The sequence below is a fragment of the Malania oleifera genome, chromosome 7 (genome assembly GCF_029873635.1).
Source record: "Malania oleifera isolate guangnan ecotype guangnan chromosome 7, ASM2987363v1, whole genome shotgun sequence".
Lineage (NCBI taxonomy): Eukaryota > Viridiplantae > Streptophyta > Magnoliopsida > Santalales > Ximeniaceae > Malania > Malania oleifera.
In genome coordinates, this window is record NC_080423.1 from 6,708,623 (window position 1) to 6,780,711 (window position 72,089).

At 35.1% G+C, this 72,089-nt stretch overlaps 2 protein-coding genes and 1 long non-coding RNA gene across 3 annotated transcripts in view; all 3 read left to right on the top strand.

The window, feature by feature from the left end:
• Positions 1-5,793, top strand: part of LOC131159589 (haloacid dehalogenase-like hydrolase domain-containing protein At4g39970) — a 14,579-nt gene extending 8,786 nt beyond the window's left edge. Inside the window, exons 7-11 of the mRNA XM_058114620.1 lie at positions 4,644-4,699; positions 4,791-4,850; positions 5,057-5,116; positions 5,236-5,282; positions 5,376-5,793. Of these exons, the coding sequence (XP_057970603.1) occupies positions 4,644-4,699; positions 4,791-4,850; positions 5,057-5,116; positions 5,236-5,282; positions 5,376-5,424 (272 nt within the window). The 3' untranslated portion in view covers positions 5,425-5,793. The remainder of the gene's footprint in view (positions 1-4,643; positions 4,700-4,790; positions 4,851-5,056; positions 5,117-5,235; positions 5,283-5,375) is intronic.
• A 16,485-nt stretch (positions 5,794-22,278) lies between these two features.
• Positions 22,279-33,116, top strand: LOC131159590 (linamarin synthase 2-like). Its single transcript, XM_058114621.1, has 2 exons — positions 22,279-22,951; positions 32,084-33,116. The coding sequence occupies exons 1-2, from the start codon at positions 22,423-22,425 to the stop codon at positions 33,007-33,009; spliced, it is 1,455 nt and encodes a 484-aa protein (XP_057970604.1). The 5' UTR covers positions 22,279-22,422; the 3' UTR covers positions 33,010-33,116.
• Positions 33,117-44,274: 11,158 nt separating this feature from the next.
• On the top strand, positions 44,275-60,093 carry LOC131159591 (uncharacterized). Its single transcript, XR_009137829.1, has 3 exons — positions 44,275-44,386; positions 44,476-44,541; positions 59,886-60,093. It is a non-coding gene; the product is annotated as an uncharacterized LOC131159591 (long non-coding RNA).
• Positions 60,094-72,089: the final 11,996 nt, after the last annotated feature.

Sequence of the window (72,089 nt, forward strand, 5' to 3'; positions counted from 1 at the left end):
GGATTGTCATAGATTTACTATTCCCTTTGTCATACTATGCATTTTGATCCATGTGTGCCAAATAACTTGTTGTATCCTCTATAGAGCTGCTAGTATTATTTTTTTTGCTTTTCTTTTCTTCTTTTTTTTCTTCATATTTTTATTTTCTTTTTAACTTAACTATTATAGATAAATCTAAAGGTTCTTCCATGTACAGAGGTTCATATGCTTAAGAGTGAAAGGAAATCCATAAGTTATGCTTATGGAATATAAGATGATAAAATCAATTGAGTTGGTTACATCATGTGCTTCACCGATGATTGCAGTTGTAAGGTGGTAAGCTTTAGGTGGAATGGCTTATTTGGACAAATGGAAGCCGACATAGGACGGGGAGTGTGATTATGAAAAATGGCATGATGGCTTGTGGCTTACAAAAATATATGTATTTAGAGAAAGCAAAATTGATTCTGTTGACCTCTATGATTAGAATGAAATGGAGTTGGGCTGACCACCCTATTTTTCTACATGTTCGTCTTACAATATTCTATTTTACTTTTAATCGATTTCATTCCAATGTACCAAATGTTATGTTAATGTTTGGCATAATGCACTTATTGCCAACGCTTAGAAGGATCACATAGAAACACCCAGCACCAGCTTTCATACAAAGGCTTTATGTTGCCAGAGTAATAATGCTTTTCCGCAATGACACTCAAATCCATTTGGTTAATTGAGGGGATTAACTGAATTATAAATACGATTTATGTCATGTACTAATGTTATCACAGGTAGTGATACATGGGAAGGTTATATACATACATATATATATATATATATATATTTTCTCCTTCAATATAATATTCCAGAATACTGTTTAATTTTGTTATGGTTTGTAAACATGAACTTTCGCTGAACACCAATATTTTTAAAATTTTCTTTTTCATTTGTTGATCGTTTTTGCCACCACTCTTTGTCAAATGATTCTTGATGACAAATCTACTTTCTTCTAGCTTTACTGGTAACATATGCGTGCTTTATATGGGTTTATCAGGGAAAAAAATGCTTTCTGTGGTTTTAAGTACTAGGCTTATGGCATCCATTTTGTGGGTGAGGTGAGGATTTTCTTAGCACGATCTTAGTGGGAAGCTTTTTGAAAATAAATGCTCACTAACAATACCTATACTATTTGGGGACCAATTTGGTGAAAAACAACTCAGAGGTTGCCTTAATAAATAGTATGGATTAGTTTGTCACAATGACATATTCATACTAGTGTTGTATGGTAGTACGTCATCTCCTGCTTTTTGAAGAGTTTTTGTCATAAATGTTATCATGATTGAAAGATGTAATCATGATTAAGATATAAATTCTCTAGAAAGCAGGGAAATTATGTTCAATATAATAACCAAAGGCTGCTTTTGTTCTTCTATTAGAAACTTTTCACTTCATAATGTCGTGCAATGAGTATAGACATTTCAAAATCATTCTCTCGTCCACATTGTTGACCCCCGTATGTGGCAAAATGCTAGAACAAGAAAAACAACCACAACAATAATAAGCCTCAAGTCCCATTAAGTGGGGTCGGCTATATGAATCTTGCTCCGTTAATTCAATCAATCAAGGGCAATATCTATGTCTAACTCAAGAGCTATTAATCTTTTTTTGTCACCTCATTCCAAGTTATTTTAGGTCTGTCCCTCTCTCTTCTAGTGCTATTAATAGTAATTTACTTGCTCCTCATTGGTGCATCACTTGGCCTAAGTTTCAAATGACCAAACCATCTAACTGCCCCTCTCTGATCTTATCTTCTACTAGTGCTATGCCTAACTTATTGCGAACATGTTCGTTCCTTAATTTATTCTTTAATGTTACACCAATTGTCCACCTTATCATGCGCATTTCGGCCACTTTTACTTTTTGAATATGTTGTTTTTAGTTGCTCAACATTCTGATCTGTATAGTATAGTTGTTCTTATAGTCATCCTAGAACAATCACTACAAAATTGTATTTTGTGGCCTGTTATGGATGTCCATAAATTTCTCGCATTTTCTTGATTTTTCACTTGAGAAACACTCAAGGTTGTGTTTGACATTTCACCATATCATTTTAAAGTAATTTCTGTTGGCTCTAGACTTTTTTGGCTCCTAATTCTATTATGCCTTTGTCAGGTGATTGGTAAGGGGTAAGTCTAGTGGCGGATTCATGACCGAGAGTCAAGTGTGGGCTGAGGCTCTCATGCATAACACATTTCAAATTTTTATTTTTCTAAGATTAAGTTTTTACATTTATTCATGATCATAAAAGATTATAATAAATTTAGACATAGCATTAGATTACTAATCGAAACAAAAATGTCATCTTCTCAATAGTTCATATTGTTAATAACAACAAATATAAACCAGAACAACTATGACAAGAAATTAAATAAACATTAGAAAAAGATATATGTTGTTTATTCTTTCATGTTCCAAATGCATTTATTCTATGGTAAAAGAAATTGTTCTACAGCAGGTTAGAATTGGGAAGTTGCTAAAATGGTAATGAGAATTTATGGGGTCAATCTCAAACAAAATTGTTCTCCAGTTAAATCTTTGGTCCTTTGGGAATTGTTCTAAATAAAATAACTTAAGGCTCTAAAAAATTTATGAAAATTTTCAAAAAATTTTGATGTAGGAATCTAGTTTCAAATAAAGAGTTCATCCATAAAAATATCAAATAGACAATATGGTTAAAATAACAATATAGGGTTCATCTCAAATAATAAAGGCTCCTAATAAAATGACTCAACTACTCCATGCTTACAAAAATTTTACGAGTCTCATAAAAGCGTGAAACTTGAGAGATTGAAATCATGAAATCAGTTGTGAGCTTTGAGGAGAAGGTGAATCTAAGCCCATCCTTGGGCTGCTGCATGCCCTGGTCATCAGGGTGAGGACTGGACTGCCTTAAGCAACTGTGGAGCATCGGGAGTGAGACCCAAAGACGGATTGTCGGACAGAGAGACTAAGGCAGAGTCACAGAGATGGGAAAGAGGGTGTGGCCATGGATTGGGAGGAACAGGGATGACTATTCAAGATCCGCCCCCTCTAGGATTTCCTTGATTCCTTCTCTGTTTCTCTCTCACTAAAAAAAATTGAAATAGCCACCCCTAATTTTGTTTATTTGAACATAGACCCCATGCATAAGTAAGTTAATGACAAAAAAAAAAAAAATGATGTTGCTCTAAGCGTAGTTATATATAGGGCAAAAGACATTGACCTCCCCTGAGGTTTGGTAAAATGACATGGGTCTCCCATAAGGTTCCAAAAATCCCATAGATGTCCTTTGAGATTTTAAAAATCCCTCTGACTTCCCTTGACATTTGAATTTTGGCACACTCATACCCTCAAATAGCTTGTCTTTTCTTGTCAAATATGAAGGGATATCTCCATCTTTTTTGCAAACCTCAAGGGAGGTTCATGTATTGCCGCCAAACCTTAGGAGAGGTCAGAATCTTCTACCCTTATATATTTACATGAGGCTTTTTTTCAATTGAGTGGGGGCTATAGCCCTTACTCGCTTCTACATAGACCTGCCTTTGAATGAGTCATCAAGTTTGGTGAGTTTTTTGAAGCCCTTAAGCATCTGCATATTCTTCCAAAAGTTATGATTTTTGGATTGTCCCTATTTTTCAAAAAATTGATTATGCCTTTAATATGTGGAATCCATACAATGGAAGCCTAGTCAATTTCATTAAAATTAGCTTCTGTGATGAGCTTTCTACCCTAGCTTAAATGGGTAAAGTGCTAGTGCATGATTGCAATTTGAAAATGAGCATGGGGCAATATGGAAGCCGATTATGTCCCACCTCAATAGTAGTAGATGATTTAAAATCCTGTTGTATCCTGTATTTTTGAAAATGATTGACTTCATTAACCTAAATGACCCAAAGGCTAACGCGCTCCCAATAATATTATGCAAATACTTAGTCATAGAGCATATGTACATTGCGATCATAATGTTCATATCTCATTTAAGGACATCAATACTGTCATTTTTCCTAGATATAACTTTAATAGAAACTGAATGTAGTCCAAATTAAATGTGATAGGACCATGAACTCTGGTAACTGTTCTGGACATTCTTGACCTTAACTCCTTTGTGGCAAAAAAGGAAAAAAAATCTATTTATGATATGGCAGGCTTCATTGTTTAATTGGATGTATCAAACTGGGTGCTCTAATACATTCATCTGATTCAGAATGTTATTTTTGACACAATCTATAGATATCAAATTGGGGTAGCTTTTAGAAATTTCTATTTTCATAATGACGTTTTTTTTTTTAATCAATATTTGAAAATAGTTATAAATAATTTTGGGTTTTTAAGAATTTTAAAGCACGAGGGTGGGTCTTGGATCAATGGTAAGGTTGCTCCTTTGTGACCAGTTTGTCACTGGTTTGAGTCCCAAGGAAATAGCCTCTTTGCATAAAAGTGAAGGCAAGGCTGCGTACACTATGACGCTCCCCTTACCTTGGAAAGTGGGGAGCCTGATGGCCTGGGAACGCCATAAGAATTCAAAAGAATGACAGTATGTAAGAACTTAATGATCATTATGTTGTTTTTGATGCACTGAGCCCAAAGCAAGTGTGGTATCCATTTTAATTGTAGGGATCTTTTTGCAGGTGATGACGTGCAGAAAAAGAAGCCTGATCCATCAATTTATTTAACAGCTGCAAATGTATGCATTGCTATTATTATCATTTGTGCAGAAGTTCTAGTGATATAATGTTCAGTTTTTGTGATAATCTGTTAGGTTTTCTATAATGCAGAGGCTAGGAATCTCAGGGGCAGACTGTCTGGTGGTGGAAGATAGTGTCATTGGATTGCAGGTATATCTCCTGTTCACAAGAGTCCATTATATTCTTACAATATTTACAGAGTTTTAAAAGCCCTTGATTAAAATTGGTGGAGGATACTGTATTGTTCCATAGGAGTGATTTGTTGGAATGTGTAGATCGTCCGGGCCACAGCATAGCACAATAAGTTTCTAATTATTGGTTAAAGTGCCTGATCAAACTAAATTGTATCTCTGTAGGCAGCGAGAGGAGCTGGGTTGCCATGTATTGTCACGTATACTTCTTCAACAGCTAATCAGGCAAGTACTTCCCCCTGTTATAATCTGGGGAGAAATCACCGTAGATTATAGATGACTACTCCCTACCATTAACGAGAAAGTTGCACTGTGAGCTGACAATTTGTTTTCGCCTGATACAGGATTTTAAAGATGCAGTTGCAATCTATCCTGATTTGGGTAATGTTAGGTAAAATTGCCATTTAAATTATAGTTGGTACGTATTTTATTTCTCATTGGTTAATGCAGCACACATACCTAATGGCGTGGAACTTCCATGCAGATTAAAAGACCTAGAATTGCTACTTGAAAATGTTGTTGCTGCGAGCTAGGAGCACAGCTGATACTGGTGAAAAAGCTTACTTATATTTGAACAATGTTGTGGTGCTCTTGCTGTGAAACATTCACTTGAGGTACTATTCCTGCTGTCCTGTTTCCAGAATTATAAATTTGATTTTCTTTTTCCAACCCTCCGAGGAAATTAATTGATCCTGTATTTTTATTTGTTTCACTGGTGGGTTGTATTGTATACGGATACAAAAATGTAATATATGTGATGACCTCTGGTAATTTTGGGGCTGCCCCTGTAGGGGTCACTGTATAGCCATATCATAATCCCCCAAGCTACCCAAAAAAAAAAAAAAAAAACAAGACATTGATTCTATTTGTCGATTAATTAATGAATAAATAGATTTGAAATCCGTGCCTTCTGTTGTCTTTATACCTAAATTCCAAGACTAGTAATTGAATATTGTCGTTTTGTTTGAGAAGTTAAAAATATTTAAGAAATATTATTTATAAGCTTAAACTAGTTTTGGATTTTGGTTATCTTATGCTATGTTTGGTACAAAGGAAATTAGAGGGTGTTAAATTTGGAGAAAGACATTTTTCTCTATTATTGATTATTGAATATTACAAGGGTGTATATATACATGAGAGAATGAAAAAAAATGAAAAGAAAAAATGGAAAGTATATTTTGCTTAGATGGAAAGTGTACATTTCTCTAATACTCTCTCTCAAGTTGGAGCATGGAGATCCGTAATGCCCAACTTGCGTGATAAAGTCTTGGAAATGTTCACGATCCAAAGCTTTGGTGAAGATATCGTTAAGCTGACTGTGGGTAGGGATATGCTTAGTGAAGAAGAGACCAGATCGTAACTTTTTACGAACAATATGACAATCGATTTTTATATGTTTGGTAAGTTCGTGGAAAATAGGATTCTGGGTAATGTCAAGAGTCGCTTGGTTGTCACAATATAAGAACATAGATTGAGAATGTGATACTTCAAGATTATGTAAAAGAGTTTTGAGCCATGTAAGTTCACAAGTAGTGGAAGCAAGCGTCCGGTACTTAGTTTTTCGGAGGAGTGAAACACTGTAGGTTATTTCTTAGTGCGTCAGGAAATTGGATTATTACCTAACTGAATGAAAAAAATTAGTGGTGAAGCAGCGAATGAGGGGACAACTAGCCCAATTCGAATCAGAATAGGTTGAGACTTAAAGAGTGTTGGTAGTAGGAAAAGTTAAGTCTTGTCTTAGAGATGCCTTAATGTATCGAAGAACATGTACAACAGCATTATAATGTGGTTGTGTGGGCTGGTGTATAAATTGTCTGAGAATATTGATGAGAAATACAATGTCGAGACGAGTGATGGTAAGATATATCAAATGTCCAACAAGTCATCGAAAGGAGCTTGAATCGAAGAGAAGATTACCATCAGTATTATTGAGTTTCGAATTTTGTTCCATGGGAAAGTAGGCAGGATGAGCACCAAGATGACTACTATCAGTGAGAATGTCAAGAACATATTTTCGTTGATTAAGAAATATGTCAGTGTGAGAGCGAACAATTTCGAGGCCAAGTAAATATTTCAATTATTTAAAATCATTTAGTTTGAATTTCTGAGTGAGCATGACTTTGAAAGTGCTAATATCAGAGAGACCATTGTCTGCCATGAGAATGTCATCAACATAAACAAGTATGAGAGTAAAAGACTGATCCCAAGAGCGAGTAAAAAAAGAGTGATCAACTTGAGATTGGGTGAAATCCTCAATAAGTAAAATAGAAGATAATTTAGAGAACCAATTGTGAGAGACTTGCTTAAGGTCATAAAGGGATTTCTGAAGATAACAAACACGAGTCTCTCCTTGTTTGCAATAACTCGGTAGAGGGATTATAAAAGCCTACTCATTGAGGTCACCATGAAGAAAAGCGTTGTTGATGTCCAATTGAAGGAGATGCTAATTCCGAGCTGCAGCCACTGCAAGAACATATCTAACAGTAACGAGTTTAGCAACAGGAGCAAAAGTATCATGATAATCCAAACCTTTTACCCTAGTGTAGCCCTTGGCCACCAAGCAAGCTTTGTGTCGCTCTATGAATCCAACGTTCCGAAGTTTTGTTTTGAACACTCATTTACAACCAATTGGATTTTTCTTAGTAGAAATTGTTGAATAACCCATGTATTATTGGTTTCTAAGGTTTGGATTTCAGAAGCCATGACATCATGCCAATAGGAGTGTGGCACAGCATGAGAATATGAGGTGGGTTTGAGATGTTGGGACATAACAAAAAGAAATACCAAATATTGATTAGAGAAACGATGATAAGATAAAAAAGAGGAGAGACAACGAACTGTACCTAAGGGACATCTTGAAACCTGTGAAGTCGTGGAGGACTGTGGTAAAGCAAGGCATATATAATCAGCAAAGTATGAGAGATGTGTGACAGCTCGTTTGGGCTGTGAAGAGGTGGGTGGAGGAGGTGGTGGGAAAGGGGGGTGAGGATGAGGGTGTCGGTGATGATACCAAGGGAGGAGGGAGAGATGAGGGGCTAGGGGTAGGTGTAGATGGTTGGATAGGTAAATGGTAGGAAGGGTGTATATCAGGTAGCATCTTTTTTCAATTATAGTGCTCTTTAGGAACAATTGCAGAAACAGTCATCAAAGTAATGTTTGAGAGTATAGATTCGAATCTTGAATTTGAATTTGTGTCAATTTGCAAGAAAGATAATATAATTTTATAATAAGTTTTTGTCTAAACCTACAAAAATTCAAATTTAAATACCAAAATTAAAAAAATTTTAGTTTGTTTTTAAGTTTTTCAAGATTTGTATTAGAAAAGTAGAAAATAAGCTGTTTGTTTGACCGCAAAAGAAAAAAAGTTTTATTTTTTATTTCTAAACTTCTTCAAATTAATTATAAAAAATGACAACTTATTTTTAAATTTTTTTGATAGTTATATAAGGTAATGTTTGTAATTATTAATTTTGGGGGAAAATTTAAATTTATGTGGATTTAAAAAAAATTCCATACATAATCTGTATAAAATAAAGTTTAAATTTGAATTCTATGCTCTTATATGTAAAGTGAAAATTAAAAATATAAAATATAATAAAAAGATATTTCTTACTTTTCTATAGAGATTTAGAAAATTAAAAATAAGGTGATATTTTCTTTTATTATTGCAAAAATTATGAATAAAAAATAAAACTATTTACAGGAGAAAATAATGTTATAATTTTTTATTATCATTTTTTGTTTTATATAAAAATGTTATAAAACTGAAAATTCAATTCATTTTTCTATAATTTATAAAAAAAATAAAAAAATATTTTTTTAAAAAACTAAACGTTCCTTTAATTTTGCTTTTGTTTATGTATTTATTTATTTTTATTCTAGTTGTGTAATTATTGTTACTTGTTTTATCTAGGCAAAGCGAACACTTGAGGCATGGGTCAAATAGGAGCCACAGCGAAAACAGTAATTAGTAGATTGTTAGGAAGAACTCTACTATGTTCCTTCAAATAATAATAATAATAATAATTATAAAGGTAAAAGACACTAACCTTCCCTAAAGATTAACAAAAAAAATAATGGGCTCTCTCGAAGTTTCAAAAATTTCAAGGACCTTCTGTTAAATTTCAAAAATCTCAATAACTTTTCCTAAGGTTTGTCAAAAAGCATAAATATTTCCTTATGTTTTACTAAAAGACAAGTTTTTTAAGGGGAGATCTATGTCTTTTTGACAAACGTTAAGTAGGTCTGTGACATTTTTGAAATCTCAATGGAAGTTCGTGTCATTTTTGACAAATTTCAGGGGACGTCCTTAAGATTTTTGAAACCTTAGGGGAGGTCTCTGTTTTTTTTATACCAAACCTTAAGGTAGAAGAGTGTCTTTTGCCCTAATAATAATGAAGCGTAATGAATCACAAACGAGTCTAACACTCCACGCTTTGAATTTTAATAAATTACAAAAAAAACCCTAAAATTCAAATCAAGTATTTGTAACAATGAATTTTATGTTTAATAAAATGTCAATTTTATTCTTTTATTCAGTTATTATAAAGTAATTTAAGAAATGATATTAACTTAGTAAATTAAGTTTAAAAAATTACTTAGTTAAATAGAATGTATTTTGAAAATTGAACTTATTTCGATTCAATTAAAAATTTATTCGATTGAGTTTTCATTTTCGTTGAATTTTGATTTTCAATTTTCAGTTATGTTTTATAGTTTAATATATTTAGTTAATTGAATTAATGAGATAATAAATCATCTTATAACGAGACAATATGCGAAAGATAAAGGAGTTTTGACATGAATATGTGGTAGCAATTTGATTATTTAAAGAAAACACAATATGAATGGTTAGGATCATGCCATGTCATCTCCTAAGGTCTTGATTGTACAACATGTCACCATTCGTGCGGTAAAACGTGCCCCACTATTTTTTTTTTTGAAAATGTTAAATATATATATATATATATATATTATTTTCTTTTTTCCTTCCGGGAACCCTCTCCAATTCTCTCTCTTTCTCCCCTATGCCTCCCTCTTTCCCAACTCTCTCTCTCTCTCTCTCTCTCTCTACTTGCAGAACGAAAACAAGAAAACCCCACCTGTCAAAAATGAATCCTCCACAATCCGTCATTATTGTGGTTGCAATGTCGTAGGCATCTTCTGCCTTAAAAGAAGGGATGATGGGCTTTTAATAATTGGCTCTGTTTCCTACATTTTCTAATGTGCACATGGGAACTCCTGAGATCCCAAATTTTTACATGCCTACCTTTCTCAAAAGAGCTTTTTAGCTTAGTGCAGCATGCCTCTTAAAATGTATGGAATCCCTTCATTTCTGTTAAGATTAATACAAATTTTATTAATCTTTTTGTACCAATAAAACTATACAAGGCCATCTTTTTACAGGGGAAGGAGGCAGACTATAAGGGTATTTTAGGGAAATATATAGATATATAAGGGTATTTAGGAGAGATATGCTAACATTTCCCCTCAAACTCAAGGTGGTATCAAAGATGTCATCTGGAGTTTGCAGACTAAAGCACGATGACGACTAGATGGATGAGCTTTCGTGAAGATATTAGCCAACTGATTCGCCGAAGGAATTGACAAGAGGCGAAGTGTCTCATCTTGAAGATAATGACCCACAAAATGACAGTCGATCTTGATATGTTTGGTGCATTCATGGAAGACATCGTTGTGAGCGATCTGGATAGCACTATGATTGTCACAATAAAGTGAAGTGCTCGAGGGCTGAGGAACTCCCATATTTTGGAGAAGCCAATGAAGCCAAAGAAGTTCAGAAGTAGTATCAGCGAGGGCCTGATACTCAGCCTCAGTGCTAGAGTGAGTAACAATAGTCTGCTTTTTGCTCCGCCAAGAGATAAGAGAGTCACCAAGTAAAAAAAGAAAACCAGTGGTAGACTGATGATCAGTAGGGTCCCCTGCGTAATCATCATCTGAATAAACTTGTAACATTAAGGATGAGTGAGAGGAAAAAAAAAAGGCCACGAAATAAGGTGCCCTTCACATATTGTAAGATGCGAAGAACAGTTGCATAGTGAACGGAACGAGGAGCCGACATAAACTGGCTAACAAGGTGCACCGCATAGGTAATGTCTGGTTTAGTGACAGTGAGATAAATCAAGCTCCCAACAAGCTGTCGGTAACGAGTGACATTGGGAAGGAGCTCCCCATCAATAGGATGGAGTTTGATATTGGGCTCTAGCGGACTATCAGTTATCTTACAATCGGTGAGACCAGCACATGTGAGAAGATCAGAGGCATATTTGGCTTGGGTCAAGGAGTAGCCATCAAAGGTAGGGGACACTTCTAAGCCAAAGAAGTAGCAAAGAGAACCGAGGTCTTTCATCTCAAACTGCTGACACAGAAATCGCTTAAATTCATGAATACAGAAGTATCATCACCAGTAATGATCATATCGTTAACATAAAGTAGTAGAGAGTGATGCCAGTAGTAGTGTGACGGGTAAAAAGGGTTGAATCATAGCGGTTAGAAGCAAACCCAAGCTGAGTAACAGTGGAGCTGAACTTGGCAAACCAAGCATTAGGAGCTTGCTTAAGCCCATATAAAGCACGACGGAGACGAAAGAGCTGACTAGGAGAATGAGGATACTCAGGAGGGGACTGCATATATACCTTCTCAGCCAAATCACCATGTAAGAAGGCATTCTTGACACCTATATGAAATAAAGGCCATCGTTGAGCAGAGGCAACAGCCAAAAGGGAGCGAACAGAGGTAATACGAGCAACAGGGGCAAATGTCTCCTCATAATCAATGTCATATTCCTGAGTAAAGCCCTTTGCCACTAAATGAGTTTTATGTCATACTACACTGCCGTCATTGCTTTGCCTGTTTTTGGATCTGATTATATTTAGGACTCTGTTTTTCTCAGGAAGTAGACAGAGAGTCCCTCATCTAGAGATAGGATTTCTGAAATCTGATTTTAGATTGTATTGATACAGGCGTGCGGGAATGAGTTCTTAACATTTGAGACTTGATTATTTATGTTTTTTTTAAGTGTGCTTCAATTTTTTAACTATTGTCCATGCATCTTTCTTTGGCCGCTACAAGGCCATCCTTTTATAGGGGAAGGAGGTAGACTACAAGGGTATTTTAGGGAGATATACAGATATACAAGGGTATTTAGGGGAGATATGCTAACAATTTCTTCAAAAAAAAAAAAAAGGTGTATTTTGCTGAAAAATAAAAATAAAAATTTGCTTTCATTTGTTGTCTTTGTAAGAAGGAAAATGAAGGAGTTCACCATCTCTTCTTACATTGTGATTATAAGAGGCAAAATTTGGGATACAGTGTGACTAGGGATGAATCTCCATTGGTCATGCCAAAAGATCTGATATCGCCGTTCCGTAATTGGAATTACATTAGGATCAAAGGGTTTCTTAGAAGTTTCAAACTCACAATCCTAGCCGTCACTTGCTAGAAAATTTGGAAGGAAAGAAATGTAAGAATTTTCTGTTGACCCACCTATATGGGTGCATTTATTTTGCTTGGAAGTTGCAGCGTCATGGTGCATGCACAGCCTTGAGCATGCATATTTTCTTTTATTGCTGCTCCATCCCAACATTCCTCTTATATATATATATATATATGTACACTGCTTTGTATAGCTGTGGGTGAGTGTTTGAGAAAAACTATACAGACAGAAGAAAAAGAAAGAGCTGTGTGTGAGGCAGAGAGATTTGTGCTGAGAGTTGAGTGAGACAGTGTTCTCCTCCTCCACTGTATTTTTCTCGATAATATAGTGTGACTCTCTCTCTCTCTCTCTCTCTCTCTCTCTCTCTCTCTCTCTCTCTCTCTCTCTCTCTCTCTCTCCTGTGGATGTAGGCCAAGTTTGGTCGAACCACGTAATCTCCTTGTGTTTTGTGTGTTATGATTGTGTTGTGTTTGTGTTGCTATTATCATCCCCTTTCCTTAACAACTGGTATCAGAGCATGAAAGGGTGAGGAGCGTGATCGGAGCTTACCTTCGGGTTCGGGGTTTGGCGACGTCGAGTCGGAGCTGTGACCGCAAACCATGTCACAGAGGCGTGAAGGGAATTTTTTTTTTTTTTTACGCACCGCCATATCAGCTCCTTAAGTTGCTTCCCTGCGAAGATCATGCGCAGCTGCTGATCGTGTTGATCGTGTCAGATCTCTCAGCTGCAAGAGTGGTTGCCTGGTGAGGCCCTGTGAAAACCTCCATCTTTTTTTTACTGAGTTGTGACGAAGAAAGGTGAAGAGGAAGACAATTGAAATCTTCCCCTGCAAGTCAAGGAAGTTTTTTTTTTTTTAACAACAAAGGAGGTTTTTTTTTTTAATAAAAAAAAAAAAAGTCACATCTTACTTTTTTGACAATAATTGCTTTGGAGCTTTTTTTTTTTTTGCATTGGAGAAGTGTGTGTAGAGGTGTGTTTGCTATCACACCTAGAATTTGTAACATTTTTTTGCCACGTTACCAGGGGCCCGCCTGTCACATCACCAATGGGGCCTGCCTGCCACGTCATTTGTGGGGCCCACACATATCGGGTCAGACCTATTTCTAGCTATTTTGATCGTTTCAAATGCATTGGTGTAGTCAATTTTGCCAAAATTAGCCTCTAAGTTGTTGTTTTATAATGGATGCCAATTTATCCAAGTTCGGTGTGGAGAAATTTGACGGTCAGAACAATTTCAGTTTGTGGCAGAGTATAGTCAAGGATATCTTGATTCAACGTGAATTGATCAAGCCGCTAATTGGGAAGAAGCCAGAAAATATCAATGATGATGATTGGGCAGAGATGGAAATAAAAACGGTTAGTACTATTCGTTTATGTTTGTTAAATGAAGTTAAATATTTTGTTTTAGATGAATCATCACCTGTTGAGTTATGGAATAAATTAGAACATAGATACATGTCAAAATCTCTAACAAACAAGCTATTTTTGAAGAAAAAACTCTATCAGCTAAAAATGAAAGAAGGGGTAAATATTATTGATCACATAATTGATTACAACAAGATCATGACCCAACTAATGAGTCTTGGTGTAAAAGTTGAAGAAGAAGATAAAACACTTCTTCTCTTAGAATCTCTACCACCTTCTTATGATAGTTTTTTCACAACATTGCTTGTTGGTATGGAAATCTTGAATTTGGAAGAAGTGATGGCTTCACTACAGGATACTGACACCCTTAGAAAGGCAACTGTTAACCTCTAAGGGTGTGCTTTGGTCACACAAGGTGAGAAAGAAACCAAGGGCAGAAATCAAAATAGAAATCAAAATCGTGGAAGACCAAGAAGCAGACGATCCAAGTCAAGAGCTCCAGGAAATTCTAACAACACTCAGAATAAAAAGCAGATCGAGTATTGGAATTGTGGCAAGATTGGCCACTACAAAAATCAATATCGATCCCTAAAGATGGATCCAGAAAATAAGACCGAAGCAAATGTCGTCTCTTCTTCAAGAGAATGAGATGCACTGTTACGCTCTTTGGAAAGAAAGGGAGAGTCTTGGGTATTAGACTTTGGAGCCTCGTTTCATACAACAGGCAATAAAGAAATGCTTAATAGGTATGTACCCGGTAATCTTGGTAATGTTTATCTTAGTGATGACAAACCTTGTGAAATTACAGAAAAAGGAGAAGCAAAAATAAATTTGACAAGTACCACTTGGAGTTTGACTGATGTCAGATATATTCCTGATCTTAAGAAAAATTTAATATCCGTTGGACAACTTGCAAGTGAAGGTTATACTACAACCTTCTGTGGCGAAAGTTGGAAAATTTCCAAAGGTGCAATGACATGCTTGCGCAGTAAGAAAATTGGTACTCTCTGTATGACTTCAGATGCTTGCATGTCAATTTCATTTGCTGCAGGGAATGAAGATACAAACCTATGGCACCAGAGACTCGATCACATGAGTGAGCAAGGTTTGAAAATCATGAACTCAAAGGGAAAGATACTAGGTCTCTAGTCAGCTAATATTGACCAATGTGAAAGCTGCATCATCGGCAAATAGAAAAGAGTCAGCTTTCAGACATTCAGCAAAACTCTAAAGAAAGAAAAATTAGAACTGGTGCACACCGATGTTTGGGGACCGAGCCTGGTTTCATCTATTGGCAGGAAATCCTATTTCGTCACCTTTATTAACGACTATTTTAGGAAGGTATGAGTTTATTTATAAGACATAAATCCGAAGTGTATAATGTTTTTAGGAAATGGAAGGCTATGGTGGAAAATGAAACAGACTTGAAAATCAAAAAGCTGAGATTAGACAATGGTGGTGAATATGAAGATAGAGAATTCAAAAGGTTTTGCTACGAGCATGGGATCAGACTTGAAAGAACCGTGCCAGGTACACCCCAACACAATGGCGTAGAAGAACGAATGAACAGAACCTTGACTAAGAGAGCCAGAAGAATGCGATTACAAGCAGGTTTATCAAAGCAGTTTTGGGCAGAAGCTATCAACACAGCTGCTTATCTTATAAACTGAAGTCCATCAGTACCATTGCAGTTCTAGTTACCGGAGGAGGTATGGAGCAAAAAGGAGGTAAAACTTTCACATTTAAATGTTTTCGGTTGCGTTGCTTATGTACATATAAGTGATCAGGTTAGGAGCAAGCTTGATCCAAAATCTCAAAAATGCACATTTCTTGGATATGGTGAAGATGAGTTTGGTTACCGCATCTGAGATGATCAAAACAAGAAAATAATTAGAAGTCGAGATATTGTTTTCAATGAAAAAGTTATGTACAAAGACGCGACATCATCATGTAATCCCACATTATATAACCCTGATATTGTAGAGTTGGATGATTTCACTAACAGCAACGTGGCACAACAGACTATTGATAATTCCAAGACAGAGGAATCTATCACTGAGGAGTGCTCTGAAGCACCACAAACTCCTACTCCACAAACTCCTACTCCGACTTTGAGTAGGTCTTCCTGACCGCATGTACCAAATATGAGATATTTGGATTACTTGTTACTAACTGATGTAGGTGAACCAGAGTGCTATAATGAAGCATGTCAAGTGGATAAGGCTAGCAAGTAGGAACTTGCCATGAAATCACTCACTGACAACATGACTTGGGAGCTAGCTAGGTTGCCCAAGGGAAAAGAAGCTCTTCAAAACAAATGGGTGTACCGCCTAAAAGAAGAGCATGATGGTTTGAGAAGATACAAAGCAAGACTCGTGGTCAAAGGTTTCCAAAAAATAGAAGGTATTGACTACTCAGAAATCTTCTTACTAGTTGTGAAACACAACCATTCGGACAATTTTGAGCATTGTTACAGCAGAGAATTTACACTTCGAGTAGTTAGATGTAAAAACTACTTTCCTCCATTGTGATCTAAAGGAGGAGATATACATGCACCAACCTGAAGGTTTTGCAGATAAAGGCAAAGAAAATCTTGTTTGCAAGTTGAATAAGAGTTTGTATGGTTTGAAACAGGCTCCAAGGCAGTGGTATAAGAAATTTGATGGTTTCATGCAAAAGAATGACTACCGCAAATGCAACGCTCATCATTGTTGCTATTTCAAGAGGTATAAATCAGGTTACATAATTCTTTTGCTTTATGTTGATGATATGTTAATTGTAGGATCAAACATGGACGAGATCAGAAAATTGAAAAGGCAGTTGTCCACTAAATTTGAAATGAAAGACTTGGGTCCAGCAAAGCAGATGCTTGGGATGAGAATCACTAGAGACAGAAAGAAATGAACCTTGCAGTTGTCTCAGGCCGAGTACATCAGAAGAATTCTCATAAAGTTCAACATGAGTGATGCTAAGGCAGTTGGCACACCATTAGCCGGTTATTTCAAGTTATCAAAGACTTAATCTTTAGAGTCAGAGGAAGAGAAGAAAGAAATGGACAAAATGCCATATGCTTCAGCTGTAGGAAGTTTAATGTATGCCATGATTTGCACGAGACCAAATATCAGTCATGCAATGGGAACTGTGAGCAAATTCATGTCGAATCTAGGAAAAAATCATTGGAAAACAGTAAAATGGATTTTACAGTATCTCCGAGGTACAATTAACAAATGTTTATACTTTGGAAAAAGTGATCTGACATTGTAGGGATACGTAGATGCATACTTTTCAAGTGAGATAGATCACAGAAGAAACACTATTAGATATGTTTTCACAGTAGGTGCTACTGCCGTTAGTTGGGTATCACAAATTTAGAAAATCGTTGCTCTATCCACTACAGATGCAGAGTATGTGGCCATGACAGAAGTGAGCAAGGATATGATCTGGTTACAGGGTTTGTTGACAGAGTTGGGTTTCAAGCAGATGAAGAATGTTTTGTATAGTGACAGTCAAAGTGCTATACACTTGGTGAAGAATTCAACATTATACTCAAAGACCAAGCACATTGGACTCTGCTATCACTTCATCAGATCTCCTTTAGATGAATGGATATTAGCAGTTGAGAAAATCCTTGACAGTCAAAACCTAGCAGATATGTTGACAAAGACAATAACTAGAGAGAAATTGGAGTTATGCTCAGAGTCAGTGGGTTTTCTAGATTTATTGAAATTATCCAAAAGTTGATCTCTACATGTGCACTTCCGCAAGGGGGTGTGGGCACTCTCTTGAGGGGGCGCGGACGCCTTGAGTCTAGGGCGAGGTCACAGTGTTGCAGCATCAACGGACACTTGGCTGCCCCCACATGTTTGGAGGGGGTGATTTGTTGACCCACCCATGTGGGTGCATTTATTTTGCTTGGAAGTTGCAGCGTCGTGGTGCATGTGCAGCCTTGAGTGTAACGACCTACTATTTAACTGAGTTTTTTTTTATAAATACTATAACATTTAAAATGCTCTGATACCACACTGGATTTAAACCCAATCATCAACTTAAGCAGTGAGAAGCAAAAATCAAATAAACATAACCATATGTAATTATGTACAATACTAGAGTGCTAAATTGTTTCCCAAAATACCCACGATTGGCTAGGGCTATACAAAAATACTCCAAAACAATTACTTACTCTCTACTGATAGAGCAGTACTGAAGCCCCTCTACTTGCAAGCCTGATCTGCTCGCCTACTTGGATCACCTGAAAAATGTTAAATTAATTGGGATGAGCCAACGCTTAGTAAGAAGAAATATGCTATTGCTAGTGTGTGACAAATGAGTTACAATACTGTGAAAATCTATTACCATATAATAATGTATCACTGAATATATAAAGTACAATACCAGTAATATAAATCATCATCTTTTATCTGTTGCTCAACATTTCTATACTTTAGGCTTCTACTCAAAATACTTCTAATAAATATATATATATATATATATATATATATTTTGTCTCTATAAATCTGTATAAACATAGTAATAACTGAAATTTTCCCTGTGGATAACTGTGTGTCATGATTTAACCTCTCATGACAGGGTTGTGCAGCCCGTAGACGGGATCTACCCTGGCTGGCCAACTAGGAATAAATCACTATACTCCATAAGTCTGATTAGCCCTCCTCTACCCATATCTGATGGGGAGTCTATTCACTTGTGGGTTCTATGTGATCGACCTTTATACCATGTATTATCTGAATAGGTGGTTGCACTTTATATACTGTATGTAGCTACGATATCGTGCTTTGTAACTGTATGGTCTAACAAGGTTTGATACTATATAATACATCTTTATATACAACTATCTGTTTTATCATGATTCTGTAATAACTGTATAAACTATGACACTGTAGAAAACTGTATCTATATCAACTGTGTTTCTGTAATTAACTGTAAATTTGTATGTCATGGTACTATAAAACTGTATAATCATGGTATTTCTGTAATTGCTGTAAAATACATTCACTGTCTGTATATTTTGTAAAACACATCTCTGAAAAATACTGTAAATCATGTTTTTATACTATATCTATATTCTCAAGCCACACAGTAATTTTAAAACATATTAATCATACTTGATAAACTGTATAAATCTCTACCGTGAATAAAACTCTGGTAGAATATATATAATTTTATACTAAAATCATACTCGAATAACCTAACATATCATATTTCCCTTACCTGATTTATGCTAAAACCCTCCTACTGTAACGGGTCCTACACCCGTATGGTTCTCCACTCAACACCCTGAAAACCATAAATCTTAGAACAAAACATTACTATTTCTACGTCTATTACATTTCTTACAATTGTTAGAAACCCAAATTCCAAATAAAAGACCTTACCTTAGATTTGTGATGAATTCCGACTTCGTTCCACCAACGATTCACTTCGGCAAACTTGAAGAGAACTCCGCCAGGAGTGTCGTGGTAGCCTCAGATCGTCGATTCGGCAAACAACAGGACCGAAATCAAAGAGAGAAGAGGGAGAGGCCGTAGGAGAGAAGAGAGTGAGAGTCTGCGCTGAATTTCTGCGTAAAAACTAAGTTTAAACACTATTTATACTGCGGGATTTATCGATAAGCCACGTCACCTCGTCGACGAGTCTTGTAGGAAGTTCGTCGACGAATCTACACCTTTATCGACGAATTTTAGACTTCTTAGAAATCCTTCTCGGTATCTTCTCATCGACGAGATGGGACCTCGTTGACGAGATCCTGAAGTACCCTTGTCGACAAAATCCCTTTCGTCGGCTATCTCCTTCTGTTACTGTTTCTATTTCTCTCTCTTGTTATTATTTAAATACTATTATTCTTTAGGTCACTACATCGAGCATGCATATTTTCTTTTATTGTTGCTCCATCCCAATGTTCCTCTTATATATATATATATGTACACTGCTTTGTATAGCTGTGGGTGAGTGTTTGAGAAAAATTATATAGATAGAAGAAGAAGAAGAGCTATGTGTAAGGTAGAGAGATTTGTGCTGAGAGTTGAGTGAGACCGTGTTTTCCTTCTCCACTGTATTTTTCTTGATAATATAGTGTGACTCTCTTTCTCCCATGGATGTAGGCCGAGTTTGGCCGAACCATGTAATCTCCTTGTGTTCTGTGTGTTCTGATTGTGTTGTGTTTGTGTTGCTGTTATCATCCCCTTTCCCTAACATTTTCCTCTTTGGTTAAGTACTTTAACATGGCATGTAAGAGAATGTGTGATGCAATACGTGCATGCAATGTATGATATGTTATGCACGCATTGGGGGGAACATTTATATGATGCAATATTGCTCTTTTGGATTTTCAATATTTAACTTAGTATTGGTGCCTCTGTTAGGGGGAACTATTGTGCCTCCTCAAGATGCATTTCTTCCTGTTTGTGACCTTGACATGTTTTATTTCATTAATATTTGGCTGTAATGAGAATCTCACTAAGTTTTAGCACTAACGCCCTAATCTCAAGTTGATCTTTCTAGACGCAGGATGAAATGTAGGTTAGGATGAGATTTGAGACGAAAATGAAAACCATTGCTCAAAATTCTCTTCCCAAAGATGACTTTTTTGCCCCTAATGTTGTAGGTTAACTAAGCTTGTTACAATGAACAAGAGGATGGTACATGGCACTCCATTTGAGGTTAGAAGGCACATGTCATAGTCACATGACTGCAAGCAAACCAAGTCGCTTACGAGCAATTCAAAATTTCACTACAATAAGAACTCGTTCATTATATAAATGAGTAATTTTCGAGCTTAATTTTACAGATTGTTTAACAAACGAGTCGAACCTGAGCATGAAGGGGCTTGGCTCATGAGTAGCCTGATTACAGACGCCATTTAGACTTGTTTAATAGACTTGAGTTAGAGCCATTTATGTAGCTAATTTAATCAGGCCTAATTCTACTTGCTGGACTATAGTAGGCTTAAAAGTAGGAATCATTAGTGGAAATAATTATTTAATTAAAATTTTATAATATGAATTTAGTGATAAGACTAATGCTTAAATTCAATAAGTTAATTTAATTAGATATAGGATGTATTTGAGCCAAATTGAGTCAACAAAATAAAGTGCTCAAACTCGAACTCGACCCGAAAATGTTAAGTTCATAACTCGATTTGAACTCGATTGATTTATAATTATTAAATTAAAACTCGACTTGGCTACAAGTTTATAAGACTCGAATATATATATATATATATATATATATATATATATAATGTTAATTTATAATTGAGTTATAAAATATATTATATTACATATATAATATAAAAATAATAAAATTTAGAAGTTCGATTAGAGATCTTTCTCGATTAATCCCTTTGCCCCCCATTCTTCGAGAATAAGATCCATTTCAAGTTTAAATTTGTTCATTTGGAATCTAAGTTCTTCTACTTCCTTTTATTTTTATTTACTTATTTTTTTTTATTTATTACTTGAAATTTGACTTGAATACTATTATTAAATTTGAACTCGACTTGTTAAAATACTGAAATAGCTCAATTCAAGTAAAATCAAGTTGAGTCAAATTATGAGATGAGTTGAGTTCGAATAACTTACACTAAACTTGACCGCTCATATATTTAATTAAAAAAATTCTACATTTTTTTCACCTTTTTACTAAATAAAATTATTTTTATCTTTTAAAATAAGAGATAAAAAGAATCAAATAGTTATTTAACATTTATAATATTTGATTCGATAGAGGATTGTCAGTCGGACCATTTCTTAGAGGGGAAAAAGACAAAAAAAAGAAAGAAAAAAAAAAAAAAAAAGAGGAAGAAATTTCGCCAACTTGTTTCTCTTGTTTGGTTGAACAGAGCAGCGTCCAATGTGAACAGCAATTTCCACCGTCCATTTCTCTCCCGGTGGAGGGATTAAATGGCCTTGGGAAAAAGCTGATGGCAAAGCTGTCATCTGATAGCTTTGGTACCCAATGCAAACAGAGGCTCCTGGCTACTTTAGCTCTTGAATTAGGACATTTTGTCCTCACACTATACTTTTCTTCTTCAAGGTACTACACGTCTCATGAAAGGGTCAAAGGAGAATCAAGATCTATAGGATTGGATTAAACTTGGTAATATTAGATTGGATTGAACTAGCAATGTTTGATCGTCATTTCTTAAGGATAAATTAATTGTTTAAAAGATTAAAATGTCCTGATGCTCCATTTGATTGCATGAATTTCGAATTTTAATATTTTTAATGTCTTAATTAGTCAATGATAAATAAATAAAAACGTAAAAGAGATTCACCTCTCTTGAGATTTGATAAGAAGAGAAAGAACTTTTTTGTAATTTCAAAAATTTTATTAGCCGTTTTTTAGATTTCAAAAATGTCGCATACCTCCTTAAAGAAAGAGAAAGTTTATGTTTTTTTTGACAAATTTTAAGAAAGGTCTTTGAAATTCTTGAAATTTTAAGAAATATTGTTAAAAATTTTAAAATAGGAAAGATAAGTATTTATTTTGTCGAAAACTAAATATTTTTTATCCTAAATAAAATATAGAGTTACAAATGCCATCTATTAGCATGCACCCATCATATGAAATCTCTATTCAGAGCTAGCTGTACCGACAATCCTTATATAAACTACACAATGGCTGCCATGAATCTCCTCGACCCTTCATTTCTAGATAACTCCCAAGCCTCTTGAAGAGAGAGAGAGAGAGAATGAGTTCATTTGAAGGATTAAGAAATAAGCCACATGCAGTCTGTGTTCCATACCCTGCACAAGGGCACGTAACTCCTATGATGCTTCTGGCCAAGCTCCTCCATTCCAGAGGCCTTCACATCACCTTCGTCAACACCCACTTCAACCACAACCGCTTGATCCGATCCCGCGGCGTCGATGCCGTCAAGGGCTCCGCCCACTTCCGCTTCGAGTCCATCCCCGACGGGCTGCCGCCATCGGATCAAGACGCAACCCAACATATTCCGTCGCTGTGCGATTCCACCCGCAAGAATTGCCTCGCCCCGTTTCGAGATTTGCTGGCCAAGCTGAACTCATCAGCAGCAGCAGCCAAAGATGGTGTGCCTCCGGTGAGTTGCATAATTTCGGACGGGTTGATGAGCTTTGCCATGAAGGCAGCGGAGGAGATTGGGGTGCCGGAGGTGCAGTTCTGGACAGCCTCTGCTTGTGGGTTGATGGGGTATCTTCAGTTCCGGGAGCTTGTCAACAGAGGGATTTTCCCTTTTAAAGGTACTTCAATTTTCTTCCCAAGCTCTGGATCTTTTGGGGTTTCTTCAACAAATTTTCCACGTAGAACAATCCGCATAAGTCAAGAAGAACCAACACAAGCACGCAATTAAGCAAATTAGTCCATACTGCAAATATCTCTATACTAATTTAGAAGGATTATTCACTTGAAGCGCATGCTAGGAAATGTTGTTATTATGTTATTATTATTATTTTTATTTTGGAAAGAGCCGGAAGCCACCCACATAATGGGTTCGCCTCAATTTTATTAATAACCTTAACTTATGACGGAGGAATACCGTAAAAACAAAAGGACACTTGGGGCTTACATAATAACCAATAAAACAACCCATTCATCAAACCAAACAAAAAAAGAAAACAAACTTATACCAAAACAAAAAAGAAACCAACTAAACATACCCCATATAAGCTGTACCCATCTTATCCAATTTATACAAATATTTGATAATTTTAGGAAGTTGACTACCATTTGTAAATAAATTATTCCTCCTTATGATACATTGTCGAGACAAAGCACCTACCACTTTATTCCCTTTTCTATACAAATGATTTATAGAAAAAATCTATTCCCTCCAATAAACCAATAAGCTGCTCTAAAAAATCCTACAAATACCATAAAGAGCATTTACTGGATCTTATTTAATTTACTACAATATTCTAATCACATTTAATGTCAATACTGCTATGACCCAATTGTTTGCAAAGTTTTATTCCTTCCATCATTGCTTTCAATTCAACTTCATTATTAGAACAAGAATCAAAATATTTTGAAAAATCAAAAATAAATGAACCTGTACAGTTTCTAAAGATGCCACCATCATCTGCCGGCCTTGGGTTCTCCAAGCTGCTCTCATCCAAATTTAGTTTTAACCTCCCTTGCCTAGGTTTTAGCCATCTCACACCTTGCATAGCTTTATTCTTTTTATTCACAATCTACATTTCCAGGTTTTGCAATATCCAAACATCAACATCATTTAAATGAGCCATAACTGTCACGTTCTTACTTAAAACCCCCACCCAATTCTTAATAGACAGCCACACATCTGTATTACTCTCCAATTTTCCCTTCATTTTAGCCATACATATCCTTCTCCACAACCTCTAAACTACTAAACACGAAATTAAACCTATCAATGTTCCCAATTGAGAGTACCGAGAAGCCCTATTGAATCATATTTGGACTATTTCTTTCTAACTTTGGTGCCTAAGGAAAGGCACACCTACCTCCACCGAAACCCTCCTCCATATATCAACAACAAAATCTCTCTTATTCAAAACATGCTCCAGATCTTCTGATTGCCTTATCTCATAACAATCACATGCCGAAGCAAGTGATACCCCTACAATTTTCGTCAGTAACTATTTGTTCCAAACCCACTTTACCCAATCAAACTTTGGAGCTCTAACTCTGATAACATCTGATGTCGACTTTGTATTAAAGCAACCATTCTTTTTAGGGAGCCATAGCAGGATGTCCGAAGAGTTTCTAAGTTTTATAACTCTTTTCATCACTTCTTCTGCTTTATTAAAACCCAGAATCCTTGGCAAATTTTCCATATCCCACACATTATTAATAATCAAATCTTTTAATTTGATATGTGAATGTGCACTATCTGGAAATTCTGAAAACAAAGGTCCCAAATCCAGAAACTTATCATGCCACAATTTTACATCTCCTTCTCTAACCTTCCACTTAGATTTACTTAACAATTCACGCATATACTACAAAATTTTCTTCCAAAAAGAAGAATCCGATCCATGTGGCCTGTGAGCAATATGTCCTCCTTTAACATATTTAGCCGTAAAAAAATCTAACCCTTAAAGAATTTGGTGTTAATAACTGTCAACCAAACTTCATAAACAACGACCGTTACACTTTCAAAATGTCCCTTATTCCTATGTCCCCTCTTCCACAAGAACACACAATTTCTTCCAAGCCCTCTATTTCATTTTTTCTTTCCCATCCTTAAATCCCTAGAAAAAAAAGGCAAACATACGCTGTATCTTTTTTATCACCAGTTTCAAGGCATTTAGAACAGCTAACAGTTGCAGTGACATACTCAAAAACACATGTTTCAACAAAATTAGATGACCTCCTTGAGACAACAATCTACTTTTCCAGCTTTCAATTTTCTTATTGATTTTTTGAATTAAAGGGTTAAAATGATAGCTTTCAATCTAGATTTCATACTCATGATCACCTCCATTACCTGTCTAATAAACTTTTTACCAGCATTAGCAAATATAACAACATCATCTACGTTTATTAAATGCGATATATTAGGAGCACCACTCGGATGCGCAAACAGTAAAATCCGCTTCTCAGTCATCTTTTTTTGAATTAATCTAAAAAGACCTTCTTCCATGATGATGAAAATATATGGGGACAACGGATCCCTCTGCCTTAAAACCCCTTTTTGACTTGAAGAAACCCCTATAAGTGTCATGCATCATAATAGAAAACCATGGAGTAGAAATACAATTCTGAATCAACTTACAAAAACAACCTAGAAAACCTAGAGCATGGAAAATCTGATCTACCACCTGTGATTCTACTCGATCATACACTTTGCTCATGTCAAGTTTTAGCATCATATTACCTCCTCTCATCCGCTTATGTAATAATTTTGCCATCTCTTGAGCAAGCATTATATTTTCAAAAATACTCCTCCCTTTCATAAAAGCACCTTGCTCAAGTGATATTAAATCACCCATCACTAACAATAGCTTGCCAACAAGGATTTTGGAGAAAATTTTATAGATTACATTACAAAGGCTTATCGGGTGAGATTTATCAAAAGACTGAGGATCCTTTACTTTTGGAATAAGAACTATATAAGTGGAACAAAAATACCGTGGCAACATATCACCTTTGAAGAACGCCTTTACCACTTCCATCACATCATTTATAATAATCTTCTAACACGTAAGATAGAAAGAAGACCCAAAACCATCCGGTCTTGGGCTATTGTCCACAGAAATAGAAGAAATAACTGCATATACCTCCTCCTTAGTCGGCTCTTCCTTCAGCTGTCTTATAAAATCCTTAGAAACAACTGATTGAATAATGCTATCTAGATTTGGCCTTTGCATTGAACTATTCTACCCCAAGAATTGTGCAAAATAATTCACAACCTCATCATAAACCATCTGCATATTTTTTAGCACTGAACCATCAAAAAGCACCATTGAATTCATACAAGAGTTACGCCTTCTTTGCATAATCACCACATGGAAACGCTTTGAATTTTGGCCACCATCAGTTAGCCATTTCTTCTTTGCTTGCTGCGTCAGCCTTGTCTCTTCCCTTCTATACCATACCTCCAATTCAGCCTTAGAAACAAAGAACTCTTCTTCAATTGATTCTGAGTACTCTCTCTGCAGTAAATTCTCATATTTTTCAACCCTTTCCTCCAACTCTTATATGATACCACCAACGCAACCAAAAGTCTATTTATTCCACACCCTAAGCCTTTGTTTAAGCCTTTTCAATTTACCCGCCAATTTACAAAACCCTGAATCCACCACTATATGTTCTCTCCAAGATGTTTCAACCATTTTCAAAAAATCCCCATGCGACGTACACATGTTCTTAAATCTAAAAGGCGCTGGCCCATACCTCTCCATACTTACACCCAACTGTAATATGATATGAGAATGATTTGAAATATTTATTTTCAATAATGGCATCTTAGCTTCACCATATTTTACAAAAAAAATACTATTAATCAGCACCCTGTCAAGTTTTACCCAACTTCTCGTCAATCCTTGATGGTCATTACACCAGGAAAATTGACTTCCTTTGAATATGAGATCCAATAAACCACTTCTATTAGTACAACCATTGAATTCAGTCATAGACGAACCCAAGCGAGGTCGACCTCCCACCCTTTCCTCATCTGGCCGAATTACATTAAAATCTCCCATAACAACTCGAGCTATATGACACCCCGATTTTTGTACAAATTTTTTTTCCAATAATAAATGAATTTACACTTGTCATTGATAATATCCATAAATCGGTCACGTCAACAATCCTACTATCATTCATACGACCCAACCCGCACTGGGTACCGGGTAAAAAGTTATTTTATTTATATAACCTAACACCGGAAGACAGTATATTCATATAATCTAAAATACAATATCTAGAGTACTAACATACATATTTACACAATACTATCTCATACCCAAAACCAATACAACCCTAGGGAATCACACCTCCCTAGTCCAAACTCACATTGTATATTAGGGTTCTAGCTCCCCACTATCACGAAGCTCTATGTGTTAGATACAAAAATTCTGACGCCTTTGCAGTCCTGACTGTAGCGGGAAAGTACTGCTCGAAGAAAATCTCCCTAAAGCGATGTCATTGTTACAGGGTCAGGCCTCTGCTTCTCAAGTAATCTCACTGACCTCCACCAGCGCTTTGCTTCCCCGGTCAATTTAAATGTAACAAATAACACCCTCTGCTCGTTTGTATATTAGGGTTCTAGCTCCCCACTATCACGAAGCTCTATGTGTCAGATACAAAAATTCTGATGCCTTTGCACTCCTGACTGTAGCGGGAAAGTACTGCTCGAAGAAAATCTCCCTAAAGCAACTCCATGTCATTGCTACAGGGTCAGACCTCTGCTTCTCAAGTAATCTCATTGACCTCCACCAGCGTTTTGCTTCCCCGGTCAATTTAAATGTAACAAATAACACCCTTTGCTCATCTGTACATGAGAGGACTGCAAGTATATCTTCTATGTCCTGAACCCAATTTTCTGCTACTAGTGGGTCTGCTTATCCAGCAAAATACGGGGGTCGCGTATGCGTGAACTGCTCGATTGGGCAGCTCCGCTCCTCCAAGCTCCTAGCCATCTCAGCCATGACCTACTGAGTGACATTAGGCAACATCACATTAGGATCTCCACCACCTATACTGGAAGGTCATACTCCATCACCTTTCGTATTCATGTTACTGTTCCCTAGATTCATCCTGCAAAGGAAGCAGCTAATCTCAACGTACAATTACTATCACACAACCCATACACCGTTATAACTCATAAATTACTTTTCTATCCACATCCTTAATCCCCATTTAAGATTCAGTCTTACCACTCAGAAACACAACCTGATGATAGTATCCATGGTTTTCCTGAAATCGTCACCCCAGGAAAAACATAGAAACAATCCTGATACTCCTGTCTCTAGGTCGCAAGATAGAATCCTAAATTCCTATCTCATTCTCTAACAATCACAAACTCACATTTCAATCTACCCATCACCCATTTTCCTCAAAATCCACTCCTATACTTTGGTATTGTATTCTGCTGTCCACTAAAGTCTACAGAAACTAGTAACCTAGGTTCTGATACCAAACTGTGATGCCCCGATTTTCGTACAATTTTTTTTTCCAACAGTAAATAAATTTACACTCGTCATCAACAACATCCATAAATTGGCCACGTCAATAATCTTACTATCATTCATACGACCCAACCCGCACTGGGTACTGGGTAAAAAGTTATTTTATTTATATAACCTAACACCGGAAGACAGAATATTCATATCATCTAGAATACAATATCCAAAGTACTAACATACATATTTACACAATACTATCTTATACCAAAAATGATACAACCCTAGGGAATCACACCTCCCTAGTCCAAACTCACCCTGTATATCAGGGTTCCAGCTCCCTACTATCACGGAGCTCTATCACCCAGTCGGTCTTTGTTCCCTGAAAAATTTAGATAAATTGGGCGAGACACATCTCAGTAAGAAGGAATAAATTATTTATAGTGTGTGACCGTATGAGTTCAATTATAATACACTTTACTTTTCAAATCATCATTTCATCTGAGAAAATACACTGATATACACATTCTCATAATCATATAGATATACAATACAAGCTTTTATAAGCTTTAAAATCATTTCTCAAATTCAATAATTTCCAACACATATTTACTGTGAAATTCTTGAGAATAGGGAAGATTACTTGCCCATACAGGTAGCTTCCCTATGCCCTAACACGTTATGCAGCCGGGTATGACCACATCTGATACCTATCAGAGCACTCACCTTACTCAGTAAGCTCTTAGGCGGAGAGTTTCACTTCGCCTCAATTATTTATATTATTAACTCACCTAATTCCATTTCTCAATTTTATCATTCTCTATTTCTCAATTTCCATTCTTTCTTTCATTTCTCATTTTAACCAATTTTATCATTCTTTTCTTTCCATTTCCATTTTTATTTTCCGGCTCATGAGTATCCTTGGTATCAAATACCAACATCGCGTCTGTAACTCATGGCCACCTTGAGGATATTTTTATCCACACCATGCTTCCCCCCATGATCAAGGTCGTGCGACTCGAAGGCTGGATCTAACCGTAGTTCGCCGACCCAGTTAGATCAAATATCATATCACATATTGCATCTGTAGTACTTCTAGTTGGCTTATAGCCCTGATCCGGACTCAGGGGGCCCAACAACCCTACAAAATGACATAGTTGACTGTCACGCCACACGCTCCAAGAGTTCGTATGGTTGCATTAACACCACTAACAACGGTACCGTGCTCAATATCATAACCATCAATCAGGGTTTACTAACACATATACCCGCAATCATTATGCGATATTGTCATTTCATCAATTATATTTTAGTATATCACAATTCAGTTCAGTATAAATATTCTCATCATTTTCTGTGCACTTTCCATCATCTCATAATAGTACATATCATATTTCACGTATTTCCACATTTTCCAAAATACTCATATCAGTAATTTGTACAAACTCATTTTTCATGCAAATAATTTTCACTCACATATAAAAATACCACATTTCATTATTTCCACTAATCACATCAATCATTCTCATTTCAATATTTTCTCAGAAAATATCTATCGTTATATTTCACACTTTTCAACATATGTCATGTCCCACACAATTTTCATCTAATATTCATAATACATTAATTTCAGACTCCAAAGCATCACAAATTAATATTACTCAAATGTCACACAATTTATCTGATATTTATATCATAATAATTTTTAGGCAAAATACAATACGCTCATTTTCATATATTAATTCAAATGGAAATTCTAAAAATACTGTTATAATTTATTCCATTTACCTGACTTACAGAGAGTCTCGTTAGGACCCAAATTCGACGCCTTTGGCACCCAAAATTCAACTCTTATAATTTACATTTTTCCTAGATTAATTAATTCATTTCCCCAAAATACTACCCATGTAGCCTTCCCTAGGCCCCATGTACTCCAAATTAACATTTAAATTAATATTTGACACCCTCACTTAATTTTCTGAATTTTTCTTGCGGGTTCCAAAATTACACCCGCAGCGCTCACTCGGTCCCTAAATTCTAAAAATTTTACTTCAACGCCAAATGCTCAACATTTAAGAATTTCTAAATTAATTCTAATTAATTAAAAATAAGCTCCTTAATAACCATTGTACCCCAAATTTGGGGTTTTGCCCATGATGACCCCACGAGAATTCTGTCCCACTAGATTTCTAGAGAATCATCCCTAGATTCTCATGTTGGTGTCCGTTTGTCAATCAAACTTATAATTTGCAAGAAATTAGAGAAAAAGGAAAAATTAACTTACCCTAGGAGATACGTTTACGCCGCTCCTACCACCGATCCGCTCCGGTAGAAATGACGGTAGCGGAGAATGGAGTTTAGTGGTATCTTTTGATTTTCGATCGGGCGAAAATCTGCTACGTAACTGAGGAGAGAGGGAGAGAGAACCAGAGGAGACAGAGAGAATTCAGAGAAAACTGGGGGGGGGGGGGGCTTCTCTGTGCAGGTTGAAGGAGGCCTCCTGAATATTAAAAGTATTTAATTAATATTAATAATAATATATGTTATTAATAAAAATAAAAATATATATTTTTTATTTTTATTATTTTTATTTATTATTATTATTTTTTAAATTTAATTAATTAATTACTTTTTTAAGGAAATCAGTTCACTAATCTTGTATAACCCTTTTTGGGGTTATTACAAGCCACATCAATGTTGTTATTATATTGTTGTACATATATATGCAGACATTTTGGTAGTTTTTTGTTGTAAATATTTGTATCAGCAAAGTTTGCTATTGCAAGATAGATTTTGGTAAGACACAAGACTGACATTAGATCAATAACTATTTTTGTCTTGCTAGGATGACTAGCATTTTCTTGTGTGTACATATGAAGTCTAGGTTTGAAACAAAAACATTGTTTTCATTAATGATATATTAAATTTTTTTTTTCAACCTTGTATATCATTCAGTGTATTTGGTTTTTATTTTTTATTTTTATTTTTAAATTTTTTGTGTATATCTGCATAATCCGAAGGCATATTTTATAACATTGACTCATAATTTAACATTTTTTTTTATGAAAATTTGAATGGGGAACATGATAAAATAAAGTTATAAATTTAATTCCATTTCATTCCTTTGTATCAAAAATATTTTGTTTTGCTTTGGTGTTTTTATTTATTCTTACTTTTCGTATAATTCTTGCATGTTGTTGTTTTTTAGTGGGCAAAAGCAAATAGAGGTATGGATCAAATAGGGACTGTTGTGAAAACAATTAGTGTACTGCATTTTTTTGAGTGTTTTTTTTGTTTTTTTAGCGCATGGGCCATTTCATTTTTTAATACACATTACTACCAAGTAATGAGGTTGTGCCACATTAATATTTTATATTTTGTAAAAATATATTTTTAGGGTAAATGATTCTATATACACAAAATGTAGGCATTATTTGAGTTGATACAATTTATAGGACATAATTAGTAGAAAGACTTGCATGGTACGAAAGTATCATGTTTTTCTCACTAAAATCATACCACGTGAGTTTATGTGAGGGATACAATATCCCATAACATCTAAGGCCAAGTCCTCTCTCTCTCTCTCTCTCTCTCTCTCTCTCTCTCTCTCTCTCTCTCTCTCTCTCTCTCTCTCTCTCTCTCTCTCTCTCTCCTCCCCCTAGCCCAACGCAATAATTAGACTAAATTGACTGAGGTTTTTACTTTTTTCTTTGCTATGTGCTAATGTCAATCAAAGATTTATATATATTTTTTAATTTTTTATAGATGAGGAATCCATCAATGATCAAACTCTCAACATGCCCATAGATTGGGTCCCAGGTATGAGGAATATTCGTCTAAGAGACCTACCAACCTTCCTTAGAACAACAAACCTTCATGATATCATGTTCAATTTCATGGGTGAAGGGGCTCAAAACTCTATTCGCGCCCCTGCCCTCCTCCTTAACACCTTTGATGCCCTAGAACAAGAAGTCTTGGATGCCCTTGTCTCCATCTCTGCCTCCATCTACACCTGTGGCCCCCTTTCCTTGCTTGCCCAACCCACCTCCTCACTTGACTCTCCCAACCCTAGCCTCTGGAAAGAAGATTCCCATTGTCTCCACTGGCTTGACAAACGACCTCCCAACTCTGTCATGTATGTCAACTATGGTAGTATCACGGTGATGACCCCCCACCACATGCTAGAGTTCGCATGGGGGCTTGCCAATAGCAACCATCCATTTTTATGGATAGTTCGACCGGACATCGTGATGGGTGGGTCCACTGCGTTGCCTGAGGAGTTCTTCGAGGAAATTAAAGATAGAGGGTTGTTGGTGAGTTGGTGCTCGCAATTTCAAGTGCTTTCTCATCCAGCAGTTGGTGCCTTTTTGAGCCATTGTGGTTGGAACTCTATGATAGAAAGCATAAGTGCAGGAGTGCCTATGATTGGATGGCCCTTTTTTGCAGAGCAGAGTACAAATTGCAGGTATGCTAGTAGGGAGTGGGGGATTGGGATGGAGGTTAATCATGATATTAAAAGGGAGGAGATTGAAGCTTTTGTTAGAGAATTGATGGAAGGAGAGGAAGGGAAGAAGATGAGAAAGAGGGCTCTAGAGTGGAAGAAGAAAGCAAAGGAAGCTACTAGCTTTGGGGGTTCATCTTACACAAACTTTGATAGATTTGTAAGGGAGGTTCTTCATTATGAAGGGTAAGTTGATAATTAAGATATTATGTACAAGCATTTCTATGCTTGCATTGCATTATTTTTAAATATTGCACTATCATCAATTTAAGTTTCCATATATAGCTAATTTACCTCTCTCTCTCTCTCTCTCTCTCTCTCTCTCTCTCTCTCTCTCTCTCTCTCTTAATTATTTAATATTAACGAGACATTACATATTATTTCTTAATATGTATACATAAAATGCAGACATTATTTGGGTTGATACAATTTATAGGACATAACTAGTAGAAAGACTTGCATGGTATGAAAGTAATGTGTTTTGCTCACTAAAATCACACCACATGAGTTTATGTTGGCATTATTGGGATATTAATGCCCAATAATCACGAAACCAATAATGAGAGATGTGGGTGTAAAATCTCAAAGCTGTGAAGTAGTGAGACTTCTTAATTACTACTTACCCACCAAAAAAAAAAAGAGGCAGATTTCTCTTTGCTATTTTAAACATGCTGTGTTAGCATCTTAATTGACACATAGTCAACAATAGGGTCCAATAAATCACAAAATCATCCAAAAGCTATGTGTATTTTGGTTTATAAATGTTACACATTAGAGCATGAATAGTTTTGAGTACTTTTTTGATAGTTTTCTTTGATTAGATATTAACTAATAGGTAAAATTTTAATTTTTTTTTGATAATTGAATTTGTATATCTAATAACGCAAAATTTTGAAAATTAAAGTATAACTTTTGCGATAGTTTAGAGATCATTCGTCCATAAGTTAACCATATAATTTAAAATTTAACTAATTTAAAAGTATACAAAAATCACTATAGATCTACATGAAAAAGTCTCATGGTGCCTATCCTACAAGACAAAAAAGTTGATGATCTAATCACTTTCAATAAGATTAAATAATAAGGGAGAATTTGATTATATGAAGAGTTGTATTACTTATTACCATCTATTGTTGGTCAAATTTGTTAATTGAGAGTACCGTTAAGAAAATTATGTTGGGAGGTTTTGAGTGACCTTTGAAGACCTCTTAAATGATCGAGTAAGAGAAAATGAGTGGAAAAATAGAAAATGTGTTAAAAGTTTAAGATATTGAAAGACAAATTTTTAGGTACTAAAAACTATATATATATATATATATATATATATATATATATATATATATATATTAGTGGCTCTTGCCCTCTATCATATTAAAAAATCCTAGAAAGGCCTATGAATTTTCACACAACCGCCAATGTGTACAAGTAAAAGGCTAAGATGCAAGTTTATCCCCCTATCTATACATTTGGTCTCTTTTGCATAAAGTCCAACTCCTATGTCAATGCTCTTCCACCCTTTAATAGCAAAATGAAAAAATAAAAAAAAATGTTGTTGTCTCCTAAGATTTAATAGAAAGGTAAGGATTTCCTATGAGATTTTGAAAATCTTAATGATGATAGGAATGGTGTATTCTCAAGAGGAGAGGGGGGGGGGGGGGGGGAATTGGGTATTAAACAAAAATTCTACTTAGGTTAAGTGTGTTCAATTTTAAACCACAATCAGTATTGCGCAACCTAGAGTCTTTCTAAGCAATCTCAAATCCCCAAGTAATCAAGTATGCAAATATTTAAAACAGATATATCATTCACAACAATTTAAGCATAAGCATACAAGTGCGGAAAGTAAAGAGTATAGGGAAAGAGAAAGTGCAGACACAATATTTGTTATCGAGGTTCGGCCAATCTTGCCTACAGCCCCGCCTTAAGCCTGCAACTCAAGGATTCACTAAATGCTCACTTAAATGGGTGGAGCGACGCCCCTTACAACTCTACTTACAAGACGGAGACTCCCAAACTCAATTACGAGACTGAGTCACAACCAAATTTCCTTACGGGGCAGAGTCTCCCCAACTCAATTTTGGGGCTGAGCCATAATTAGTTCTCCTTACGAGGCGGAGTCGCCTCAGCTCACCTAATTGGGTTAGAGCCAAACTGGTACACCTTACAGGACGGTATATTTCTCTTCCGACGATACCACACGCCGAGAATACAAAGATATTAAAATTTTCATACAATGAAATGCTTTTACAACAAGTAGAGATGTACAATTTGAAGCTCTATATGCACTCTTAGATGATATGATTTATGCTCAGTAGAGTAAGAGTATTTTTCTCAATAATATTTTGCAATCTTTGAAAAAAGATGTGTATGATAAAAATTTCAAAGATTTAACCCCAATTAATATTTCTCCAAAATATTTTTCAATAAAGAGTAGGAGAACCTAGGGTTGTTGCATTCAAATGATTTTAGTCTAAGTAACTATATATGATCTTTGATAAAAGATTGAGTGCACAATAAAAGTCTTCAAAGATGTTAAAATCCCAAACACTTTCTTCAAAAGTAATATTCAAAAATATTGTTCAAGAAAGTTAGGGTTTTTGCTTTAAAAAAATTATTTTTGCAATAAAGAATGTGTGAGCCTTTGAGATCTTGTAATATATGTGCAAAGATTCGCAAGCTATAAAACAAGTTCCCCCAAAAATATTTATGAAGAAAATAATATGGGAGAAACTCAAAGATTACTATCAAAATGATTTTCAAAAATAAAAGTTTAAGTGAGAGTAAATGCTTTGAATGATAAAATAAATGTTCAAATAAATGATTCATTAAACAATCCTCAAAAGTAATAAATTTGCTAACGAAGAGAGTAAAAGAAATAATCAAACCTCTCTTAAAAATGATTTTTAAATAAATGAGAGTAAGAGAGTATGAATTTAAGCTTTGAAGATGAAAAATATAGCAAAAATATTTGAGAGAGTTTTTCAGTTAATCATCTTATTAATTATGCTTATGATAGGGCTATTTATAGAGTTCTCAAAAAATATGGCCGTTAAGGACACGAAGGGTATTTTTAAAATTATTTAATTAAAAAATAATCACGTTTAGATGCGAAAAAATTGAAAAACGTGAGAGGTTCGATTGACCGTGGGCTGCTTCAGTCGGCTGACCAAGCCAAAAATTCGAATTTCTAATAGGCTCGGTTGGCCGTGGAAGGCACCGGTCGGCTGGCCTTGGTGATTCTTCAAACTTTTGTAGGTTCAATTGGCTGGCCATAAGAGCCAGTTTGCCAGTTCATCAGGCTGGTTGGCTGGGGCTTTCTAAGGGACGAAGGCCAATTAGCTGGGCTTTAGAAATCAGTCAAAATATAAAGAACGGTTGGCTAAGGGTCTTATATATAAAACGGGTTGGTCGGTCGAGGTCAGTCGACTAGGGCATTTAATGCTTAAGAAGGCCGGTCAACCGAGGCCTTTGCGAGGCCTTCGCAAAAATGAATTTTAGCCCTATTTTTTCTTAATATAATTTTCAAAAACCTTTGTGTGAGTTTAGATTTTCTGAAAAGGGTTTTTGATGAAAGTTAAGGTGCCCTAAGGTCTGTCTACGGTCATATGAGCTTTCAATCATATCATGCAGAGCATGCATTATTACATACCAAATCTAAAATTAAATGCATTAAAAATGAGATCTATTATGCCTTTATCTTCTTTTGCTCTTCATTTTTCATGGAATACACCAAGTTGAGATGGTCTTTACGTCCTCATGGCTTCCATGATTCCTCTGCATTATGTATGCCGAATTGTAAACCTGTTCATATACTAAATACACACTTAATATACTTGTACTTGGTCAGCATCAAAATAAGGATCGAACTCTAAAAGTCAACAATCTCTTCCTTTTTGATGATGACAAACACATATGAGCAAAATGAGTTAAGCCTGAAAAGGTTCCACCTAACAATATGTATAACTTAAAAGATACACAGTGTGGCTCAAGCATATCAAAAGACAGAAGACATTTCAAATAATCATGCATTTAGTTTTAGCATTAAAGTACATTAAAGCTCAGATATTTACCCCATTAAAAATATTTGTCTTATAAAAAATTTTCCCTTTTTGGCACAAAGTCATTTTATAATTTTGCTCATAAAATTATCCCCCTTTTGGGATCAGTAAAAGGGCTAAGTGAACTATAAAACAATTTGAGTATAAAAAAAAAAAAAATTGGCTTAAAAGAGAGCTCCCATTTTTTAACTCAACAACTGGGCATAAAAAATTTATAGCTTGTTAAAAACAAATTTCCAATTTTACATATAAAAATGGTATAACAGGCCATTTAAAATTTAAAATGACATGTTAAACATGGTCAGACTAGAAATATTCACAAACCATTTCAATTCACACATATCATAAGACCCGTAAAAGATTTGAGTTCAAAGCATATGACATATGATATCTAGATTTTGGTTTGAGCATGATTTCAGTCTAACTAGTTTGCATATATTTTTATATATGATCAATGGACTAGTTATGCAATGCCCCTTAAAAAAAATTAAAAAATAAAACTTCATGACACAAAATTTGAGTTTAAAGCACTAGCCCATGTCATGAAAGTATTTAAGCAGATATAGGCAAGAGATAAGACATGTCCTAGTTTAAAGATACTTCTTGCCATAAGAAATTTTCCCTTTAAGATATTTCTAATAATTAAGAACAGAGGACAAATGCTTACTGAAAAAGAAACTTTAAAGATCATGTAAGCTCAATTTTTTCTGGTAGGCATTTAAGCACAGAACAAAATATGACTAGAAAAATACAACCATATAGATCTTAAGGATATGACAATTTAAATCAAGATCATATGACTACACAAATGATTGTGGCTAATCAACATATTTCAAGTTAAAATTTTCAACAAAATCATCACATTTAAGCACATACCTCAATGAATTCAAAACATATCTAAACCAACAATGTTGGTGAGCATAACAAGATGAAAATTTAATTTTAGATGTTCCCCCTTTCGATTTGACTCCTAACTTAGATGCAATGAAATGCTTATACTAATCAAAGATAAATTTCCTTGAGCATGCAAATTAGTACAGGCAATCATTTTTAAATCATTAGACCGATTATACTGGATATAAACTAATTCATTTTAAAAATGCAACCATTATAATCATCCCTATAGACTACAAATGTATTAGAAAATAGATATTAAGACATATTCTAATGCTCATAACTAAGAATAATCCATATCTAATCATAAAGTCATGAAAGCTGGATATGATGTTCAAGGGATTTAGAAGATCCTCAACATTCAAAAAGCAAAACACGATGCATATGAGTTCTCAAAATATTTAAAATATATATATGCTTTTTCTTAGAGATGAAGTTCAACTCCCTTGAATACACATGAAAAAGCATTTTCCTAAATTTTTCACAGCATGCATTTTCAATCAAGGATGAAGATTAATATTCTTTCATCATTCACTCATCCTTTTAAAAATATTTTAGCATGCATCAAATCATAATCATCTTAGTGCATGGTTTATGGACTTTGATTATTTTGGGAAAAATCAAAAGATGTTTCGGCAGCATGTTGTCTATAAATAGAACATTTTCCTATCCTACATTTCACAAATACATGCACCAGATATCCTAGGAGTTTCTATAGCATGCAATTCACATATCACTGCCTCATCCATGCAAGTGGCATTTAGATTAATCAGCATGCAACTCCTAGATTCACTACTAGCATGCAATACCCAAGTTACTGCAGCAGCCATGCAGTTGGCATTCCGTTCAAACATGCATTCCAGTAGTTCAATAAAAAATTTATATGAAATAAAAACCCTCAATCAAAAAAGATTTAATCATTCAGTATATTATGGATAGTAGGCTGAAGTGCTGATCTCAAAAGGTATATGGGCACAAAATATAGTTATGAGAGCATTTAATTGATAGAACTATGAAGGTAACACTCCCCTTAAGTTATGTACTTATCCATCGATCTTATGCCTTTTCTTATTTTTCAAATTCTTTAGCCAAGTGTTCTAGATTTTTAATGATTTATATTGGGCTTGAATGCCTAGGCTTAGAGGACCAAAAAGTCATAATGAATATTCTTTTAGATGAACTTAACCTATTTGCCTCTCTTCTTATGAATTTCAACACGTAAGAGGCTAAAGTTTGAATGACTTTCTCTCTTAACTGCTCATGCATAGGTTTTTTTGAATTTTTATTCCTTCATCTAAATTGAAACCTATAGAAATTATGTTAGCCATGTAATGCCCTAGAAAATGATATGCTTGGGAATGTAAAAAATAAAAATAAAAATAAAAATAAAAATAAATAAATAAATAAATAAATAAATAATTAATTAATTAATAATTAATAATAATAAATTAATTAGTTAATTGATTAATTAAATAAATTAATAAAATTGATTAATTAATGATAATAACAATTAAATAAATAAAATGATTACTCTTATATGTGTGTGTGTGTGTGTGTGTGTGTATATATATATATATATAATATTACATAATACTTTAAACTCCTTCAAAATACTTCCTGAAAGAGATGTCTCCTCTAAAATCCAGAGAGAGAGTCGTGCGCTCGCTCTCTCTCTCTCTCTCTCTCTCTCTCCAATTTCTCGACGGATATTTGATTGATCGGGAAACAGAAGGTGCTGTTAGATTCCTAGCACCGCCACCGATATTTCTACTGGAGCGGATTTGTCATGGGAGCGGCGTAGGCACCATTCCTGGGGTAAGGTAAAATTTACCTATTTTCTCAATTTTTCATTAAATCTACCGCTAAATCAACGATCGAGCACCGCCACAAGGTCGTAGTCATGATCGTCATCATTTTGGCCGGAGTAAATTTCCAATTTGGATTTCCTAAACCTCACTCCAAAGTGAGAGTGAGATTTGGGGAATTAATTAAATTAATTATATTTGAGGGTATAATTATTTATTTGGAATTTATGCGCTTAACAAAAATATTAAAGTATTTTATTTAGGATTGATTTAATGAAATTAGCATTTTTGATTCAGGATCCGGGTGAGCGTCGTAGGCATTAGTTTGGGATTCCTATTGGTGTAGTTCAAGAAACTAGGTAAGGGAATAAATTAAGCCAGAATTTTCATGAAAATACTTATTATTCTATAGCATTTTATTTCAGAAATTATGTATTATATAAAAATATGTTTGGAAAATTACTGTTGTTTATAGGGAATGTTTATATATATATATATATATATTATCAGGAAAAAATGGTTTAATTTGTGGTGCATGGGTATAAAATCTTATGATTTATGTGATGACAAAATGTTATGTTTCAGAACCTTCATGCTATTATTATTTTCGAGAAATGGTTAAAACAATATAGGAATTATATTTTTCGTAATTTATGTGAAACAGCGCAAGGTCGTAATTTATGAAACGGCGCAAGGGCTGTAATTTATGTGAAATGGCGTAAGGGTCATAGTTTATATAAAATGGCATAAGGGCCATTAATTTATATGATATGATATGAAATGTCGGCGTGCGCAAGGGCCGTAATGAAAGATATGTTATTTTTATGAAAATATTATTATGTTAGATATTATGGTGAAACGGTTATATTCAATATATAAAATATAGTATATGATATCAGTACCTGGATGGCTTAGTTTAGTTCAGCTCAACAGCATGGTACCGTAGCTATATATATATATATATATATATTCAGATTATGTTAGTGCTACCACATGCCGCAAGGGGCTGTGGGAGATTGGCAGTCGATATGACTTCAGTGCAGAGTTGTAGACGTCCCCCTGGTAGTCCAGACCAGGGTGGGGCGGGCCCATTGTACTTACAGACTTATATTGATCTAGCATGGTCGGCCAGCCAGTGCTAGGTTCCGCCTTCGGGCCGCACAACCCAGTTATGTGGGTGTAATACATGGCATCAACTAACTATCCATCCTGGGATTTATTTCACGTATTGTACACATGTATCGATATATTGCATGACATGTATGCTACTTTCAATATTTTTATTCAGTATTTATCAGATAGATTTCTCAGATATGATTTATGAACAGTATTTGCTTATAACACGTGAAATACCCATGTTGTCACATACTGATATTAGTTTATTTCCCTTACTGAGAGATATCTCACCCTAGTTTTAAAATATTTCACGGAATCCAGGTAAGGGAGCAAATAGAGTTCTGCAGTGATAGTGGTCGCCTGATCTACCCTACCAGAAGGGTAGGTTGTTCCACTAGGGTCAAATGGATTTTGGGGTAGTGATCCTAGGGAACTTTATGTTCATGTTAGAATGTGTGTATTTGAATATGATAGATTTTTGTATAACTATGGTATTGTGTTTGTTGGACTTTTTGATATGTATATGTTGTAGCCTTCTGCTGCTAGGGTGTTAGGTTCATATGATAGGTGGATTATGTATGTGGTAGTTGTGATTATTGGCAGGCTAATATATGAAAATATATATATATATATATATATATATATATATGTGTGTGTGTGTGTGTGTGTGTGTGTGTGTGTGTGTGTGTGAAAATTAGACAGGTCGTTACAGTTTGGTATCAATGCCTAGGTTGTTAGGTTCTGAAGACTTTAGAGTGTAGAGGAGACAATACTAGAGTATAGGAATGGGTTTTGATGAGAGTAGGAGATGGGTAGATTGAAATATAAGTAAGTTATTTTTAGAGGATGAGATTGGGAATTTGGCGTTCTATATTGCGGCCTGGAGGCAAGAGTTCCATGATTGTTTCTGTGTTTTTCCTGTGGTGACAATTTTAGGAAAACCATGGATACTATCATCAGTTCCTGTTTTTGAGTGGTAGGATTGAATTCTAAATTGGGATTAAGGATGATAAAATAAATGGTCATAGAAGATTATTTTTGGATCCTAGTGTGTTAAGTGTATTAGTGGTATTACGTAGCGTCACCCAGCAGGTGATGGTAGAAATGACTAGGAGTTTTGGGGAACAGAGCTACATGATTGAACAGTTCATGCATATGAAGCCCCGTCATTTTTTAGAGGGGCCGACCCATTAGTGGCTGAGAATTGGGTTCAAGATATTGATTACATGTTGGCAGTGCTCCCTTGTATTGAGGAGCAGAAAGTATCCTTTGCTGCATTCAAGTTGACTGGGGAAGTAAATGCTGGTGGAGATTAGCGAGACTGGTAGAAGAGCATAGACCTGAGCCTGTAACGGTGACCTGGAGCCGCTTCAGGGAGTTGTTCTTCAAGTGATACTTCCCCGCTATCATTAGAAATGCGAAGGCAGCAGGGTTTTGTATTTAACGCAGGGGCATATGACGGTACATCCACATGCAGCCAAATTTGAGAAATTATCAAGCACCTCCAGAGATAGCGGCTGCTCCTCGACCATATAGAGGAGACTATTAGGCACCTCAAGGTGAACAACAGATGAATACTGCTCTGGCGCAAGTTTATGCATTGACACCGAGAGATACTGAGGCGGTAGGAGACATGGTGACAGGTAGTAAAGTTATAATTTCAGTTAAAGTTATTGTTTTATGTGATTTAGAAGCAATGTGTTCATTTATTTCTTGGGAATATATCAGACTGTGTAAGATGGAAACTTAATTGTTAGACATCAAATTATTTGTAGCCACACTAATAGGAACAATGGTAAAATGTAGAAGGGTGTTTAAGGATGGTCCAACGAATATTCAGGGAAGGATATTGTCTGTTGGTCTTGTAGTGCTTTATAGGCACTGGTTTATTTTGATCTTGGTAATGGACTGACTAGTTGTCTGTTAGACCAGTATTAACTATTATTAGAAAGAGGCAGTGTTCAGACCTCCAAGAGGACAGGAGTATAGATTTGTGGGGCCATGTGTGCGCGCCCCACCACAATTGTTATCCACCATTCAGGTGAGGAGGTTGTTGTTGGAGGGTTGTCAAGGATTTGTGGATTGTGTGAAGGAGGTACCAGAAGGGGAGTTGAGATTAAAGGATATCCCGGTAGTGAGGGATTTTCCTGATGTATTTTCCTAAGGATTTTTCGGGATTACCTCCTGCATGTGAGGTAGAATTTGCTATTGATCTAATTTCGGGGGCAACGCTGATTTGGAAGGCGTCGTATAAAATGTCACCAGTAGAGTTAAAGAAATAGTTACAGGAACTGTTAGATAAGGGGTTTATCAGGCCCAGTGTCTCACCCTGGGGAGCGCTGGTATTGGTTGTGAAAAAGAAAATGGGTCAATGAGAATGTGCATCGGCTACATAATTTCATATTTCCATAAGTCGGCCAAAATAGTGGAGACAGTGTAATCCTAAAATTAAGATGTCCATAAAAATATAAGATACTAAGTGGGTAACAATTTGACTTCTATGTTCTGTGGAAATTCTTTATTTCCTGGGAAGTGATGTTATCACCTTAACCTGAAAACAAACCTGAGAATAAGATGTCATGGGCATCACATTGCCAAGTAACCTGAAGGATCTTGTGAATCAAATAACACCTAACGGAATCATCTTTAGCAACTTACCTAAAATAAAAATCATAATGATAATTGGACCTTAGCAATCTACCATCTAGAAGGAAAACCATACATGCTAGGACCTGAAGCTTTATCTTTTTACTCTATCCTATGCGAATCTTACTTGGCAATGGGATATCAATTTAACCTCTTAGGCATCAGCTCGATTGGGATTTGATTTGTATACAGCCTAATGTGGAGTCTTCTGTTGTTGTCTATAATTGATTGTGGCTTTTGAAGCCGTCCTTAGAATATGATCTTTCTACCATTAGCAACTCTCTAGTACAAGTAAACGTTACTGTTCCTTTCTGGTCCATTCCACACAAGATTTGTGCTGCCAGACAATATTCGATCACTGATCATAGCAAACTAAATAACTTCATTAGTATTGTACTCTGTACAAAACACCAAGACACATGTTTATTACATATTTGGCCAGTCACTAGAGCATGATTAGGGTTGGCTTAAGTCAGTATAGCAGGACTTAGACTTGCCATAATTGCAATTGTAATGACCCAAAGAATAATGGTATTTAAATAATAAAGACGGAGAGAAATGGAAACAGTAACAGAAAGTGGTAGTCGATGACATCACACTTTGGAGATAATGATAATTTCGAGGAATTTCTAGGCCTCGTCGACGAATACAGGGGTTCGTCGACGAGGGTTCTTCAGGACCTCATCGACGAAGCTACGACTTGTCGATGAGAAAATACTGAAAGAAGAATTTGGGTTACTCTAAATTTCATCGACGAAGGGTAAGGTTTGTTGACGAAATTACTTAAGGACTTGTCGACGAGATGACGTGGCTCGTCGACGAATCTCGCAGTATAAACAGCCGTAAATTGATTTTTATCGCAGAAATTTGCTGCAAATCCTCTTCTCTCTCTCTCCTATGACATCTCCCTCTTCTCTCTTCGATTCTGGCCCCATCAGTCACCGAATCAACGATCTGAGGCCACCACGATGTTCCTGGCGGAGTTCTCTTCAAGTCTGCTGGAGCGGATCATTGGGGAAACGAAGTTGGAATTCATCCCAAATTTATGGTAAGGTTTTTTATTTAGTTTTTGGCCTTCTGATAGTTGATGTAGGCCAAGATATATTGATATTTTGTTCTGGTAAATTTGGTTTTCAGGGTATTGAGTGGAGAACCCTGGGGGTGTAGGACTTGTTACAGTAAAGGGATTTTAGCAAGAGTCAGGTAAGGGAAATATGTTATGCTAGGCAATTTTACTATATTTCAGTATAAATTATACGTTTTTATTATATGATTATTCACGATAGAAATTTATACAGTTTATTATTTATGTATAATATGTTTAAAACTTTTGTGTGGCTTGAGGATATGAGTATAGTAAAGAAACATGTTTTACAGTATTTTTAGGATATGAATTACAGATTATACTGCTAGTGGTTATGTTTTATAGTAGTTACAGAATACCATGATTATATAGTTTTCAGTACCATGATTATACAGTTTTTAGTACCATGATTATACAATTATGAGTACCATGACTTACAGATTACAGTTCAGTTCAGAAATACAGATGATACAATTATAGTTCATTACAGTTTATTTCATTGTCATGGTTAATACAGTTATTTCAGAATAATGGTAAATCATATAGTTGTATATAGAGATGTATTATATAGTATCACACCCTATTGGACCATACAGTTACAGAGCACGGTATCGTAGCTACATACAGTTACAGAGTGCAACCACCTATTCAGATAATATGTGGTAGTAGGTCGATCGTATAGTGCCCTGACGTGGACAGGCTCCCCATCAGATATGGGTTGAGGAGGGCAGATCAGACCGAGGGAGTATAGTGGTTTACCCTGGTCGGTCAGACAGGAAGAATACTTATTTATATTAGAAGTATTTTGAGTAGAAACTTTAAAAATACAGATATGTTAAGAAACTTGAAAATGGGGGTGATTTTATTACTTGTACTGTATTTACAAGTTCAGTTTTTCATGATTTTTATAGCAAGAGATTTTAATAATATTGTAACTCATCTGCCACACACTAGTAATAGCATATTTCGTCTTACTGAGCGTTGGCTCATCCCAATTACTTTAACATTTTTCAAGTGATCCAGGTAGGCGAGCAAATCAGGCTCGCAGATAGAGGGGCCTTAGTATTGCCTTGATATTAGAGTGAGTATTTTTGGGAGTATTTCTGTATAGCCTTAGCCAGTTGAGGACATTTCTGGGGAATAGCTATATATGTATATTTTGGGGAACAATTTAGCACTCTGGTATTGTATGTAATTATAAATGGTTATGTTTATTTGATTTTTGCTTCTCGCTACTTAGGTTGATGATTGGGTTTAATCCAAGTTGGTATCAAAGCATGTTAAATGTCATAGTATATATATATTTATATAAAACCCGTATAAATAGCATGTCGTCACAACAATCCTTGTTTTTCATTGAGGATATTTTTCAACTATATTTTGATATTCAACATTTGCCAGCATATGCTAGTAGTGGAATCTTAAAACTATTGGAAGCAAGAAAAATTTAGAAACCAATCTAGTAGGAAAATGATACTTTATCCTGATTTTAAAGTATAAGGTTGTGCATTAAATTGACATTGAAAAGAAATTTGGTGATTAGAATTCCAGGGAATATTCGGAAGTTCATATAATTTTTACTCAAATGAATTACAAAGTTATAATGAGATTTTGAAGTGCCTTTTATACATTTGATCTAACAGACTAATGATCACACATCCTGGTTTGGGATGTCCTGGCAGGTATGATCCTTGATGAGTATGAGTCATTATTGCAAGTTCTCTGGTTAAAGATGAGGCTAACCATTGTTGGTCATCTATTGATCATACAGCTAGTTGTTTATGATTAAAAGAAAATAGTATTCATAAATCCAAATGGAGTGAGGGTTTTCTTTCTAACTAATAAGCTTTCATACTTGACGTCTTGAGTGCCTAGGGAAGGATAGAATTTGGGCACATATTTGGGGTTTGTAGTAGTAATGAAAGAAACATATGAGTTAACGAATCCCAAACTTTTTTACCCATAGGTGATGAATTTTTAGATATTATTTCCAGATGACTTATCAGGGCTACCTTCAAGAGGAGATTGAATTTAATATTGATTTGGTGCTAGGAGCGGAGCCTATGTCGATTGCTTCCTATTGAATGACATCAACTGAACTAAGGCAACTTAAGGTGCAACTAGAAGATTTCCTTAACAAGGAATCTGTTTGACCTAGTATATCATTATAGGTTGCACCTGTGTTATTCATTAAGAGACATAATAGGGCCTTGAGGTTATGCATTAATCATTGGAAGTTGAATTACATTACAGAATTGGTATTGACTTTTAGGGATTGGTGGATTATTTGATTAATTGGTAAAATCCCAAAATTTTTGAAGATTGATTTGCAATTAAATTATCACTAATTAAGAATTGGAAATTATACAACCCAAAGACAAAATTGAGTACATAGTAAGATCGCTATAAGTTTTTGGTGTTACCAATTGAGGGTTATCAATGCACCTTACATTTCCATAGATATAATGAATCAAGTTATTCAACCATACTTTGATCAATTCATTATAATTTTTATGGATAATTTTTGGGGTATTCAAAGACTCAAGAAGAGCATGAACAACATTTGTTGTTAATTTCACAAACTTTATGAGAGCATCAATTATATGCTAAACAGGAAATGTTGGTGTTAGATCTTTGGAAGGTTGGAGATGGGAATTGAAGTTGTTGAGCGTTGGTGTTGAAGTAAAGTGTACTAGGACAGAATGTATAATCCATCGATTTAAGTTAAATACCAGTTCTAATAGAATTGTTATAAAGGTTAACTCTGAACTTATTAGGTTAACGATGGATTTTACTTGGGTTGTATTCAACAAATTTCGAGGATGAAATTTTTATAAGAAGGGGAGAATGTAACGCCCCAGAAAATGATATGCTTGAGAATATAAAAGCTAAAAAAATAAAATAAAAGTAAAAATAAATAAATAAATAAATATTATTAATTAATAATAATAAATAAATTAGTTAATTAATTAATTAATTAAATTAATAAAATTGATTAATTAATGATAATAACAATTAAATAAATAAAATAATTACTCTTATATATATATATATATGTATGTATATATATAATATTACATAATGCTTTAAACTCATTCAGGATACTTACTGAAGGAGATGTCTCCTCTGAAATCCAAAGAGAGAGTTGCGCTCTCTCTCTCTCTCTCTCTCTCTCTCTCTCTCTCATGCACACACACGTCTCTGATTTCCTCTGTCTCTCTCTCCCACTCTCTTCAATTTCTTGATGGATATTCGGCTGATCGGGAAATGGAAGGTGTTGTTGGATTCCTAGCTCTGCCACTAACATTTCTACTGGAGTGGATTTGTCATGGGAGCGACGTAGACACCATTTTTGGGGTTAGGTAACTTTTTCCTATTTTCTCAATTTCACCTTAAATCTGCCGCTAAATCGACAATCAGACACCACCACGGGGTCCTAGTCGCGATCGTCGTCATTTTGACCAGAGTAAATTTCCAATTTGGGTTTCCTAAGCCTCACTCCAAAGCGAGAGTGAGATTTGGGGAATTAGGTAAATTAGTTATATTTGAGGGTATAATTATTTATTTGGAATTTATGGGCTTAGGAAAGATTAAAATAGTATTTTATTTAGGATTGATTTAATGGAATTAGGATTTTTGATTCAGGGTCTGGGTGAGCGCCGCAAGCATTAGTTTGAGATTCCTGTTGGCGAAGTTCAAGAAACCAAGTAAGGGAATAAATTAAGTTAAAATTTTCATTGAAATACTTATTATTTTACAACATTTTATTTCAGAAATTATATATGATATAAAATTATGTTTGGAAAAATTACTGCTGTTTATAGGGAATGTTTATATATATATTATAAGGGAAAATGATTTAATTTGTGTGGCATGGGTATAAAATCTTATGATTTATGTGATGGAAAAATGTTATGTTTTCAGAACCTTCATATTATTCTAGTATAACCTAATTTCATGGAAATTTATACTCATGCCACACAAATATGCATAATACTCTAAACATAAAATATGATTTGAAATCATATTTTCTAATAAAATGTATTAAATATATTTTCCTGTTTAATAGCAGTATTCCCAAACACTATACTATAGCATACATAATTTCTAAAAAAAAATGTTGTATATTAATAATATTTTCATGAAAAATGTTGACTTAATTTATCCCCTTACTTGACTTACTAAGAAGTCCACAAATCTAAACAAACTTACTCATGTGTGTTTCCAGCTCAACACCTTGAAATTCACATTTTCCAACAAACTAACATATACTAGTGTAACACCTTCCAACACATTCCCTTTAGTTCAGAAATACCTAATAACTTATAAAACTTAAAATAACCAACTTACTTAAATTTTGGAATGGTGCCCAAATACTCCAAATCAAAATTCTGATCTGGCAATATTGTAGAGAATCTTCCCAAAAGTAACGTAGCAGCTTCTGATTGCCAAACCGGCGAGAATCGAAGCTGGAATTCTAGAAAGAAGGTGAGAGAGACGAATTTTAGAGAGAAAGAGAGAGAGAAAGTTTTGCATGTAGTTTTTGTTAACTTTGGTGCAATCCTAAGAGGAGGGTGAATTGGTATTTAAGAATTCTTCCTAGGTTTAGCTAATCCAGCAGGCAGTATTTCACAAACCTAGGGTCTTTCTACATATTCACAATCCCAAACAAATATTCAAATAATAAACAAACATAAAGGTGCAGAATGTAAATTGCGAAAAATGAAATCAACACTAGATATGATATCGGGATTCGGCCAATATTGCCTACATTCCCGCCTTGACACACCCGCATAAGGATTATACTATAAGCTCACTTAACGGGTGGAGCGGCACTGGTTACAACCAGGTCAATCAAAGGGGCTGACGTCAACCAACACGCCTTACTAGGATGGCGCACCTAACTTTCATAACCGGGTCTAAATTAGTCTGAGACTATTCAACAGGTCTAGTCTCCCTCTTCAAGCCCACGCCTAGAATACAACAAATTTAAAATTTTACGTACAAACAAATGCTTCTTACATAAGCTGATATGTACCACAGCACAATATAATCAATACACTACCAAAAGATAAGATACGATAAGTTCAGTGTAGTCTTAATGTCTGCTCTCAAATATTTATGCAAATATTGCAATTAATGTGTGAGAGTGTAAATGATATGATCTTTGTGTCAAATAATGATTTCAATCACAATGCACAAACAAAGATCACAAGCACACTTCAAATATCTCAACAAATAATTTTTCTCAATATAAACCACTAGAGATATTCAAAAATGGTTTGCAAAATTTATTTGATCTTTGTATCAAGATGATAATCTCAATTAAAAGGTATAGCAACAGAGATCTTTTAGTGAATGCATATACTAAGATTTTCATTTTAAGCAACAACCACTTCCCAAACCTACAGTCATCACAACCCCCTTAAACCTAGGAACTAAGGATGATTAAAAAATATCTATGCAATGTTAATTTAGATCCATTTCACTTTTGGTCCTACAGGGTTTGCTTTCATAACTACCCACGCCAACTCCTTATCTAAGCCTCTGACACTTCTAGATGGACAAGTAAATTGAGTGTGCCATAACATTTCACAAAATAAGCAAATTTTGTGTATGCATGAAAGATTATGCTTATTTATTTTGGTTTTGCACATTAAGGAAATTTTATGACCGTGGGAATTAAAAAATGAACCCTTTTCAAAAGATTTATTTCTTTATGCCCCTAAGGGTTTATTTGAACTATACTTCTTAGATTTCAAAATCATTTCAAAATAATTGTCAATTTTTCTTTCTAAGCAAATGATTTTCAAGACCTTCTTAATCTTTCTCTTCTCAAGGATAGCATGATATTCCTTCATTTTTTCTACTTTTAGAGCTATCCTCTCATTTTCATTTTTGAAAGATACATTCTTCTTGTTCACCCTAACTAGAAACTTATTCATTTTCAATAAAGTCCTTTCTAGTTCTTCAAATGACAACATGCTTTTATTTTTTAATTCAACACATGATTGATCATAAAAGTTAACACAATAGTTTTCACATGAATTATTGCATGCATGTTCAACAGGACTATCACAAAGATTATCAGATGATCCATCATACGATATGCTGCAATGCTTTTCACAACAATCATCACACACATTATCACCAGAACTGTCATTATATTCAATAGATGATTCAGCATATGATATATCACAGAATTCAGAAACAGAATTATCAATCAAGCTAGAGAGAGAATCATATACCTCATTGTTGATCAGTAGCTCATGATTTTCCTCATTTTCCTGGGTCTCTCCATATTTGTTTTCTAGCTTATCCTAGATTTCTTTTGCAGTTCGACATGCCACAAACTCAACAAAAATATCAGAATCTAATGCAAGATATAACATGTCCATGGCATATGAATTTGCATGCATCAAATTAATATCATTTTCTATAGGCTTACAAATTCCCTTATCAATCACCTGCCAGGCCCTCCAATTCATAGATTTCACAAATATGCTCATTCTAGTTTTCCAGTGGGTGTAGTTTACACCATAAAACAAAGGAGGATTGGTGGGTGACTATCCCTCATCAAATGGGGATACACCAGATTGAGCCATTGCGATCTTTTTGCAAAAACGTTTAAGTCTAGTGCAATGAAGCTCTGATACCAATTGTTAGCTTTGGTGTATTCCCAAGAGGAGGGGTGAATTGGTTATTTAAAAATTAATCCCCTAGGTTTAGTTAATCTAGAAGTATTTCACAACCTAGGGTCTTCCTATATACACACACCCAAATGCGTAGATAATATACGCATATTAAATCATTCGCTATAACATACATGTGCTGAAGTGTAAAGTGTGGAAAGTATAAAATACACGCACAATATGTTATTAGGGTTCGGCCAACTGTGCCTACGTCTCTGCCTCTAGCTCACAAGCCCAATGATTCCACTAAAGGCTCACTTAAAGGGCAGAGCTGTACCAATTACAACCAGGTCAATTCAAGGGGCTGACCTTAATCGACACGCCTTAACAAGATGACGCACCTAACTCTCCTAATCAGGTCTAAGCCAATCCAGGACTATTTAATAGGGCTGGTCTCCATCTTCAGGCCCACGCTTGGAATACAACCAATGTGTATAAAATTTGCGTACACAGAAATATGCTTCTCACACTAAGCAGATATGTACTACAATATGCGCATGTAATAATCAATCCACACCAAACACGTAGGAACTATAAGCTCAGTGGTGTATATTTGCAATCAACACTCAATGTTATGTCTATAAACGATCAAGCACAAGAGTGTTCTAACACGCTATTTCTTTGAAACTAGATATAAAAAATCTCAATACTAGATTAGGGTTTCAAAGATGCTGATCAAGTATTCAAACTAACTCAAAATTTTTTCTTTCAGTGAAATAAGCACAAGAATAGTTTGAAGTATATAGCTTGCAAAAATTTATTTTGCACACAAAAATAAAGCTATAGGAATCTTTGCAATGATAATGCAAAGATCCTTAAGCTAACGAGATTTTCCCAATACTAGATTTATCAAATAAAAATCTCTAGGTAACCCCCCAAAATCAATGACAATCAATCAGGAAAAATAGTGGGAGTATCTAGCAATATCAAGTAATAAATACTCAAGAAGTAAGATTTCTCAAGGGAATGAAGGTATTTGAGTGTTATGGGGTCGGAATGAACAAATAGGGTTTAGGAAATTTGAGAGAATTTTTGGCTAATCCTATTTGCTAATCACTACTAATTTTTGCAAATGAACCCCTATATATAGAGAATGGGTAAATTATGACCGTTGGGGGACACATAGGGTATTCTTAAATTTGTTAAAAAAAGTTTAGCAAAAATTAACCCTGTTCAACCCTTTAACCTCGATAAAAATATTAATCAACCCGAAGGAATTCGGGTGGCTAAACTTAAGTTCGGTCGCCTAAATAGACTCATCTTGAAAATTCATATAAAATAGTTAGGGTGCTCGAATTTTCATTCGGTTGGCTGAACAAAACTCAGAGAGTTATGTCCGAGGTTCGGGTGCCCGGTCATATGTTCGGTAGCCCGAACTCATATGTTCAGTCGCCCGAGACTTAATTTGAACTAAATCGTTCGGTAGCCTGAGTTGGTGAAAAGTCCTTTTCAGGTGGTTCGGGCTCCTGAGGGAAATGCATTCATTCTGGTTCGGTAGCTCGAACCAAGGTCAAACTCTTGACTTCTCAACAGTTCGGGTGCCTGAGGTGATTTGTTCACCTAGGGTTTGGTCGTCCGACCTCACTCATTTTATGCCTATTATGTTCATTTTCATTTCAATTAATTCCCCTAATATGTTAAGTGATTATGGGGACTTTGTGTACAATGTGTAGGGACCTAGAGTCTTTCTATGGCCTTTTTTAAATGCGCCAAAAAACCTGGCTTCGGTCGACTGAAGGGTGATCCCTAAGGTCTTGAGCTTTATAAGTTCCTACATGCATGCAATGCAGATTATTGTAGACATTTGCCCTATATTACTATTACAGACCCAAATAATATAAATTACAACAAGAAAATAGTCTTTAAGGTCTTCAGCCTTCAAGTCTTCTCGTGCCATCAAATGATCTTGTTATTATTAAGTTGGACACAAACTTGACAGACATTAAATACCAAGGGTATTTGTCATTATCAAAATTGGGTGTGGCTTATAAGGTCAACAGCAATCAAAATACAAGATGAACTCTTGAGTATTGAAATAAAAATGCAAAACTCAGAAGCTCTAAAAAATTTTCCTGCGGAAGGCTTATCTACAAAACCCCTTAGAAAAAACTAGAAGCTTACTCTTAAAGAAAAATCAATCTCAATCAAAATGAGCAAGTGAGAGTTTAAGCTTGGTGAGATGAACACAATAGCACTCTTACTAAGTGGTATTTGCAATATGGATGAGTAAGAATGAGAGTATATAACTTGAATATGAAAAATAAGCTTTTTGAGATTCAGAGGATATTTGCTAATTATTTTGCTAATCTAATACTAATTTTTGCAAATGAAGGGGTATATATAGAGTTCCCCAAAAATATAATTGTTCTTTACATATAGGGTATTATTAGGATTGTTTAAAAATATTTTAGCATCATTAACCCTGTTTAAAAAATTTAACTGCGGTATAAAATAATGTCCAACCTGAGAGCACCAGTCGACCGGACACGAGGTTCAGTTGACCAAGTGACTGAGTTCGGTCGGCTGGGTAAAATTTGAACTGGAAGTTCGATCGACCGACTTAGTGTCTCAAGGGCGATTTTCCATTTTCGCGCGGTTCGTTCGACTAGGTGATTTTGAACTATGAAGTTCGGTCGACCAGGGCGTTGGATTTTCCCACATGTGGGTTCGGTCGACCAGGACGTTGCCCATTTAAATTTGGTCGGTCGACCAAGGAGTCAAATTTTGACTCGGTGGGAGTTCGGTCGATCAAGTCATATGAACTTGGTACAATACAGTTGACCGAGCTATGGTGAAAATGTTGACCGCTTGACCGGTTCGATCGACCGACAGATTTACACTATGAAAGTTTGGTCGACCAAACATGCATTTTTAATGTATTTCGGTTCCAACTCCCTTATACATTCACCCTATTGATATAAGTATATATGTTTATGCATGCATGTGAATCCTAGGGTCATTCGATTTAGGTTGCTAAAACTATTTTCAAATATCTCATGTGTTTCATTTTGAGAAAAATTCTTGGAGAAATATTTGTTTATGTTCTAAAGATCTTTGTTGCAATATTCCTTGAGAAATATTATCTTTTAAATACAGAGATCAAATTCTTTTGCAAACAAAATCTATACATCTCTTGAGGCTTGTATGTTAAGAAAAATCATTTGTTGAGATATCTAAAGTGTGGCAAATATCTTTGTTTAAGCATTGTGATTGAATATATTGTGTGATACAAAGATCATATTATTTAAACTCTCACGCACTGATTGCTACACTTGCATAAATATTTGAGAGTAGACAACTTCGACCACATTGAGCTTACTTCATTATATTATTTTGTGGTGCATGTGATTGCTTATATTGGGTACATATCTACTTTACATGAAAGCATAATCACTGCACCAATTTCATTATTGTGAACATACTGTTGTGTTTCTAGGCATGGCCTGAGGGGGCGGTAATCCAGCCCGGTAAGGATTGGTTGTAATGGTTGAGGTCAGCCTTGTGCTATTGACCTGATCGTTTAGGTGCCACTCCATCCGTTTAAGTGAGCATTATAGTAGTAATCCTTGTGCTTATTAGCCAAGGCGGGGATGTAGGCAATTTGCCCAACCTCGATAATACTTCTGCGTGTCACTTCTCTTTACTGCTTTCTAGTGCATGCGTAGTTAATTAGATTGCGTTATTTAATTTTGGGTACATATTATATTTGATTTACTTTATTTGCACTAGATTGACCATAGGGTTGTGAATATACTACTATTAGGAAACTGACCTAGGGCATTAATTTTAAAAAGTACCAATTCACCCCCCCTCTTGGGATCATGGTAAAGCTAACACCCCGCATTCTCCCGGGTGTCTCCTGAAGCATAAGGTACAAGAAGGAAACGTCTGACTGCCTTGTATAGCCCAATTTCTCACTATCTACCTCTGTCCACCTATGTTATCCTGCCTCCTCCAAGGCCTTCGGCTAGACTCTGCTTGAACATCTGAAGGCGCGGGCCTCTTCCCCTGACTTTATGCTGCGGTGCCTCTTTAAAGGCCACCCTCAATGACTGCAGCTTTGTCTACCACCTTTGCGAATGTCTGAGCTCAAAAGCCTATAATATGCTTAAATAGATTTTGCCTCAAACCCTCCTCAAATTTTCTCGCCTTCCTCTCTTCATCTGGTACCAAGCACGGAGCAAATCGAGACAGCTTAATAAATCTCACAGCATACTGCTGTACTGTCATCGGTCCCTGCGTCAGATGCAAAAACTCCACCACCTTCGCACTCTTAATAGTAGGGAGAAAATATCTCTTGATAAAGATCTTCCTGAAGCAGCTCCACGTCACCGCTACAGGGTCCGATCTCAACTCCTCCAACAATTTTGCTAATCTTCACTAGTGCTTTGGCTCCCCAATAAGTTTAAATGTCGCAAATAAGACTTTCTTCTCATCTGTGCATGGAAGAACTGCCATCATATCCTCTATGTCCTGGACCCAGTTCTCAGCCACTAGTGGGTCAACTCCCTCATAAAACGACGGAGGTCTCATCTGCATGAACTGCTCAATCATGCAGCTCTGCCCTCCCGAACTTCTAGCCATCTCTCACATCACCTGCTAGGTGACGCTATGTAGTACAACATCAGGGTCACCTCCACCCATACTGGAAGGCCTTGCATTGTCCCCTCCAGCCTGTGCACTACTACTCCCTAGATCCATCCTGTAAAGGATATAAAACCGTTTTAGAACTCTATTATCATAACTTACTAACACACCCAGCATACTCAAATCCACAAAATATTCTGTTAGCTTTGGTGTATTCCCAAAAGGGAGGGGGGTGAATTAGAATTTTAAAATTTATTCCTAGGTTTAGCTAATTTAACGGCAGTATATTCGCAACCTAGGGTCTGTCTATACAGTTCCAAATGCGCAGATAAATATAACATTCGGAAATTAAGTAATGTGCAACATTCACAACATAACATACATGTGCAATAAATAAATTATGAAAAAATAAAATGCACGCACAATATGTTATCGGGGTTCGGCCAACTGTGCCTACATCCTGGCCTCTAACTCGCAAGCTCGAGGATTTCACTAAAGCTCACTTAACGGGTGGTGCGGCACCGGTTAGAATCAAGTCAATTCAAGGGGCTGACCTCAACCAACACGCCTTACCAGGATGGCGCACCTAACTTTCCTAACCAGGTCTAAGCCAATCCGGGACTATTTACCAGGGTTAGTCTCCCTATTCAGGCTCGTGCCTGGAATAGAACAGTATGTTCTCAATAATGAAATTGGTACAGTGATTATGCTTCCATGTAAAGCAGACGTGTACCCAATCTATGCAATCATATACACCGTCAAATGATATAATAAAGTAAGCTCAATGTGGTCTTAGAGTTCTACTCCCAAATAGTTATATGATCGATGCAATCAGTGCATGAGAGTGCAAACAATATGATCTTTGTATCACAAAATATTTTCAATCACGATGCTCCGACAAAGATATTAGCAATACTTCAAATATCTCAACGAGTAGATTTTCTTAATGTACAAAGCTCAAGAAATATATATATATATATATATATATATTTGGTTTGCAAATAGGATTTAATCTTTGTATTCAACAAATGATATAACTCAATGAATATTGCAACAAAGATTTTCACCACATAAACAAATATCCCTTCAAAGATTTCTCAAGATGAAACGCACTAGATATTTGAAAACGATTTGAAAAGATTTTTGCAACCAAAATCAATTAAGAACTTCTCAAGATATTGCAATGACAATGCAATACTCAGAAGCTCAAGTGAAGTCTTCTTAGGATAGACTTATCAATGAAGTCCCCTAAGAACACTTGAGGTTTTGCTCTCAAATAAAATAATATCAAACAAGTACAATCTTAAGAGAGCAAACCTATAGAACAACAACACTCAAATCACACTTACAAAGATATTTGAGCAATAAAATTTAGTAAGAATGAGTGTTGGAGGCTAAAAAATGAGTATTATAGATTTTGGAATCTCAAAGGATTTTTCCTAATTAAGATTGCTAATTCCATGCTAATTATTCCAAATGAGGGGGTATATATAGACATCCCCCAAAGTATGACCGTTCATGACACATTTGGAATTATTAGGAAATTTTTAATATATTTTAAAACAATTAACTCCGTTTAAAAATATTAACTGCGGTAAAATATGTGGGGCAACCCGAGAGCACTGCTCAACTGAGGAAAGTTCGGTTGATAAAGTTGCTTGAAGTTCAATCGATCGGGCCTTAAATGAACTACAAGTTTAGTCGACCGGACTTGGAGGTTCAGGACGATTTTTTCCTTTTAGCGCGGTTCGGTCGACCGGGAACTTTTTGAACTATCTAGGTCGGTCGACCAGACAGTTGAGTCCTCACACGTGGGAATTTGGTCGACCAGGGCGTTGGTATGCAATCTTGGCACGGTCGACCAAATGGTCAATTATGTTGACTGCAAGGGAGTTCGGTCGATTTGATAAAAGTGAACTGGACAAGTTCTGTGGACCGAGCTATGGTCAATCTGTTGACCCGGTCCTGGTTCGGTCGACCAGGAGGTCTTTGTACATACAAGTACACTCGACCAAATGTGCGCATTTAGGGCAATTTGGTCTTATTTAAGCAAGCAATCACCCTACTCAAATGACCAACATAAATATGTGCATGAGTGAGTGTCCTAGGGTAATTTCTAGTTCCTTTTTAGTTTTGAGCTTACCTATTAAATCTTGTAGGTGATGCATACAATTATTACAAGTCAAGCCTTATTTACTATTATAGACCCTTTAAATAATAATGAAATTAAATACAACATATATTGGGTCTTCAGCTCCAATTCCTCTTTGTGTTATCAATATGATCTACCAATTTGAATACCTGCACATAAACTCGGTAGACATTAAATACCTGAGTATTTTTCATATTCAAAACAGGGTATGACCCATAGGGTCAATAATCCCCCCCTTTTTGATGATGACAAATACTTGCCTTGTAACAACCCGAATGATAATGGAATTTAAATAATAAAGAGAGAAGGAAATAGAAACAGAAACAGAAGGAGGCCATAGACTTCGTCGATGAACACGGGGTTTCATCGATGAAGGCTTTAAGGATTTCGTCGACGAACACAGGGTTTCGTCGACGAAGAAATACCGAGAGGCGTTTTGACCCGTCTGAATTTCATCGACGAAGACTAAATTTTGTCAACGAAATTAATAAAGAATTCATCGACGAAGGACGTGGCTCGTCGACAAATTTAGTTCTATAAATATGGAAAAATCATATTTTTAATTTCATTATTAAGCTAACTTCGCCCTCTCTCTCTCCCCTTCGGCTCTCTCTCTCTCTCTCTCTCTCTCTCTCTCTCATCATTTTTGGGCTGGATTTACGCCGGATCGACAATCCGAAATCACCACAACGCTCCTAGGGAAGTTCTCTCCAAATCTACCGAACCAGATCGTTGGTGAAAGCTAGTTGGAAATCGTCCCTGAGTTGAGGTAAGGCTTTTTAAGCCCAACTTGGTCTTACGGTAGTTATAAGAAACGATGTACACGTAGAAATACTGAAGTTTAATATTGGAAGTTTTTAGTTTCAGGGTATTGATTAGAAAATCCTACGGGGGTCAGGCTAGGATATTTTAGGGGCTTTCTCAGTAGTTAGGTAAGGGAATAAACTAAAACAGTTATTTTCCATGCAAATTATTATTAATTATGAGTAAATCTATTTTCAGAAAAGCATAGGTTATATTTTTTTATTACGAATGAAATGTATAATTGGGAAAATATTGCTATGATGTTAAAATGTATATGTATGTATGAGATGCCAGAAAATCACGATTTCAGAATATAAAGTATGACTTTAAATAGCACATGTGTGGCAGGAATATTATTTTACGTGAAATGTATGATGGTATGAAAGATTTTACGAGCAAAGCATGTTTTCAGGTATTATGAAAAGATGAGTTATGTTGTGATGATTTTGACGAATATATGATAAATGATTTATTTTCAGAATGTATATGCCTGAAACGATTCTGGTGCAAGGCCATGTATTTATGTTATCGGCACGAGGCCGTATTTATGTTATCGGCACGAGGTCGTATTTATGTTATTGGCACGAGACCGTATTTTATGTTATCGCCACGAGGCTGTATTTATGTTTTCGGAGCGAGCCGTATTTATGCAAATGATTGGCACGAGGCCACTATTATATCATGTATTATATGTTATCAGAACCCGGATGTTAGTTTAGTTCAGTTTCAGGAGCTCGGTACCGTAGCTATATGTAGATCAGATATCTACGTTAGATTAGTGCTAACCATCCCACGAGCGGATGGGAGATGGATAGTCGATGTGACTTTCAATAGAGTGTGGACGTCGACCTGGCAGTTCAGACCAGGGTGTGGCGAGCTCATCGTACTTACAGACATATTTGACTCGGCAATGGTCGGCCAGCTATTGTCGGGTCCCGCCTTCGGGCTGCACAACTTGTCATGGGGGTAATACATGACATTAGCTAGCTATTCATCCTAGGTATATTTTCAGTATTACAGTTATCACAAATGTTTTATGTTCGGTATGGTTATTTAGTAAATATGAAAGTATGTGCTTATTCAGTATGATATGATGAATGTTTACAGAAATATGAAAGGTACTGTATATGTATAAATGTATCAAATATTCATGTTGCCACACAGCTGTATTTAGTTTATTTTCCCTTACTGAGATATGTCTCACCCCCAACATTAATAAATTTTTCAGGAGACCCTGAGTGACCGACGGGTCGTGGCCGCCGTGGAGTCAGTTATTACCCTGTTAGGAGGGTAAGATTTTGTATTAGGAACAGGAGTATTTTGTGTTTGATCCTAGAGTTATTTTGATATTTTGGGGAATGTATATAAATACAGTATCATGATGGTTGTAGTAAACTCTGGTATTATGCTTGATGGATGGATGATTTAAATTTTATGAATGTTGTTGCTTAGGTTTCCACTGTGATTAATAGGTGTCCCCATTACCCACGGGTTTGGGTTGACTTTTTTATTCATTATATTACATTTTATGTTAAGGAAATATAGGGTCGCTACATGCCTACTTCTCCCCCTTTTGGCAACAACAAAAAGGGTCTAAATAAACAATTAAGTATATAGGCAAATAATCATCTGAATACAAGATATGTTTGGGAAAAGGTTTTTAGAAAATTCAGCAGCATGTCGTTTGAAAACAAAACATTTTTCCCAAAAAATACCTGTATACAAGCGACCTAATTGAGTTCAAATTTTCAACTATCCACAACAATAAACTCAAACAGTCCAGTATGATCAAAAAGGGTAAACATTAGTATAACTATCAACATGCAAGGGATATGATAGTCATGCATTTTAAAGCATAAACAAATTCAAAAAGCATGAAATATAGCAATGAGGCACACAGCCTGTATAACTGATCATTAAAAATTCAAATGTCATAACAAACATGATTACATCAGAAATATACCAAAACCAGTGCAATTGAAACATATCATAAGACCCGTGAAAGATTTAAGTTAAAAGCACACGACATATGATACCAAAAAGAAGGTTTGAGCATAAATATGATCTAACTAGATCGTATGCATTTTCATGTAAGATCCATGAACCAGTTATACAACATTCTTTGTAAAAAATTTTTTTTAAAACAAAAAGAATAACTTCATGACTTAAAATTTTAAAGCATAGATAGCACAAGTCATGAAAGCCTTTAGCACACAAGCAAGAACCAAAACATGTTTAATTTAAAAGCATTTCCTGCTATAATACAATAAATATATAATATATATATATATATATATATATATATATATATATATATATAGGTATTAAACATATATCCCCTTTGATATTTGCAAAAAGTGCTGGGGGTTGCTTGCTGGACAAATAAGATTTTAATTTAAAGCAAGCAAGGACAAGTTTTCTGGTTTGTCAATTAAGCACACAAACTGAAATATAACTAGAAAACCACAACCACAATGATCCTAAAAACTTATCAATCATATGCAAGATCATATGGCAAACACAAAGAACATGTGGCTAAGCATTATACTTTTTAATTAAGATATTCAATAAGGACATCACAATTTACCACGGGGGCACAGTGAATAACAAACTGATTTAAAGCCAAAATTGTTGGTGAGCAAAACAAGATAGGAATTTATGTTTAGATGCTCCCCCTATCAATTTGAGTACATGCTTAGATTCTTTAACTACTTATACTAACCAAAGATTAATTTCATTATGCTTAGTAGTATAAGCCTTAAATTTAAATCTTTAAAATCAACTATACTGAGTGTTTGACAATTACATATTATCACTTAATTAGTATAGTTGTCCCTATAGACCATGGATGCATCAAAAGATATATATTAAGGCATGCAATAATGTTCATGACCCAAGAACATTCCATATCAAACCATAAAACTTCAAACGTAGGATATAATGTTTAGGGATTTCATAAGAGCCTTAATAAGTCAATAGACGAAAGTGATGCATATGAATCATTTATGCGCTTCCTATAGGGATGGATCTGAGCCTTTCTAAACGATTGATGATTATTCTAGGATGAAGTTTAATTATCTATTTGGTTTCACTCATCCTTTCAAAAATGTTTTAATATTAATTTTATCATAATCATCTTTAGCACAAGGTTTTATTTTGGAAAAATTCTTGTCGAAATTTTGGAAGCTTGCCGTCTGTAAACCAGACATTTTCCTATAAAACCTGTACCTAATAGGTTCAATCAAGCAATTTATATTTCAGTTCAAGGCACACAAGAACCTATATCTACTACCAGCATGCAATTCTCATCAACTGCATCCGCCATGCAGGAGGCTTTCAACACAAGCATGCAATCTAGTTGTATAATCAATAAATGATACAAAAGATAAACTATCCATTAGAAGACATACTCATTTAACACATAATGAATAGTAGGAATTCAGTACTTTTCATATGAAGGCATATGGGCATAAAAGACAAAAATCATGAGAGCATTTAATGTATATATATTCATGAAGAGAAATGCTCCCCTTGAGTTATGTACTTATTCAATTTAAGCATTTTCTTAATTATCTATTTTCTTTAGCCAAGGTTATTAAGATTTTCAATGAATTTAGACTTGGCATGAATACTTTAGGCTTATTGGACCAAAAGTTCATAATGATTCTTTTTTTAAGTGTACTAAGCCTATGTTTGCCTCTTTTTCTTATGAATTTAATACGTGAGAGAGGCCTAAGCTAGAATGGCTTTCGACTTAAAATTGCACAAGCATAGGTTTACTTGAATTTTATAGATTCATCTAGATTGAGACCTAGGCGATCATATTAGTCATTCAACTTATTTCAAAGGATATGACTTAACGTTTTGAGAGCTATGTGTGTGAAGTAGATTAAATATTCTTAAGGATTATAATTTATGTTAATTTCGAAAGAGTATTCAATATAGGTGGACATGTTTCAAGATATTTTCATGGAAGTGGATAGGTCCAACCACTTAGGCAAAAAGCATTTATGAGTATTTGAATTTTCTTGAACAATGCTTTTCGGAGAATGGAAAGTATCCTATAAATATAATTACCATCTAAAGCAAGGATACAAGTAGATAGGAGAAACCTTACCGAATATGATCATGGTTTGGTAAGGATTTCCTATGAAGGGGATAGGTGAATAAAGATTAGAGAATTTAAATATTAAACTGAAAGGGAATAATTTGATTTAACAATAAAATACGAATTCCCTAGTAAATGCCTCTAATTTTGATTGTGAGAGGGATGTCTTATTATTAGCACAAGATAGATATGGAATTTATCATCATTACTTATACCTAGAGTGATGACCAGGTTTTGACTAATGAGATTAGGGTTAAAGATATATAGAATAGGATGGATCCCAAAAGCTCATTTCTGTGCAATGGACAACAGCATGCTTAAACTTGTGATTTTCATGTTAGCATGGGTTAAGTATTTTGAATTAAATACCAAGCATAGATGCCATGACCATTTGGAAGTGGATAAAGATTCTTAGTATAACAAGATAGGTGAGTGCGTATACTAAGATTTTCATTTTAAGCAACAACCACTTCCCAAGCCTACAGTCATCACAACCCCCTAAACCTAAGCCTAGGATCTAAGGAAACATTTAATAATAAAGTAATATTAATTTTGAAAACTAAGGTATAGTCCCAAGAGCCGGGGGGGGTGAATTGGATTTTAAAACTTTCTTTTAATTCCTATAAGGACTTTTTCTTGATCAATCAATTTTACACTTGTTTGTTTAATTTACCAATCACACAATAACTTTGTTCCTTTATTTAATCCACAACCACACAACTATTCAATCTTTCAAGTAATCAATCAACCACAATTTGAAAGCAAACAACCAAGCGATTGGCCAAGTACAAGTTTAACTTCAGCACTATTTAGATTTGCAAGATTCAACACCTTTTGGAATACAAACACAATCCACTAAATATCAAACTTTTAAACCATTCAATCACAATATGACTTTTGTTGTGAGCCCTGGACATATCAATTTGAATCAAGCCCTATATATATGAAATTTGTCTCTTAATTTGATATTCAATAAAACATCCAATCACTCTTTCCAAATACTTAGACCTTAAATAAACTTTAAGTTAAAGAGTCTTGGGGTGTTGAATCAATCGACGTACTACTATACAGTTTTCGCAAAAGATTGATCAACTAACGTACTCCCTTTCGGTTTCCGCAATCCCAAAAGCAAATTAAGCTTTAAGTTTTTTTAATATCTAATTCATGTAGCGTATATAATTCAAATATTTAAAATATCCACGCAATTATATATGTACTGAAATAAAAGAGAATAAAAGAAAGAGAGAGTGAGACAAGATTTTTACGTGGTTCGGCTTATACCCAGCCTATGTCCTCGCCTTTGGCAAACCACCAAAGGATTTTTTAAACCTGTTCCTTTACCGGGCGGAACAAACCTTTACACACTCCTTCAATAGGCTAGAGCCCGCCTCTCTAAGCAATATCCCCTTGCTTAACCAATGATCCAAACAATCCTTGGAACGTCAAAGAACTACAAGAAACAAGATATAATTTGCATACAAATATACTCTCACAAAGAGCAAGTTAGTATAATTTCAGTACTATATACTTCAATATAGAAATATCAATATGAAATAGAATGAAGCTCAAGTGTGGAATTCACCAATATGCTTCTTAGATGAGGAATAGCTGTAGGAATTTAGAGGAGAAAGGATCAGCACTTTAGAATATCTCAGCAAAAGAGATTTTCAATGAGTGAACAAGAGAACTTTGTAAGAACAAGAGTGCTTTCAGTTTCTCAAATGAAATTTTCAATTCAAGGTGTATTTTGATTTGCAAAACCATGTATTTATAGGCATTCAAAAGGGTTTTCTTGTTGCCCAAGTTTACTTGAAGTATTTTCCAAGTTTTTAGAAAGATTGGAGCCAAAGCAACTAGTATTTGAAAAATAAAATTTGGAAAATTTTTGCCCGTTAACAGTGTTCAGACGTCTGAACTTTCGAGTTCAATCGTCTAGGGTGGTTCTGCCTCTTTAAAAAACTTTCAGCAAAATCTTTAGATGACTGAACTTAATCTTCAGTCAACTGAAGATATTCTTCAGATGACCGAGGTTAAGGGTCAGACTACCAAAGTGTCCGATTCATTCTTTTGATGTTCCGCCGTGAACAGTGTTCAGTTGGCTAACAACTTCAACCCTATTTCAATATGTTACTCATAACATTTCCTATACAACTCCAAATTAGGTGTTATTGGTGTCAAAAGAAAGTTAAGAGAAAATCATACAACTTTCATGTTGAATATGTTTTAAAATAAGGGGGTTTTGATAGAGAAATATTCACCTCAATGCGGATATAGAAAAAATGATAGTATTTGGAAAAACCTTTTTTTGGTACTTACATAAAGACTTCTAAGAATTTTCACATTCTAGGTTCTTGAGTCTTCATGCTTTGTCTTTCTTTGAGCTTTTTCTCTTTTCTTTTCTCGTGCTCTTTTGACTTCTAACTTTTCTTTGGCTTATCATCCATGTCCTCATTTTCTTTAAGTTTTAAAATATCATCTTTAAATCCATGCTTTGACTCTTTTAAAGTTCATTTGATCCTTGTGAGCACTTTGACCTTACTTTCTCTTATATGAGCCCTGAGATAACATTACTTACACAAATACGTTAAATTCCACTTGTTTGTTAGCATCAAAATAAGATAACAAGATTTTAAGCATTGTTAGGCCAACAAATTTAAATCCCTTTTTCCTTAGGACCTACGGGGTTTGATTTCATGATCATCCATATCATTTCTTTGTCCAGGCCTCGGGCACTTCTAAATAGACAATTAAAACTGACATGCCCTTTCATTCTATGGTGCAAGCAAGTTTTGAATAAATGTGAAAGATTGTGCTTGCATACCCAATTTTTACTAGACGTGGCATGGAAAAATTTATGACGATGGGATTTACAGAGTGAACCCTTTTTGAAAACATTTCTATTCTTAACTTTGAAGGGTTTATTATGGTTATTCTTTTTATTTTAAATTTTGAGAGCAACTTTAGAATAATCATCTATTTTTTCATCTAAGCAGACAATTTTCAATATTTTCTCAATATTTTTCTTTTCTAATGTGGCATGATAATCTTTTAGATCATCTAATTGTGTTGCCACCCTTTTATTTTCTTTCTTCATGATTGTTTTCTACTTATACATCCAAACTAAAAGCTTGTGCATTTTAAGTAAAACCTTTTCTAGTTCTTTGTAGAATGACATGCTTTTATTTATCAAATTAGCACATGATTCATCACAAAATTCAACACAAGAGTTTTCATATGAATTAGTGCATGAATTTTCAGCCAAAACATCACATGAACTATTTGATTTTTCACAATAAACATCGCATGAATCATTTTCAGAATTATCACAAGGTTTGACAAATGATTCAACATACAATATATTGCAATATTTTCCACGAGAATCATCGCATGCATCATTAATAATATTATCAACAGATGATTCGGTATATGATACATCACAACATTCCTCACAATAATCATCAAACGAGCTGGAGTGAGAATCATATACCTCCTTGTTGATTTCTAGCACATGATTTACCTCCTTCTGATCATTTGAGCTTGGAGCATTTGGAGGAGTTATGATCTCCTTCTCTTGGGATTCTTCATATTTCTTTTCTAATTCATCCCAGATTTCTTTTGTAGTCTGACATGTCACAAACTCAACAAAAATATCAGAATCTAATGCAAGATATAACATGTCCATGACATATGAATTTGCATGCATCAAATTAATATCATGTTGATTTTAGGTGTAATCCCAAGAGGGGGGGGGGTGAATTAGGTATTTTAAAAATTCTTTGAAACTTATTCACTACTTAGTCCTTATGTCTAAATTCAACAAATTACTTATCAAGTTCGTGTGAGATTATTTAACAAGCATACACGCAATGGAAGTAGTGATGTGCGTTGTGGAAATTAAAAAGATAAGGAAAGAGAGAATACAAACATAGGTTTTACGAGGTTCAGCCAACTCGGCCTACGTCCTTGCCTTGAGCAACCCACTCAAGGATTCCACTATAATCTCTACTCCTTAAATTGGGACGGAGCTTCCCTTACAATCCTCTACTTACAATAGGTACAACTTCCTCCTACTCTGCTGCTTACAAGAGATACAACTCTCTCCTCACACTTGGTTCACAACCCTAACCGTGAATACAGTTAAATTTGTAAAACACTCAAAGTTGCTTCTAATAAAGCTCGTGAGTACAATTCAAATTCCTAATACATAATCATATGATAAAACTTAAAGTTCAGAATGTATGAAACGATACAATCGTTTATGAATGATTATGCTTCAATACGCAATTTCCCTTCTAACCAAAATTCCCAAGTAAACGCTTTGGAGAATATTAGGGTTCTAGTTCACTTTGTAAAAATGCACAAATATATCTAATGTGAACTTATTCAAAAGCTTTGTCTTAGATATTGAATCGATCAAAATCAACAACTTTCTTTCAGATATTTAATGACACAATGATCTTTGTAATAAGCCAATACATACATACATATGTATATCTATATATCTATATCTATATCTATATATATATATATATATATATATATATATAATATGATTTTCAAAGATCACAAACTTAATATATTGTTTTTTCAAAAAATATCCCTCAATAAAATGTATATTTATAAATACCAAGGATATTTAATCAAGTGTTTTAATATCTAAAATATAGATCCTTTAACAGGACACACACTTGAATCAAATCTATTTAACCAATGATAAAACCCTTTATGAAGTAGAGAGAATATCTAAATAATATATATAAAGTATACTCACTCTCTATCACTCAGCCTATTTTAACAATAGATTTCGAAATGAGTAGTTAAAAAATATATATGTATATCAATGGCAAAATAAACTTTCTCAAGTAACACACTTGTCAAGAAAAATCTCTATATGGTTAGGAACACTCAAGATCAAACTCTCTAACGATATTCAATAACAGATGATGATGTGAGAGACTCTTGAAAAACACTAACCGGATTTACCAAACCTCAATACCAAGTTGAAATCTAGATGTGTGAATAGATTCCCTTTGATTATCTGAGTTGATTTTCCCAAGCTTGATGATTGTAAGTTGAAGTGCAGCCAATCGTATATCAAGACATTCAGGTTTCTCAATTCTCTTTTCAATAAGATTTTCTCTTCTTTTCTCGTTTGTCTTAGCTAATGCTCTAGGGTTTAGATGTTCAATATATAGGTAACTAACCCTTAGAATCAATCTTGACCGTTGGATTAAAAAATATCTCGCGAGTTCTCTTAATAAAAATTAAATTTTTAAGTTTTTCGGCAAGTTCAGGCCGCTGAGGTCGAAGCTCAAGTGACTGAAGTTCCTTAGTGCTTTAAAAAAATCAACCTGAATACAGGGTCATGCAACTAAAGTAGAGTTTAGGCTCTTGATTTGACAACTTCAGGCAATTGAAGTCACAAGTTCAGGCGACCGATGTTTCACCATTAATTCTTCAGGCGACTGAACTTAATCTTCAGGCTTCTGAAGAAATTCTTCAGGTGACTGAGGTTGAGTTCAGGCTACTGAAGTGGCCATTTCCTGAATTTTTATTTCTAATTTAAAATTTTGTTATAAAAATATTTTCCAAGGTTTTTAAAATATTTTAAGTCCATGAATGTCCCCTAATGATATTCATGAGATGCATGAGTCCTAAAGTCATTCTAGGGTATATGTTGAGCCTCAAATTAGATCATATGAAAATGTAAATACATAAGTTCTAAATACCCATTCCCATGACGTTCTTGAACTTGGTGCTTGCATCTTAATTCTTGTACTCTTTGAGTTCCATGGATCTGCCAAGTTGTGTATGCTTTATTCTTTATGGCTTCCATGACTTGTTATCTTTCTGTGCATGCTATATATATAGTTCTTGTTCACAATCTCAATGCACAGATCAAATACCAAGGGATTTGTCATTATCAAAACAAGATTGGACTCATAGAGTCAACAATCTCCCCCTTTTTTGATGATGAGAAATACTCGAGCAAAAATATATAATAAAATGGGTTATTCCTAACAAGGCTTCCCCTCAATTAATGTATCAAATATTCAGTGTGAAATATGCGCATGCCAAATACAATATATTCTTGTTCATACACATGTTGTTTAGCTTGATTCCAAAAAAAATATGCTCATGTTCATACACACGTAGTTTAGCCTGATTTCTCCTATGATATGATATTTCTCCCCCGTTACACAACTAGTGTTGTCAACAATTTTTGCTATTCTTCTCCGTTACACAATTAGTTTTGCCAACAAATTTTTGCTCCTTACAATTTTTGCTCCTTAATGTTCTCCCCCTTTTGACATCAACAAAAAGGTGTATAAAAAATAGTGCGTGAGTGTACATAACCTTATGTTCTTCTTCCATTTGAAATCTTAAGGTTTTAAACTTGTTCAACTAAAAAAAACTGCTCCCCTTTTTACATCAACCATCCCCCTTGCTAATGCATAAATATGTGGTTGTGGAATGTAAATTACATTGTGAACATACACAGTGTGCCAAATTGCAAAGGTTATGTGAGAATACCAAATGATGATGTATGTGATACCAAATGTTGAATAAATTAGCTAACCATGAGAGTTTTAACAAATTGTGAATGTTATGCGATGTTGCTACCCTTGAATTATGTTATCTAATGTAATTTTAGGCAACCTCTCGACTATTCATCGGGCCTAATTCTCGCCTAATTTGGATAAACCTATCCTCTGCAAGTGGTTTCATGAATATATTTGCCCATTGTTCATCTGTGCATACAAACTCAAGTGTCACATCTCCTTTTTGCATGTGATCACAAAGAAAGATGTCTTATCTCTATATGTTTAGTTCGTGAGTGTAATATAGGATTCTTTGAGATGTTTATTGCACTCGTATTATCACATCTTATGGGGATTGTTTCATAGTTTAATCCAAAATCCTTTAGTTCTTGCTTCATGTATAGCGTTTGAGTACAACGACTACCTACCGTTATGTATTCAGCCTCAGCTGTGGAAAGAGCTACTGAATTTTGTTTCTTGGTAAACCAAAAGACTAAGGAATGTTTTAAGAAATGACAGGTACCACTAGTGCTCTTCCTATCCACTTTGTTACCCGCAAAATCAGCATTTGAATAGCTGATAATCTTAAAAGATGTGTACTTAGGATACCATAATCTAATTTCCACGATTCCTATTAGGTATCTAAGTTTTCGTTTTGACAGCTACAAAAAGTGACTCTTTTGGTGCAGACTAAAATCTTGTGCACAAACATACGCTAAACATTATGTCAATGAGTCTGCTGACAGTCAGATAAAGTAAGCTACCTATCATTCCACGATAAAGCTTGACATCTATCGGTATACCTTGTTCATCTTTGTCTAATTTCAATGAAACGCTAATAGGTGTACCTAATATTTTTCCATCTTCCATATTAAACTTTTTGAGTAGATCTCTAATATACTTCGATTAATTTATGAATATTCCATGTTTTGCTTGTTTGATCTGAAGTCCTAGGAAGAAATTTAGTTCACCCATCATGCTTATCTCAAATTCGTTTTGTATAGTATTGGCAAATTCATTACACAATTCTTTATTTGTGGCTCCAAATATGATGTCATCTACATATACTTGAACTAGGAGAATGTCATCTTTCTTAGTCTTTATGAATAAAGTTGTATCTATCTTTCCTTTGATAAATCCTTTCTCTAGTAGAAATCTTCTTAGCCTTTCATACCAAGCTCTAGGAGCTTGCTTTAAATAGTACAAGGCTTTTGTTAGTCTATAACGTGATTTGGATTCTTATGGTTTTCAAAGCCTGGGGGTTTTTCTACCTACACTTCTTCACTTATCTCATTTAAAAATGCACTTTTGACATCCATTTGATGTAGCTTGAAATCCTTAAAAGCTACATATGCTAAAAGCATTCGAATGGCTTCCATTCTAGCTACAGGTGCAAAGGTTTCTTTAAAATCTATACCTTCTTCCTAGTTATATCCATGAGCTACTAGTCTAGCCTTATTTCTTACAACTATCCCATGTTCATCCTTATTATTCTTATATATCCATTTTGTTCCAATAATTGACTTATCCTTAGGTCTAGGAACTAACGTTCATACTTTGTTTCTCTCAAATTGATTTAACTCTTCTTGCATGGACAACACCCATGATTCATCCTCTATTGCTTCACTCAGATTCTTAGGTTCTTCTTGAGATAGAAATTCAAAATGACTAATCATATTCCTAAGAGAGGATCGAGTGGCTACTCCATGTAATGGTTCACCTATTATTTGATCAATGGGATAATTCTTAATGTACTTCCATTCTCTAGGTGGTTCATTAACCTCATTTTCAATTTGATTAGTTTCAATGGATGGTTCCTTAATTTCATTTTTCTATTCTGAATCATTTTCCATGGATAGTTTCTCAAGTTCCTTGTTTATCTCAACTTCGTCTTCATCAGCTCTTTTGGAGAAGGGATTTGACTCATTGAACACAACATGAATAGATTCTATAATTGTCAATGTTCATTTGTTATATATTCGATAGGTTTTACTATCTAACGCATACCCTACGAAGATACCTTTATCAGATTTCACATCAAACTTTCCTAGATGCTCATTGTCCCTAAGCACAAAACATTTATAGCCAAAGACATGAAAATATGATATGTTTGGTCTATGGTCATTCCAAAACTCGTATGGGGTCTTATTAAGAGATGGTCTAATCAATACTCTATTTAAAACATAGTAGGCGGTATTCACTGCCTCAGCCCAAAAATACTTAGGTAATTTATGTTCATTAAGCATAGTTCTGGCCATTTCTTGTATAGACCTATTCTTCCTCTCAACTACACCATTTTGTTGTGGTGTTCTAGGGGCCAGAAAGTTATGGGCAATTCCTAATGAATTACAGTAGTGTTCCATGCCTTGATTTTTAAATTCTCTACCCCTACCACTTCGAATTTTTGTGATAGTATATCCCTTTTCATTTTGAACTTTCGTGCATAGGTTTATAAATTGTTCACACACTTCATCTTTGTGACCTAAGAATAATACCCATGTAAATCTTGAAAAATATCAACTATGACAAATGCATATGATTTTTCTCCTAAACTCTTGTTGGGTTTGGTCCAAATAAGTCTAAGTGTAGCATTTGGAGTGGCCTCGTAGTGGATATTTCTTTCTTCTTCTTAAAGCTTGTTCTTACTTGTTCTCCTAGTTGACAAGCCTCACAAATTTTATCTTTGACGAATTTTGTTTTAGGCAATCCTTTAACTAAGTCTCTCTTAACTAGTTTAGATATTAAGTTCAAATTTGTGTGTCCTAGTCTCCTATGCCAAATC

What these genes read in the sequence shown, in the direction of transcription:
- LOC131159590 (XM_058114621.1), top strand. Translation starts at nt 22,423, where the DNA reads ATGAGTTCATTTGAAGGATTAAGAAATAAGCCACATGCAGTCTGTGTT. An exon ending in AGGGATTTTCCCTTTTAAAG is followed by an intron (nt 22,952 to 32,083) that starts GTACTTCAATTT and finishes AATTTTTTATAG; the next exon opens with ATGAGGAATCCATCAATGAT.